This window comes from Triticum aestivum, chromosome 3D, assembly GCF_018294505.1.
Source record: "Triticum aestivum cultivar Chinese Spring chromosome 3D, IWGSC CS RefSeq v2.1, whole genome shotgun sequence".
Lineage (NCBI taxonomy): Eukaryota > Viridiplantae > Streptophyta > Magnoliopsida > Poales > Poaceae > Triticum > Triticum aestivum.
The window spans coordinates 61313095-61385183 of record NC_057802.1 but is presented as its reverse complement, the minus strand read 5'-3'; the positions used below and the strand labels follow the sequence as shown (position 1 = coordinate 61385183).

At 45.1% G+C, this 72089-nt stretch overlaps 2 protein-coding genes across 3 annotated transcripts; both read right to left on the bottom strand.

The window, feature by feature from the left end:
• Positions 1–23905: 23905 nt before the first annotated feature.
• On the bottom strand, positions 23906–25630 carry LOC123074121 (EPIDERMAL PATTERNING FACTOR-like protein 5). The gene is made up of 2 exons (XM_044497053.1): positions 24435–25630; positions 23906–24325 (listed from the first exon to the last, which is right to left on the bottom strand). Exons 1-2 carry the CDS (start codon positions 24558–24560, stop codon positions 24119–24121), a joined length of 333 nt encoding a protein of 110 aa, XP_044352988.1. The 5' UTR covers positions 24561–25630; the 3' UTR covers positions 23906–24118.
• Positions 25631–51925: 26295 nt separating this feature from the next.
• Positions 51926–59921, bottom strand: LOC123077415 (BTB/POZ domain and ankyrin repeat-containing protein NPR1). Of its 2 annotated transcripts, XM_044499689.1 has the most exons (8): positions 59693–59921; positions 59557–59588; positions 59112–59330; positions 57193–57355; positions 56692–57101; positions 53156–53903; positions 52788–52961; positions 51926–52283 (listed from the first exon to the last, which is right to left on the bottom strand). In XM_044499689.1, exons 2-8 carry the CDS (start codon positions 59560–59562, stop codon positions 52030–52032), a joined length of 1974 nt encoding a protein of 657 aa, XP_044355624.1. In that variant the 5' UTR covers positions 59563–59588; positions 59693–59921; the 3' UTR covers positions 51926–52029. The 2 variants fall into 2 exon arrangements, with proteins under 2 accessions (XP_044355624.1, XP_044355623.1); XM_044499688.1 differs by having other exon boundaries at positions 59112–59588; positions 59693–59910.
• Positions 59922–72089: the final 12168 nt, after the last annotated feature.

Genomic DNA, 72089 nt, shown 5'->3' with positions numbered 1-72089 from the left:
TTGATAATTTGATATGTGGGTGGACCGGTGCTTGGGTGCTGCCCTTCCTTGGACAAGCCTCCCACTTCTGATTAACCCCTCTCGCAAGCATCCGCAACTACGAAATAAGAATTAAGATAAACCTAACCATATCATGAAACGTATGGATCCAAATCAGCCCCTTGCGAACTAACGCATAAACTAGGGTTTAAGCTTTTGTCACTCTAGCAACCCATCATCTACTTTACTTCCCAATGCCTTCCCCTGTGCCCAAACAATGGTGAAGTGTCATGTAGTCGACATTCACATAACACCACTAGAGGAAAGACAACATACATCTCGTCAAAATATCGAACGAATACCAAATTCACATGATTACTTATAACAAGACTTCTCCCATGTCCTCGGGAACAAACGTAACTACTCACAAAGCATATTCATGATCAAGATCAGAGGAGTATTAATTATCATTAAGGATCTGGAAATATAATCTTCCACCGGATAAACCAACTAGCATCAACTACAAGGAGTAATCAACACTACTTGCAACCCACGGGTACCAATCTGAGGTTTGGAGACCAAGATCGAATACAGGATATGAACTAGGGTTTGAGAGGAGATGGTGCTGGTGAAGATGTTGATGGAGATTGACCCCCTCTCGATGAGAGGATCGTTGGTGATGACGATGGCTTCGATTTCCCTCTCCCGGAGGGATGTTTCCCCGGCAGAAGAGCTCCGCCGGAGCCCTAGATTGGTTCTGCCCAGGTTCCGCCTCGGGACGGCGGTGCTTCGTCCCGGAAGCTTTCTCTCTTATTTTTTCCAGGTCAAAACACACCATATAGCAGAAGATGGGCGTCCGAGGCCTACCAGGGGGCCCACAAGGACGGGGGGCGCGCCTTCCACCCTTGTGGCTGGCTGGTGGCCCCCTGTGGTATTTTCTTTGCCCAATATTTTTTATATATTCCAAAAATATTCTCTGTGAAGTTTCAGGACTTTTGGAGTTGTGCAGAATAGGTCTCTAATATTTGCTCCTTTTCCAGTCAAGAATTCCAGCTGCTGGCATTCTCCCTCTTCATGTAAACCTTATAAAATAAGAGAGAAAAGGCATAAGTATTGTGATATAATGTGTAATAACAGCCCATAATGCAATAAATATCGATATAAAAGCATGATACAAAATGGACATATCAGATACCTCTCTGATACTCGGAGTGACAAATCCTAATCTCGATCTATGCCAACCCAACAAACACCTTCAGTGATACCTTTAGAGCATCTTTATAATCACCCAGTTACGTTGTGATGTTTGATAGCACACAAGGTATTCCTTCGGTATCCGGGAGTTGCATAATCTCATAGTCGAAGGAATATGTATTTGACATGAAGAAAGCAATAGCAATAAAACTGAACGATCAATATGCTAAGCTAACAGATGGGTCTGGTCCATCACATCATTCTCCTAATGATGTGATCCCATTATCAAATGACAACTCATGCCCATGGTTAGGAAACCTTAACCATCTTTGATCAACGAGCTAGTCAAGTAGAGGCTCACAAGGGACACTGTGTTTGTCTATGTATTCACACATGTATTTAGGTTTCCGATCAATACAATTCTAGCATGAATAATAAACATTTATCATGAATAAGGAAATATAAAATAACAACATTATTATTTCCTCTAGGGCATATTTCCTTCAGCAATTTATTTACTTTTATCTTATTTTGCACTTTTACTTATCTTTTATATCTATCACTATCATATCTCACCCTTGCAAGTAATCGTGAAGGGACTGACAACCCCTTTATCGCGTTGGGTGCAAGTATTTTTTTTGTTTGTGTAGGTGCTATCACTGGAGACTTGTGTGTTCCTCCTACTGGATTTATACCTTGGTTCTTAACTGAGGGAAATACTTCTCTACTGTGTTGCATCACCCTTTCCTCTTCAAGGGAAAAACCAACACAAGCTCAAGAAGTAGCAGGAAGAATTGTTGGCGCGGTTGCCGGGGAGGATCTACATCAAGCCTACCAAGTACCTATCATAAACTCTCATCTCTTGCATTTACTTTATTTGCCATTTGCCTCTCGTTTTCCTCTCCCCCACTTCTAAAACGTTTTCAGAAAAACACAAAAATATTTGCATTTTATTTGCCTTCTTTCCGTTTGCTTTTTGTTTGCTTGTGTGCTAGATTGCTTTTTGTGTCATTATGTCTCAAGAAAATACTAAGTTGTGTGATTTTTCCAACACTAATAATAATGATTTTATTAGGACTCCAATTACTCCCGCCATTAGTGCGGAATCTTATGAAATTAATGCCGCTTTGTTGAATCTTGTTATGAAATAACAATTTTTTCTCGTAGTCGTAATGAAGATGCTGCATCCCATCTTAGTACTTTCGTTGTTGTGTGATATGCCCAAGAAAAAAGATGTGGGTAATGATATTTTCAAATTAAAACTATTTCTGTACTCACTACGAGATCTTGCTAAAACTTGGTTTTCATCTTTCCCTAAAAATTGTATTGATTCATGGAATAAGTGTAAGGATGCTTTTATTTCCAAGTATTTTCCTCCCACTAAGATCATCTCTCTTAGGAACGATATAATGAACTTTAAGCAACTTGATCACGAACATGTTGCACAATCATGGGAGAGGATGAAGTTAATGATAAGAAATTGCCCTACTCATGGTTTAAGTTTATGGATGATCATACAAAAAAATTATGCTGGATTGAATTTTGCATCTAGAAATCTTTTAGATTCCACCGCGGGTAGCACTTTTATGGAAATCACATTAGGAGAAGCTACTAAACTCCTATGTAATATTATCGCAAATTACTCTCAATGGCATACCGAAAGATCTACTACTAATAAAAAAGTGCATGCTATTGAAGAAATCAATACTTTGAGTGGAAAGATGGATGAACTTATGAAATTTATTGCTAGCAAGAGTGCTCCTATTGATCCTAATGATATGCCTTTGTCTACTTTGATTGATAATAATAATGAATCTATGGATTTGAATTTTATTGGTAGGAACAATTTTGGTAATAACGCGTATAGCGGCAATTTTAATCCTAGGTCGTTTTCTAGTAATTCCTCTAATAATTATGGTAATTCCTACAACAATTCTTATGGAAAGTATAATAAGACACCCTCTGATCTTGAGAATAATATTAAAGATTTCATTAATTCTCAAAAGATTTTAAATGCCATGGTAGAAAAATTGCTCTTTTTATGATACGGCTAGAAAAGTTGATAGAATTTATCATGAGATTGATTCCTTTAAGATTAAGTGTATGCCACCCAGGCTTGATATTAATGAGTCTTTGAAATCTATTCAAATTTCTATTAATTAAAGTAGGGAGAGAATCGCTAGAATGCGAGCTAAGAGAAAATGGCTAGAAAAAGAATGTTCTTCTAGTTTTTGTGATAATCATGATGAAGATCTTAAAGTGATTTGTGTGACTCCTATTGAATCTTTGTTTGCTAATATAAAACTTGATGAAGAAGGCACTGAAGAAGAGTCAACTTTAGCTAGAAGGCGTCCCAATAATTTGGAGGGTGATGATCTTAATGAAAAAATTGATAAAAGTGGGATTGGCGAGGTCAAACTTTAACTAGTGATGAGCCCACTCTTTTGGATTTCTAGGACTTTAATTATGATAATTGTTCTTTGATTGAGTTTATTGCAATCCATTCTTAATTCACCTCATGCTTATAATCAAAATAAGGCTTTACTAAACATATCGTTGATGCTATGATAAATCTTTTGAAGAAAACTTGAGTTGGAAGTTTCAATCCATAGAAAGCTTTATGATGAATGGGAACCTACTATTAAAATTAAGATCAAAGATTATGAGTGCTATGATTTATGTGATTTGGGTGCTAGGTTCTACTATTCCAAAACCTTTATGTGATGTGCTAGGTTTCCACAAACTTAATGATTGTTACTTAAATTCGCACTTAGCGGATTCTACTATTAACAAACCTATGGGAAGAGTTAATGATGTTCCTGTTGTTGCAAATAGGAATTATGTGCTTGTAGATTTCACTGTGCTTGATATAGATTGCAATCCTACATGCCTTATATATAATTCTTGGTAGACCTTTCCTTAGAACGATTAGTGCAATTACTGATATGAAAGAAGGAAACATTAGATTTAATTTACCATTAAGGAAGGGCATGAAACACTTTCCAAGAAAGAAAATTAAGTTACCATATGAATCTATTATGAGGGCCACTTATGGATTGAATACCAAAGATGACAATACCTAGATCTATGCATTATGCCTAGCTAAGGGCGTAAAACAATAACGCTTGTTGGGAGGCAACCTGATGACCCACAAGTATAGAGGATCAATTGTAGCTCTTTTCGATAAGTAAGAGTGTCGGACCCAATGAGGAGCGGGAGGAAATGACAAGTGGTTTTCAGCAAGGTAATGTCTGCAAGTGCTGAAATTGTAAGTAGCACAGTAGTTTGATAGCAAGACATTTTTGCAACAAGCAAGTAACGATAATAGTAGCAAAAGTGCAGCAAGGTAGCCCAATCCTTTTTAGGCAAAAGACAGGCCAAAATGGTCTCTTATAATAAGCAAAGCGTTCTTGAGGGTACACGGGAATTTCATCTAGTCACTTTCATCATGTTGATTCGATTCGTGTTCGCTACTTTGATAATTTGATATGTGGGTGGACCGGTGCTTAGGTGTTGTTCTTACTTGAAAAAACCTCCTACTTATGATTAACCCTCCCGCAAGCATCCGCAACTACGAGAAAAATATTGAGGACAAATCCTAACCATAGCATTAAACTTTTGGATCCAATCGGTCTCTTACGGAATAGCGCATAAACTAGGGTTTAAGCTTCTGTCACTCTCGCAACCCATCATCTAATTACTACTACACAATGCATTTCCTTAGGCCCAAATATGGTGAAGTGTCATGTAGTCAACGTTCACATGACACCACTAAGGGAATCACAACATACACATTATCAAAATACCGAACACATATCAAGTTCACATGATTACTTGCAACATGATTTATCCCGTGACCTCAAGAACAGAAGTAACTACTCACAAATGATAATCATGCTCAAGATCAGAGGGGTATAAAATATCATAATGGATCTGAACATATAATGTTCCACCAAATAAACCATATAGTAATCAACTACAAGATGTAATCAACACTACTAGTCACCCACAAGCACCAATCTATAGTTCCGGTAACAAGATTGAACACAAGAGATGAACTAGGGTTTGAGATGAGATGGTGTTGTTGAAGATGTTGATGGAGATTGCCCTCCCCAAGATGGGAGAGTTGTTGGTGATGATGATGACGATGATTTCCCCCTCCGGGAGGGAAGTTCCCCCAGCGGAATCGCTCCGCCGGAGGGCAAAAGTGCTCTTGCCCAAGTTCTGCCTCGAGACGGCGGTGCTCCGCCCCGAAAATCCTTTCCCTTATTTTTCCTAGGTCAAAATGACTTATATACCAGAAGATGGGCACCGGAGGTGGGCCTGGGTGAGAACAACCCACCCCCAGGTGCACCCTGGTGTCTTGTGCTCACCAGGGTGGCCCCCTCTGCTACTTATTTGCTCCAATATTGCATAAAAAATCTCTGTGAAGTTTCAGCTTGTTTGAAGTTGTGCAGAATAGGTAGCCTGACGTAGCTTTTCCAGGTCCAGATTTCCAACTGCCGGAATTCTCCCTCTTTGTGTGTACCGTGCATATTATGAGAGAAAAGGCATTAGAATTACTCCAAAAAGCATTATTATGCATAAAAACATCATAAATAACAGTAGGAAAACATGATGCAAAATGGACGTATCACAACCCAATGTTAATTTTGTTTTCCTACAATTACACATTTATGCTACTATTATGATTGAGTTTTTCATGTTTTAATTAGTGTTTGTACCAAGCAATACCTTTGGGATGATTTGGAAGATAGTTGATTTGATTCTGTGAAAAAACAGAAACTTTTGCACCCAGTTCTGGAATTTTGTAAATTCATATAAATGTGCTTTTGCTCTGAATTTCTTACACAAGATTTATATACAAATTTCACATGTTGTACTAATTTTTTCAGAATTTCAAGAGTTACATAAGTATGGTCATTGTTCAGATTAATACAGATTGTTCTGTTTTTCATAGGTTCTGTTTTTATTGTGTTGTTTGCTTATTTTGATTAATCTATGGTTACTATCCGGGGGGTATGAGCCACCGTGAAGTTAGAATACATCAGATATAATGCCAATATGAAATTAGAATGAGTTTACAACAGTACCTAAAGTGGTGGTTTTGCTGTATTATACTAACGGATCTCACGAGTTTTCTGTTGAGGTTTGTGTTGTGAAGTTTTCAAGTTTTGGGTGAAGTTTCGACGGGTAAGGAATAAGGAGTGGAAAGAGACTAAGCTTGGGGATTCCCAAGGTACCCCAAGGTAATATTCAATGAGAACCAAACGTCTAAGCTTGGGGATGCCCCGGATGGCATCCCCTCTTTTGTCTACAATCCATTGGCAATCACTTGGGGCTATATTTTTATTCACCACATGATATGTGTTTTGCTTGGAGTGTCTTGTATTATATGAGTCTTTGCTTTATTTGCTTTTTAGTTTTCTACAATCATCCTTGCTGGACACACCTTTTGAGAGGGACACACATTAATCGTGAATTTATTAGAATACTCTTTGAGCTTCACTTATATCTTTTGAGCTAGAAAGTTGCTCTAGCACTTCACTTATATCTTTTAGAGCACGACGGTGGTTATATTTTAAAGAAATTGATGAACTCTCATGCTTCACTTATATTATTTTTATAGTCTTACAAACAGTATGGAAATTTGCTTGGGTTATGAATTTAGTCCTAGTATGATGGGTATTCAAGAGGGATATAATAAAAACTTTCATGAAGATCATTGAATATATGAGAAGTTTGATTCATTGCAATTTTTTTGAGATATAAAGATGGTGATGTAGAGTCATGCTAGTTAGTAATTGTAGTTTAGTAAATATACTTGTGTTAAGGTTTGTGATTCCTGAAGCATGCACGTATGGTCTCTTGGTATGCGATGATATTGGAGCATGATTTATTATTGATTGTCTTCCTTATGAGGGGTGGTCGGGGACGAGCGATGATCTTTTCCTACCAATCTTATCCCCCTAGGAGCATGCGTAGTGGTACTTTGCTTCGAGGGATAATAAACTTTTGCAATAAGTATGTGAGTTCTTTATGAGTAATGTTGAGTCTATGGATTATACACATTCTCACCCTTCCACTTTTGCTAGCCTCTTTGGTACCATGCATTGCCCCTTCTCACCTTGAGTTGTGGTGCAAACTTCGCAGGTGTATCCGAATCCCGTGATATGATATGCTCTATCACACATAAGCCTCCTTATATCTTCCTCAAAACAGCCACCATACCTACCTATTATGGAATTTCCATAGCCATTCCGAGATATATTGCCATGCAACTTCCACCGTTTTGTTTTATTATGACACATATCATCATTGTCATATTGCTTTGCATGATCATATAGTTGGCACAATATTTGTGGCTCCACCACCGTTCATATTTTTTATACTTGCTACGCTAGATCATTGCACAAGTCATCCATATAGAGTCATATTTTTGTTCTAGGATTGAGTTGTAAGTAAAAATAAGTGTGATGATCATATGCATTATTAGAGAATTGTCCCATGCGAGTAATGTAAAAAAAATGAAAAAAAAGGGCGAATGAGCCCAAGAAAAAGGAGGCCAAGGTGCCCAACAAAAAGAAAAAAAGAAAGAAAAATGAATGAGAAAAAAAGAGAGGAGGGACAATGTTATATCCTTTTGCACACTTGTGCTTTAAAGTAGCGCCATGTTCTTCATGATAGAGAGTCTCCTATTTTGTCACATTCGTATATTACTAGTGGAAATTTTTCATTATAGAACTTGGCTTGTATATTCCAATGATGGGCTTCCTCAAATGCTCGAGGTCTTCATGAGCAAGCAAGTTGGATGCACACCCACTTAGTTTTCTTTTCAGTTTTCATACACTTATAGCTCTAGTGCATCCGTTGCATGCCAATCCCTACTCCTTGTATTGATATCAATTGATGGGCATATGCATAGCCGTTGATTAGCCTCGTCAATGTGAGACTTTCTTCTTTTTTGTCTTATCCACACAACCTCCAACGTCATATTCTATTCCACCTATAGTGTTATATCCATGGCTCACGCTCATGTATTGCGTGAGAGTTGAAAAATCTAAAACACGTTAAAAAGTATGAACCAATTGATTGGCTTGTCATCGGGGTTGTGCATGATAAATACTTTGTGTTAAGAAGATGGAGCATGACAAGACTATATGATTTTGTAGGGATAACTTTCTTTAGCCATGATATTTTGAAAATACATGATTGTTTTTTAGTATGCTTGAAGTATTATTGTTTCTATGTAAATATTAAACTTTTGTTTTCAATCTTGTGGATCTGGATATTCATGCCACATAAATAAAGATTACATGATAAACATGTTAGGTAGCATTCCACATCAAAAATTCTGTTTTTATCACTTACATACTCGAGGACGAGCAGGAATTAAGCTTGGGGATGCTTGATACGTCTCAACTGTATCTATAATTTTTTATTGTTACATGCTATTATATTATCCATCTTGGATGTTTTATATGTATTATTATGCTATTTTATATCATGTTTTGGGACTAACCTATTAACCTAGTGCCCAGTGCCAATTGCTTTTTTTTCCTTGATTTTGCCTTTACAGAAAATCAATATCAAACGGAGTCCAAATGGAACAAAACTTTTTGAGGATTTTTCTTGGACCACAAGACACCCTGAAAGCTTCGGGAGGGGGCCAGAAGGGCCACAAATTGGCGACAAGCTCAGGGGGCGCGCCCACCCAGGCCTGTGGGCTCCCTATGGCTCCTCTAACCCTAATTCTTCTTCTATAAATACCCAAATATTCCCCGAAGACCATGGGGCACACCAGAAATACTTTTCTGCTGCTGCAAGCTTCTGTTCCCGTGAGATCCCATCTTGGGGCCTTTTCCGGCACTCTACGAGAGGGGGATTCGATCACGAAGGGCTTCTACATCAACCTTGCTACCCTTCCGATGATGAGTGAGTAGTTTACTAAGGACCTATGGGTCCATAGCTAGTAGCTAGATGGCTTCTTCTCTCTCTTTCATCTTCAATACAATGTTCTCCTTGATGTTCTTGGAGATCTATTCGATGTAATCTTCTTTTGCGGTGCGTTTGTTGAGATCCGATGAATTGTGGGTTTATGTTCAGATTATCTATGAATATTATATGAGTCTTCTCTAAGCTCTGTTATGCAAGATTTATATATCTTTGTGTTTCTCTCTGATATATTGATTTGGCTTGGGCCAAGTAGATTTATTTTTCTTGCAATGGGAGAGGTGCTTTGTAATGGGTTCAATCTTGCGGTGCTCAATACCAGTGACAAAAGGGGACATGACACGTATTGTATTGTTGCCATTAAGGATAAAAAGATGGGGTTTATTCATATTGATTGGATCTATCCCTCTACATCATGTCATCTTGCTTAAGGCGTTACTCTGTTCTTGTTAACTTAATACACTAGATGCATGCTAGATAGCGGTCGATGTGTGGAGTAATAGTAGTAGATCCAGGCAGGAGTCAATCTGCTTGTTTCGGACGTGATGCCTATATACATGATCATTGCCTTGGATATCTACATAATTATTCGCTTTTTTACCAATTGCTCAATAGTAATTTGTTTACCCGCCGTATGCTTTTTTTCAAGAGAGAAGCCTCTAGTGCAAACCATGGCCCCCTCGGGTCTATCTTTTATCATATTATTTTGTGATCTACAAAACTAAAAACACAAAAATACCTTGCTGCAATTTATTTACTTTTATCTTATTTTGCACTTTTACTTGTCTTTTGTATCTATCACTATCAGATCTCACCCTTGCAAGTAACCGTGAAGGGATTGACAACCCCTTTAGTGCGTTGGGTGCAAGTATTTGTTTGTTTGCGTAGGTGCTATCATGGAAGACTTATGTTTTCCTCCTACTGGATTGATACCTTGGTTCTTAACTGAGGGAAATACCTATCTCTACTTTGCTGCATCACCCTTGCCTCTTGAAGGAAAAAACCAACGCAAGCTCAAGAAGTAGCAGCCTGCCACATAAAGATCTTAATCTTGGGGGGTTACGAGCTTTCCACACAACAGAGAACCTAGAAAAGGTCGAACCGACCACGAGCTTACGATAACAAGACTTAACCGAAAAGAGGATAGATGACGTATGCGGCCACAAGACCACATCAGCAGAATCCGAGAGCATTGGGAAGACGGCAATGGCACGGTGCCAGTTATCCAGCTCTACAGGAGACAGGTCCCGACTAAAGCCGAGGTCCCATTGCCAGGCCATGAGATCCGCGAAGGAGATCGAAGGGGAAGCAACAAAAAACAACAACATGGAAGGCTGCCACCAAGGGCCTAATCCCAGTCCACCAGTCCAACCAAAACCTAAAAGGTCATATATTTAGAAGAAACGGGGGGAGTAGAAGTTATGTCGTTGTGACGCTTAGAAGTATTCCTCAAGAGCACCACGACAAGAAGGTATTACTATTATGCGCACATCGACATGCTACATCGACCTCACTTCTGTTGCAGGTTTTCACATCTAGTAGTAATTTCTATCGCAACCTTCTAGTTTACATAGTAGAAATTTGTTTGCACCAGCAGTAGCTTTTCACGTATTCCGAAAAATCTTACATTCTTAAAAAGTTGGTCCCAGTTCTCTCAACATGCAAAGTGTTCACCTCATTGTCCCACTAAGCTATGCATTTAAGTCTTCTCTACCATTAAGCCATGCAAAATCTGCCATATAAGCGAGTCATGCTTTTAACTTATAAATTATAATTATTTTATATTAGTCTATGCATGTAACGCTGCCATATATTCATGTTAGTCATCCTTCACATTTTTGTTTGAAATAACATTTTAACTGTCATTCAAAAGTTTTTATTCTATTTTTTGATTTTTTAATTGATTTCCAAGCTTATACTTTATTTTCATTAGATTTAGTTATTTTGACAACTACTTACACATTTTTAACAAAGTTACCGCAAACAACACGCGGGGAGAGAGTCATCCCCACTACTCTATTTATCTTGATATGCACACATGCCGACTCAGCTATCATGCCATATCAACAAGCATGCAATTAAACTACCGAATTTCCTTGCTCTATCGTGATGCCATGTCATCACTTATGTTTCCATGTTTTTTCTTTGCCTCGCTTTACTAACCGTGTGTCCATTATCTCCTCCATGCAAAAAGAAGTAGCAACAAGGGTTGGCTGTTCACATCCCCACTATCTCATTGATATTCAACTTCTCCACGAAAACAAGTCTAGGAGTAATAGCTGAAGGCAACGCTTCATTCCCTCATAACATGTCCTTCTCACATGAGTTCTTCTAATAAACTGCAATAACCTCATCACCTAAAGAGGATTCATAATTTTTTCCTTCCCTTGCTCGATCTATTCCGTAGAACCTAGGCCAATGTGGGTATTGTACGACTATACATAGAGGTTCAAAGGCTGGCATCGGTGCGGGAAGACAATGACATCAATTTTGTTGTGGCCGTGGACAATGTCGATGCCGAGATAGAGACAAAAATGAGGTGGGATGAGAGGGCGAAGCGCTACATGTCATCGGCCATGTTGGCCAAATTGGACGGGGGCGTCACGATCGTGGGGCGCACTGCCGCTGAGGATGTAGCCATGGGCAACACCATGAAGCCCCCTCGACCAGGCCATCTGGCCTGCCTTCTCCCACAGTATCATGCAGCCCAACAGGGGTCAAGCATGCACACGTCCCACATCTCTTACTGTTTCACGACCACTCATCATCATTCTGATTTCGATCCCTACATGAGCAGGTCATTGCATTGCGTCACCGCCGCTAAGATTCTAGGTTGGCCTCCATCTGCACGCTCCACCAACTCCTCATAACATATGTTGATTCAACTGCAACACATCCAGTTGTTGTAAAGGGGAGAAACAACCCTCGGGTATGGTTCTTAAACCTCGTGTTTCCATTGTACTGTTTCTAGCATAAACTATCACGACGTCTATTTTACGATCTAGATGCTATACATACATATAACACTATGTAAGTTCAGCGAAGTCACATACCCGATAAATATTAGTGCTCGGAGTTCATTCAAGGTGCAGACGTGTAATTTGTATTGTAATATTAATTGCTACTTTTTTAATTTGTATTAATTGATGTATTGTCTTCTTTCCATTGAGATGACCAAAGGTAAGATCCTCTGCAAATTTTGTTAGAGAACTGATCATACTAAGTAAGTTGATTTCAGAGTTACACATTAAATCCAAACCATCTTCTGCTGCAAAACATTTCTTATTTTTATTTTATTACTCCTTTTCTCCTTGCCGCGTGCCCATCTCTTTCAAATTCTTTATTACACTACCATCTCGCTGCAATGCGCGGGGCATTGTCTAGTATATGATGTGTTAAAGTATTCTAACCGTGTGAAGATTTATTTAAGTTTATAAAGATGTCTCGTCAAAGGAAACTTCCCTTTTCAGTTAGATTAGACAACAATCTTTTATCTGAAAAGAAGGATAACCCCTACCCTCTGCATCGAGCGATGCACGCAACCATCTTTATTATATTACTCAACAAAGCCTTACAAAATAAATACATGGATCAATCTAAAGCCACCTTTCACATGAATAATTGTCGCGATACCTCCAAAGTTGATGATGTGCCCTGGCCTCGCACCAACACACACCAGGTAACTAGTGGCCTCACTGATGACCCACAAGTATAGGGGATCAATCGTACTCCTTTCGGTAAGTAAGAGTGTCGAACCCAACGAGAAGCAAAAGGAAATGACAAGCGGTTTTCAGCAAGGTATTTTCTGCAAGCACTGAAATTATCGGTAACAGGTAGTTTGATAGCAAGATAATTTGTAACAAGTGACAAATAGTAAAAGTAACAATAAGTGCAGCAAGGTAACCCAATCCTTTTTGTTGCAAAGGACAGGCCGGAACGGTCTCTTATAATAAGTAAAACGTTCTCGAGGACACATGGGAATTTCATCTAGTCACTTTCATCATGTTGGTTTGATTCGCGTTCGCTACTTTGATAATTTGATATGTGGGTGGACCGGTGCTTGGGTGCTGTTCTTACTTGAACAAGCCTCCCCCTTATGATTAACCCCGATCGCAAGCATCCACAACTACGAAAGAAGAGTTAAGATAACATCTAACCATAGCATTAAACATATGGATCCAAATCAGCCCCTTATGGAATAGCGCATAAAGTAGGATTTAAGCTTCTGTCACTCTAGCAACCCATCATCTAATAACTACTCCACAATGCATTCCCTTAGGCCCAAAGATGGTGAAGTGTCATGTACTCGGCATTCACATAACACGACTAAGGGAATCACAACATACATATCATCAAAATATCGAACACATGTCAAATTCACATGATTACTTGCAATAAGACTTCTCTCGTGGCCTCAAGAACAAAGGAAACTACTCAAAAATAATATTCATGCTCAAGATCATAGGGATAATAAATAGCATAATGGATCTGAACATATAATCTTCCACCAAATAAACCAACTAGCATCAACTACAAGATGTAATCAACACTACTAGTCACCCATAGGTACCAATCTAATGTTTTGATACAAAGATTGAATACAAGAGATGAAGTAGGGTTTTGAGATGAGATGGTGCTGGTCAAGATGTTGCTGAAATTTGGTCCTCCCAAGATGAGAGGGTTGTTGGTGATGACGATGGCTTTGATTTCCTCCTCCCGGAGGGAAGTATCCCCTGTGAAATCGCTCCGCCAGAGAGCAAAAGTGCTCCTACCCAAGTTCCGCCTCGAGACGGCGGCGCTCCGTCCCAAAAGTTCTCTCCTGATTTTTTTTCTAGGGCAAATGGGCGTATGTACAAGAAGATGGGCACCAGAGGCTAGCCAGGGGCCCCACTACCCACCAGGGCACGCCGGGGGGAGGCGCGCCCTGGTGCCTAGTGGTCACCTGGGTGGCCCACTCTGGTATTTCTTTTCTTCAATAATTTTTATATATTCCAAAATAAATTTCCGTAAAATTTCAGCTCATTTGGAGATGTGCAGAATAGGTGTCTCTGACATAGCTTTTTCAAGTCTAGAATTCCAGCTGCCGGTAATCTCCCTCTTTGTGTAAACATTGCGTGTTATGAGAGAAAAGGCATTAGAATTAGTCCAAAAGTGTTATATTGAATGAAAAACACTATAAATGACAGTAGGAAAACATGATGCAAAATGGACGTATCAACTCCCCCAACCGCACGCCGGCGAGACGGGGTCACCAACCGGTCTAGCGGACCCTCAGGACGCACCACATATGCACACTTCATAATCCATTGTCATCATCTTCAACCGTCGCATCTTCGGGAGTGATCGATACATTAACCTTGCTAGGCTCTTTTGTCGATGACGCCACCACGGTGCTAGGCAGCACCATCCACCTGCGCGTGTCCATCAACACGCGTCCAGCACCGAGACCCCACTGCGCCACGCCGCCGAGACTCGGTGCCGTCGAGGCTGAAGAATGAACATGCTTCACCTCTTGCCCCCTCGAGCCAACACTTGCTCCAAAACGTTTCCCCCAGATGGGAGAACAACACCGAAAGCGTCATCATCGTCCGATCCGGGAGTTCCAGATCTAGGGTTTCCCCCGGAACATGCCGAACATGGTGACGCAAACTGCAACAACGATGCCTTGACAAGGAAACGACGTCTGAGACGCCGTCGTCGTCAACCATGCCTGAAGTCGACACAATTTTAATCGGCAGTTGCACCATCAAGTCGTACGCCGCCACCGCTACTGCTGGTCCCTTCGGCCTGATCGAACTCTGGAAACGATGCCCTCAAGAGGGACTACAACACAAAAGCAACGCCATCGCTCGATTCCGAGGAGATCTAGGGTTTCACCCGGAGTTGCCCGCGCCGTCGTGGACCCCAGACAAGGACTGCATCCTGGCGTGGCCGGAAGACCCAGCCAAGATCCGCCCAGCCGCCGACACCCCACATCCACCACCACGTCGTCCGCAACCCGGTAACCGTGGCCGGCCAGAAGAACTAGTCAAGTCACCGGCCGTCACTGGACAAAAGATTAGAAGTACTTTATTTAGGATTGAAGAAATTGTTGAGTGTTAGGGTCAACATTGGATAGGAGGTTTTATATTATGATAAATATAATTATTCAGGCCTCACTGGAATAATCAAAATAAATAAACCTACAAATCATTTCTTGAACAAATATAGTTGAGTTTTTTTCACGAATACACAAAGGTTTCATTGATGGAAGGAATAAAATGAGTACAGTGAGGGTTAAACACATGACACGAACACAGGCAAACATGAACATGATACCGAGAGCGGAGAGACAAGGGATGCTCGGCCCAAATAGAAAATACAACACAACTAAATCTATCAAGCCTGAACCAAGAGCGGCAAAGTTGAACCAGCAATAAGTCCAACATTGCGAAAGCCAACACCAGGCACACCGCGAGCGAGCGAGATAGCGCCTTTAAGAAGGAAGACAACACCAAGACGCCGTCACCATCCGATCCGGAGGAACCGCGCCTAGGATTTCCCTTGAGCTCGACGAGGGACATTTTGGTGGCAAACCTGATTTTGGTTTGATATAGTCCAAATTTTCGAGATATTTTTTGGAACCCACCAATTTTTTTGAAATTCATCAAATTCTGAACTATAGATATAGATGTGCCCTTGGGTACATACACCGTGTCTGTGGTGACAAACCTACGAAGACTATGTTTGAAAAGTGGCATCATCACGGAACTGTAGATCTCGGATACTAGTTCCTATGAATACCAATGCGGAATATTCCAAAAAGACACATGCAATCAGATAAGACTTTGAGACCTTATACTCTATAGTCTATATATTCTTCACCAAAACTTGGCTCCTGCAGGGCTAAAAGCATGTACTTCCAACAAAATGCACTAAAAAGTCCTCGTTATATAGTCACTTGATCACACTGGCAAGGAGCCTGATGTACTCCGATCTGCCATACTTTCTTGGCATCATCTGGGCATGATGGGCCCGTCCCCTTCAAGCTTATCCTAATTAATTCCAACTCTCGTTTGAACTACTAGCTCCTGTTCTGACAACTGCATTACCCTGATGCCTATGGCATGTTTGCATGTGCACATCATCAGTTCATGCAGACTTTGTTTTCAAATGGCCATATAACATTAAGTAATTTGAAAAAGAGAGAGAGAGAGAGAGAGAGAGAGAGAGAGAGAGAGAGAGAGAGAGAGAGAGAGAGCAGGTCATGGGTGACAAAGTGTTTGGTACCTCAAAAAGAGTAAAAGGGGATTGGTTTCTCTCAAAAGAGAAGACATCATGCATGCAGAAAAGGTTAACAAAGGAGCATCTTCTTGCTATTACAGAATCTTGAGATTTGAACATGCCCTGGGCATCAGCTTTACCCCAACCCAATTGGCGCTCACTGCCAAGCAAGAGCAGAAATTTGGGTCAGCTGAGGGAATAAACAAGGGAAGCTAATTTGAAAGTTCTCAGCCTGTCTGTCCTCCAAGTCTCATCAAATCTGAGATTTATGGATAAGTACCTTTTCCAGGGAGGATAAGCACTTTGTACTAGAACAGGACGCTGAATTTATGGACAGTGATGTTTTTTCAGGGAGCAGGTCGGGTGAGTGTCATGGGGAATTTAATGGTGGTTAGTGGGCTCCGGCTGTGCCTTAACTTTTTGTTTTCCAGACGAGGTTGTACCTTAGACTGGCCATAATGGGAGTAACTTCAAGAGTAACATACTCCCTCCTTTCCGGTTTATAGGCCTTATTTCAGTTTTTTGTTTTTACAATTTAAAGGGCTCATCTCCATCTTATTTTTAGTTTTTGAGGCACATTAAATCTTTGCATGCAAGAATTAAAAAGGAACACACCAATGCATGTAATGTTCCTTCGAGGCGCATTAAACCGGAAAGGAGTAAGCTTCAACTCAGCAAAATTGTCGATGTGACATTGAGTTAATGAGGAGAGAGACAAATTGAGTAACTTAGCGAGTAATTACAGTAACATCACATATCTCAATACAATAAGTGTCCATAACCTAATAAATGAAGGTTTGCATGACACCACACTTATGTTACTACCACTATTAAGATAGTAACATAGCTTAGGATAATGTGTATGCTACTTTTGAAGTTACTCTCCACTATGGCTAGTCATAGGCAGCCTTTTGGCTCTCGGGCATCAGTGCTCCTGGTGCATGAATATAATTTTTGAAAATTCGTAGGAACACAAAAAAAAATCTATAATAACAAGCAGGAGGGAAAAAAAATCAAATTCAGATTTGTAGAACTGCAACCGAAACTTCTTATTTATTTTTGCATAGGTCGCATTGCAATGATTTTCCTTATGAAAACACCAAATATTTAAGTACTACATTTGTGAATTTTTTGAAGAAAGAAAAAAATCTGAAATTTATTCATTGCATTTATTTCCTTTGTAAAACTTAGTCATTTCACCAAACATTTAGAGTACCACATCTGTGAATTTTTTAAGAACGGGAAAAAAGCTGAAATTTTATTTCGGCAAGATGAAAGATCCAAAGAGAATTTCCGTAGCCTGACATGCATAATTAAGTAGAGTAGAAGCGTGCAACAGACTAATTATTTTCGTGTTTGAAATATTCGTACGGCCGAAAACATCCCTATGACTTTTTTTTGCGAAATAACTCTTATATTACTCGAAACATTAGTGATTACAATCTCGCGAGGCAATACATAAGACTTCATCTGGTGCTGAGCCGAGCCAAACCATAGTTCGGCCCTGCATCCTATCAAAACTAGCCATGGCATGACTAACACAATTGCCCGAGCGGCGAATATGAGTAATAGAAGAATCCCGTTCCCCCATACTTTGCTTAATCTCTCCAATCAGAAAAGCATATCTTAATCCCTATGACTTAGTAGTGGATTTGTCACTGATGCTTGAACGTGACAATAGCTCATGCTTCGGCCTCAGGTACATCTAGATACTTCTCTTCAACCTTTTTTTAGCGTAACGTCTCTTGAAATGGATTTGGCGCTGCAGTTTTTTTTTGAGGGGTTGCAGTTCTTTTATTTGTTTGAGGGAAATTTGGCGCCGCAGTTTTAAAGGCTGGTGCTTGGGCCTTTACATGGTACCACTAGAGTGGGTCAGCCCACTATGCTCTGACCGAGTCTGGTTTTCGAGCGTAGTGGACCGACTCACTCTGGTGGTACGCAGTGCGCTTTCTTGAACATTTTTCTTTCTTTCTTTTCTTCAGTTTTCAAGCCGGGTTTCCTCTGAAAAAACGGCTGTTGGATCTTTTGTGTGGACTTAAATTTCTAAAAATAAATAAATATTTAATATAATATTCACTATGTATTTTAAAATGTTTAGTATGTGTCCCAAAATGGTCATTGTGTATTTAAAAATGTTTGTCATATATTAAGAAAAATTCACCTCACAATTAAAAATGTTCAACTATATTAATAAAATATTGAATGTGTATTTAAAAGTATTCACCGTAATTTGGAAATTATTTATTGCATAGAAAAATGAGGGAAACACAAAGAAAAAATGCAAAAGAAGATAATCAAAAGAAGACCTGGAGAACAATCGAAAACCTGAAAGAAATCGGGGGGAAACCCCAACGAAATCGGAACCAAATAAAAAATAAAACAATTGAAAACTGAACTAACGAAAAAAAAGTGAAACAAATCCAGGAGAAAAATCAGTGAAACCAACTCGAGAGTGCTTGGTAAGCGAACGTGAATTGATCCAACTCATGCAGTCACTACAGGCGATTCAACAACTGTTTGGCAGAACAGATGCCAATTAGGACCCCCCCCCTTCCCCATCTCCTCCCCCCTTGGTAGAAATAAACAGAAATATGAATATTTTTCTCCGTTGTACGATATGTCTTTTTTTAGTTTCATGTTTTCTAGTTTCATTTTATGAGCACGTACACATTAGTTGCAAGATATTTCACCAACAAATTGTGGATCATATTTGTTTATCTCCTATGGGTTACATGATACAAAATGCATAAGACAAGATAGTCTAATCAACCATTGTATATACTCTTTTGGTTTTGCGCGGAACCATTGTACATACTCTTAGGCTATATACGTTTCTCATGTATTACTGAAAACACATACTTGTAAGTGAAAACACCGACTAGCAAATGTATCTTCTACATTCCAAAGAACTAGGATGATTTAGGCATCCAAGATGTCAAGGTAAAAGGTACTCATTGTTGAGAAAGTAGTTGTTGAGGCTACTCACTTAGTAGGATATTCGGCAAGATTTTTACATCAATATTCAGGATCGAAAATACTTTCACAAGTTGAATGAGAAAAGGAGGACTCACATTTCGAGGCTGGTCATATGAAGGTCAAGTGCCATTTTCTATGAGACTAGCAAACAAAGCATGTTTCATATCATGCATAAATGTGACACATTTGCGCAGGTGCTAAGCCCATTTCCGCCTAATGTCTCATGTGATGACATTTAAGAATGAGGAAAATTGTGTGGAACAACCTTCTCCTAGGCCCCATCAACATCAATTTTATCACAAAAGTATGTTGTATCTGCTGAGCTTCCACCAAAATGTGAGGTTAACTCTATGTATACAACTCTTGTTCACACTCATGACCCTATTACGATATGCAACTCTCGAAGCTTAAGAATTCTTAAATTCAAAATAACATCATTTCTTGTATATACAAAAATGGGTCATTCTTACCGAAGTCTAATGGTGGAAAAGTGTGGCATGCGGGGACCTGGATTCCCCTCACCGTGGCATCCATCTTCTTTCATGCAAGCCAATGAGGTAAGTGAAGCTGAAGGATCAAATATGACTGATATGTCGACTAGAGGGGATGAATAGACGACTAACATTTTTTTTCATTTTCTTAGTTGATTTTAGAGGTAAATGCATAATTTTAAGTTCTCTACAGATGCAACTATGTGGTACTCAATACAAGCTAGCAAGCTACACAAGGAAACCAAGCAAGTAAGTAATAACAAAGGGTAAAGATAAGGTTAGAGATAACCACAAGCGACGGAAATGAAGATGTAATTTGGAGTTCACGCTCTCGGGGGAGTGTTAATATCCATTGAACAGGTAGGGAACAATGAATGTCTCTCCTAACTCTTTTTGTACCTTGGACAACAAATGTCCATGCACCCTTTCACTAGGGTAAAGATAAGGTTAGAGATAACCACAAGCGACGGAAATGAAGATGTAATTTGGAGTTCACACTCTTGGGGGAGTGTTAATATCCATTGAACAGGTAGGGAACAATGAATTTCTCTCCTAACTCTTTGAGTACCTTGGACAACAAATGTCCATGCACCCTTTCACTAGGGGTAGCTCTTGGGGCAAGCTTGCCCTCACAAACGAGCCCGGAACACAGATCCACAACTTGGAAGCTCTCGAAAAACACCAATAGTCTAGGGTTTCCCACAAACCCTAACAAGATTCGCAAAGTATCTAGTGGGGAGTCAATGAACTCGAGTTTTGCTTTCCTGGAAGTGTAAATCAGGATCTACTCTTGCTCTCTCTAATAGTATAGCGGAATGGAAAGCTAGGGAGGGAGATCTCAAGCTTTTAAGTGTTCAACAATGGTTGAGAGATAGTGGGAGTGGTCACTCTCTTCGTTGGGATGAAACCATCCTTTATAGCCCTCTCAATAATATTTCCCGTTATATTGTGTCCTGGTAAGCTCGGAGGCTCCAGGGCACCTCTCGATGCCATCCAAGAAACTGATATTTAGTTCTTCTGCTTGGACGCGCCGAGGAAGCTCTGAGGCATACTAAAAATCAACATTTCAGCCATATGTTTAGGGGTGGATTAACAAGCTGCTCGGCTCGTTAGCTGATGCTCGTTAAGGCTCGGCTCGTTAAGATCGTTAAGATTAACGAGCAGAAAACCCAGCTCGGCTCGGTTCGTTTGAAGCTCGTTAAGCTCATGAGCGCTCATTAACAGATTCTAATGTCTTACGGTCTATAGGGTGTGTTTATATGTGGTTTTTTAGAAGAAAATGGTGACTACAAAATGGAATGCACTAGTTTGTTGCCTCATATGTAGCTAGATTAGATTGAATAAATGGGCTGAGGTGCTATGTAACTGTTGTCTCATAAGATGAAAATATGTGTTGTGTTGTTACTAACGAGCTTAACGAGCTACTCGTGAAACTCATTAGCTCGTTCATTAAGCTCGTTAAGCTTAACGAGCTGAAATCAATGCTTGGCTCTGTTCATTAAGAAGTGAGCCACGAGCTTAATGAGCTGAACTATTGAGCGCTCATTATGCTCGTGAGCTACGAGCTTTTGGTCCAGCCCTATATCATATGTTTGAGGCACTCTCTCGCACATAATGTAGGTGTATTTGGCTTCTATAAAGTTTGTTGATCGCCAAACCTATATCCACGACGTACCCCTATTTGTAATACATCATACCTATGACTCAAAATGAGAAAGCATCGGTCGAAAATTGACGTGACGTCTTCTTAAATCTTTTTGCTTGCTCCGGCCAACCATTTGTTTCATATCAAAGTTCGTAAACATTGTGTAGGCATTAGAAGCAAGGTTATTCTTCTAACCATATGTCATTAACACCAATGCCCTCATTAGGGGAAAGATGTCCTTTTAGAAGGGCCATTTCCACTTTTATTGTGCATATTTCTCTTAGTTCTTAACTGACAAATACTAGTTATGAAACAACAAGCAATACTTTGCAGTTTTCATCAGTCTGACTTCTACTCTACGTAGTTATAAGCTTCATCAATGTGACGTCTACACGTAAACCTTTTATTTTAACCTAATTCAACATTTGGTTTGTGCTCCCTGATGTGATATCCTGACCTCACACACTTTATCATTTGCTAGATGTCTCCATTAGATTTACCTGCATCATATGTCACTAGTCATTTGTAAATGCTTTGGATGTGAGCTTGTTGTGCATAAGAACAATACTAAATTGGTGAACAAAAAGTAAAGCACTTATATTACAATAAATTTATCACGGAATCTTAGCATGGAGATTTTACTGGGAATTTTTGGACGTGTTTTGATCTTCGTATCAAGAACAACACAAGAAAACTTGTTTGGACCGTTGTGTTACTAGTCGTGTCGTATTATGTATTAGAAAAGATTGAACTACTTGCAGGCCATACACAATGTCGGAGTATGCATGTGTTGACAAATTTTGAGTTAGTTGGTTGAATCATGCAAAACCATTTGAACCATTGTGATTATATCATCCTTTGTGTGTGTGTGTGTGTGTGTGTGTGTTGGGGGGGGGGGATGAGTGCTTATTGTAGCGAATGCTTCACCTTGTTTTTTTATTACTAGCTAGCTACTACTAATTTGCATGCAATAATATTTAGTTGTGTGACTAGCTACTACTACCAAGTTTAATTACCAACATTGTATATTTGAAGATAGAAGATATGCATACTCAGTTTAACTATTTTTTGCATGTGGATGATGCAATTTCGGTGTTATATTTTAGAACTACGAAGTTATTGCATGTGTTCTTTTAGAAACACCATACAAATATAAATGCATGATCACTGGATGATCATGTATCTTCAACCCCGTGCGATGTTATCTATAGGATCTGGGATGGTTGGAAGACGGAAAGCTCACTCTATTGCAAGGGTTAACATAAAAGCAAGGGTAGTCGTACATATGTTTGGAGATGCGATTCATGCGGTCGTGTGCCCCTGTTTGGCTGAGCCACTTCCAATGGATGTAACATATAGTTATTTGCGTGATGTTGATGTTGTGTTGAATTATTGTGACCGTTATATTTATTTAGGTTGTGGTGGTCTTTTTATGGTATAATGGGTTGAAAAAGAAAGTTCATAAATTTGGCGAGGGACTACATGGGTTCGAAAAAGAATGCTAAATAATCCAGGCCTAAATGCATAGGAAAGACAATGAGATAAAATTCAATTTGGTTCTAAATGGGCCAACCCATTTAATATAGGATGGACCCTAATTGGATACATAATTATGATGGGGCAACCGTTAAAGAAATATTGCGTCACACGTGTGTCCAACTATATAATTAATGGGCCAAAACTAACAGAGTAAACTCTACCATAAATTTAACAAAGTAAACTAAAATTTCTCAGGAAAAAGTAAACTAAAAATGGGGTTAACCATTACTAAAACTACCATATAGTCCAAGTCTTTGATTCCTCATAGTCGAAGGAGAATGAAATGACGATGACGTTTTAGGGTTTTATGGAGTTATTGGACAACGGTTAGACATCTTTGGGGCCGGTATGTTTGGCTTAAGCTCAACTTAGCCCAATCAAAATTTTGGCTATGCAATATTTTGGTCAACCTTTTGCTTGCCCATGCACTTACCAACACTGTTTAAATAGTTTAGCTAGAGTTGCCAATAAAAGTCATGTGCAGGCCAACATGTTGACAACCATCCAAACAAGCGCCAAAGTTTGGTCATGACCAAATAATGGGAAGGGTAGGTATTGGCAACCATCCAAACACACCATAAGTCCCAAAAAAGACCTTTTCCTCCCTTTGTGAGTACATTGACGACCGTGCCAACATTCCAGATTCCCATCTGATTCCTCTGGCGGAAAACTCCTCACAGCCAGCGTTTGTGAGGAATGCCAATGTCGCTCATATTTGAGAGCGCTTATCTTCAATCAACAATGCGAGCATAACAAGAGCGCACACATTTGCGAGAAATGCATAGCATATTAGCATATGCCGCGCTCAATTAGAGTTTAGAGAGCTCTCATCTCCGATGAAAAACATAAACATGACACGAGCATATACACCCGGAGCGTCCTTTCTTCTTTTCTTCCAGATTTATAGAAAATCAAGGCCGAGAAAAGGAATTACGGAGTGCTATTTACTCCTAGTACCAGCCATGCATGCATGCAGACTTTATTTCTACTTACTGTACATTGCATGGCGATGGCAAACGGCATCACCTATCCGCCGCTGCTGCTTCCCGTGCACTGATCTGATCTGACGGTCACGGAGTCATGGGTCGAAGACGGCGTCGCCGCACTTGCACTTCCACCTGACGGGCTCGTAGTTGGCGCACAGCGGCCGGACTCCGGCGCGCACCTGCACGGCCGTGCACGGCGCGCAGCCGCCGCACCTCTGCTCGCACACGCAGCACGGCGGCCTCGACCCTACCCTGCTCAGCCGCTGCTCCTCCCCTCCTCCTCCTCCTCTCGCGCTCACCTGAACAATCAACCAACGCGTCATGCATCATGCGTGTACATATGTGCTGCATGCATCAAGCGACCACAAGGTGCTGGAAAAACAGACGGCGAGCTACGAAGAGATGTACCGGCGATGCGCGCGGCTCCTCTGCTCTGGACACGGCGAGCACAAGGAGGCAGCAGGCGAGGAAGAAGAGCCAGGCCGCCACGTCGCGCTCCCGCGGCCTGCGCCGCTGCCGCCGAGCCCCACGCATCGGTCGATCACGCGACGCGAGGCCGGCAGTGAAATGGCAGGCCCAGAGCGTCTCCGACTTTGCTCTGCTCTCCGCTCCTCGTTTCCTAGGAGCACAAAGATCCTGTTGGAGCCGGCGCTCTTCTCCTGCTGCTCCTCCTCTGTTTCTGGGATAAGGTTTCCGCAGCCTAGCTAGGAGATGACTAGCTAGACGCGTGCATGTACTCCTAAATGAAATGGCGATGCCATGACCGGCTGCAGGCCGTGAGAGTTATGGGCACGGAAACTAGTCCATTGCTGCGTGGCTGTGGCCTGCGGGTGTGCATGCATGGGCGGCTGCCGCTTCAGAGAGTTCGGGCGTGCCGTCGTAGCATCGAAAGGCTACGGGGGTAGGAGTAGAGCGGATTTAGGAAAAGTGCGCAGGCTTTTCTCCTCCTCGGCCTGCCTAGGCTGCAGCGCTCCCTGCTGCTGCGTCGCAGCGGGGACCTCGCCTCGCATTAACGGCACATGGTTTTTTTTGGTGTCTGAGTTCGATCTGCTTCTGCCTCTCGCTGGTTCAGTCCAACACGACGATTTTCACTGTGCCGGATGCCGGTAAACAGGGTAAAAATACGGCACTACATACACTCGTTTTCGGCGCATCTCTCCGGTAGATGCTTCAGAAGATCATCTAGTCATGTACCAGAATAATCAGAAACATTTCTCTCTTTGCCATCAATCATCTAAGTCACCAGAAAAGACACCGTTCATGAAATTCATCAAAGTTAGAATCCCACAACTGATACTACTAGTACTACATGGAGATGGAGAGCTCATTCGATCAAGAAAACATGGATAATAATTTTTTTAAATGGGTTTTTAATTGCATTTTAAAAAAAATCAAGAACATTTACAAAAGATGGATATTAAAAAAACTTGAACATTTTTTAAGATATTTGTGAGCTTTGTTTTGTAAAACGTGAACATTATTGGAAAGAAAGGCAACATTTAAAAAAAACTCTAGTAAACACTTGTTGAAAATTCTAAACCTTCTCGGAAATTTAGAACATTTTAAAATAGGATTTTATTGAAGCTTGTGAATATTTAAAAAAACTGGAACATTTTTAGCATTCCGCAAACATATTTTGAAAACTGTGAACATTTTCTAGAAAAAGTGGAAAGGAAAAAACTGAAAAGGGGGAAACCAAAACGAAAAAAAGGACCGGAACCTTCTAGATCAGTCCCAAAACCGGATTTTTATAGAGCTACAGACCTGCACACTCACATCGCTCTGTGCGATTGGCCGACACCCTGTCATACATAGCAACAAATACTACCTCTGTACCAATTCAACTGTAAAAGCATGTACCAAAATATAAGATGATGCAAAAATGTCTTATATTTTAGTACGGAGTGAAGGAGGAAAAATCCTACACTTATAGGAAACGAGTTACGAAAGCTTAGGTAACTTTCCCTCAAAACACAATTCTCTTCCCCCTGAATTTAACTGGGGTGGGGCCCTCCTTCCCCACATCCCAATCATAATTTGTCATGTGGCTAATTACGTAACATTTACGTTAATGGCTTCGTAGGTATAAGAAAGCCCTGAAACAAGACATATGGAAAAGCCCCCCGCGTCGCCTAACCTAGGCGACACAGGCGCCGATCGATCTACCTCAGAGCATCTCCAGCCGTGCCCCCAACAAGGCCACCCAGGCGATTTTTTGGCCGCCGGCGCCGAAAAATCGGCCCAGTCACGCCCCCAAAGGCCCTTTTTTCGCCGGCTCGGGCCGAAATTGGCGCCGGCGGACCCAGGCCGAACCTAGCACGCTGGGGGCGCTTGGGGGCGTCGGCTGAATCGTTTTTGGCGCGAAAATAGGTGGCCCCTCCTTGGCAGCGACTCGGCTCTTCTCGTCGCTTCGTCGTCCTCATCGCCTCGGTTCCCGCAGGGGAATCAATGCCAAAGCTGCCGCGCGCTGCCGCGCCGGTCAGCCTCCTTCATTGATGCCTCACGGGCGGTGCAGTGAAGACAGGGCGACTCGCGTACCTCACCCGCCACGCGTACACATGGCGGCCACGCAAGCGCCGCCTATATAAGCCGCCCGCCGTGTGGCGGCTTGGTTCCTGGATGGAGGCAGTTAGGCGACCCGGCGACCCGCCATGCCCAGCGGCAGGGCGAGCGTGGTTGGGGAAAGAGAGGCGAGCGTGGTTTGTGTTTCGAATCAAAAGTGATCGAGTATCTTGATCGATGGTTACAGGCCCCTTTTATATGTCCCGAAGAGACACGACGATCCCTCGAGGGGGCGTCGGTTCTAGGAGATCGAAGGGAGGCGTCGGTTGCGGGACAAACCGCAACGACGGTTTGGGCAAGGGGAGATTTTCCCCTAATTACACAATTCCATGAACACATTTCGGGAATGTAGAATTTGGTAGAGACTTGGTAAATAAATCAGCAAGGTCGTCACATGATTTGACTTGCAGAATGCTTATTTCCCCGCTTTTCTGAAGATTATGGGGGAAAAACATTTAGGAGAAATATGCTTGGTGATATTACTCTTTATGTATCCTGTTTGCATCTGCGCAACACAGGACACATTATCTTCATAGATAATGGTAGGTGATTCTATCGAACCAATTCCACATGACTGTTGTATGTGGTTTATCATTCTGCGAAGCCATACACATTCACATGTTGCTTCAAATAATGAAATTATTTCAGAATGATTGGTAGATGTTGCCACCAGAGTCTGTTTTGAAGACTTCCATGATATAGCAATGCCACCATGTAGGAACATGAAGCCGGTCTGAGATATGGCATTATGGGGATCAGATAAATAGCCGGCATCTTCATATCCAATCATATCAGAGTCCTAATTTTTCTGGAACTGGAAAAATAGACCAAGATCCTTTGTGCCTTGGAGATATCGAAAGATATTCTTCACTCCAGACCAATGACGTTTGGTGGGAGCCACGCTATGTCTAGCAAGTAGATTCACTGCAAATGCAATATCAGGTCTTGTGCAATTTGCAAGATACATAAGTGCTCCAACGGCACTGAGGTATGGAACTTCAGGTCCCAACACCTCTTCTCCATCATCCCTTGGTCTGAACGGATCTTTCTCCACATCAAGAAATCGAACCACCATGGGAGTTTTAGATGGATAGGATTTGTCCATATTGAATTTCTCCAATATTTTCTTGATATAGGCAGATTGGTGTACCATGATTCCCGAGGGAAGGTGCTCAAGTTGAATGCCTAAGCAAAATTTGGTTTTACCCAAATCCTTCATCTCAAATTCCATCTTTAGGTGATTGCGTGCTTCATCAATGTCTTGCCGATGATGTTGAGATCATCAACATACACAAAAATGATGCAAAATCATGTAGAGGACTTCTTGATGAAGACACATGGGCAATCAACACTATTGGAGTAACCTTTCTGAAGAAGGAACTCACTCAGTCGGTTGTACCACATCCGCCCCGACTGCCTTAAGCCATATAATGACTTATTCAGCTTTACACAATACATGTTGCGTTTTGCATTTTTATTCGGGACAGAGATTCCATCAGGAACCTTCATATATATGTCCGAATCTAGTGACCCGTAAAGATATGCGGCGACGACGTCCATCAACTACATAGATAGACGATTTTGCATTGCCAAGGATATAAGGTATTGGAAAGTGGTTGCACTCATTACTAGAGAATATGTTTCAGTGAAATCAATGCTGGGTTTCTGCGTGAAACCTTGTGCTACGAGCCTTGCTTTATATCTCACCACCTCATTGTTCTCATTCCATTTCCGGATAAAAACCCATTTGAATCCCACAGGGAAAACACTGGGAGGTGTAGGTATTATTTCAGTGAATACCTTTCTTTTGTTAAGCGAGGCAATTTCTGCTTGGATTGCATCCTTCCATTTAGGCCAGTCGGAGCGCTTTTGACACTCAATGATAGACCTTGGATCATGATCAGTGAGAAGGGTATCTGCAATCATTTCAGCAAAATATATGTCGACAGTCGTAGTCTTACGGTCAAATGATTCTCCAGAATCAACATAGTTGATGGAAATTTCCTGCACCCCTAGTGACTCTTCGTGATTTCCCAATACGATCGAGTTTGGGTGTTCCGATGTCCCAGTCAGTTTGTGCACACTGGAACTGGGTTGTGAAAGTTGCCCTTCCACTGGGTGTATACTACCCATCAGGTGTTTGTCAACGTTGAGTTGACCTGCATTTACTGACTCCGAGGTTTTTCTCCTCGATTTCCTTTGCTGCTTGCTAGAAGCATGCTCCAGGTCAGAGGTCGTACTAGTCCCCCTCTTTTTAGGAATAGGGATTTGAGTGGTTTTTATTGGTACCTCCACTCGTTCTGGCGCGTTTCTGGCCGGGTTTAAGGATTTTGTAACACCTTTCAAATCAGTAAATGAATCTGGCAGATTATTTGCAAGATGTTGCAAATTAATGATCTTCCGAACTTGAAGTTCGTTCTCTTGGGTACGTGGATCAGAGGATGAAATGGCATGAGCATTCCAATCAATTTCCGGGCATTCTTTTTGGTACTTGAAATCTCCCCCTAATGCCGGAAAATGTTCCTCATTAAATATGCAATCAGCGTGATAGGCTGTGAATAGATCCCCAGTCAGTGTTCCAGGTACTTGATAATCGACGGCGATTTGTACCCCACATAGATCCCCAACTTCCTGTGTGGGCCCATAGATGTCCGTCGTGGTGGTGAGATCAGGATGTATGCAGCACATCCGAACTTACGCAGATGGGAAATGCTTGGAGGATTTCCACGTACCAATTCCAGAGGGGGAGAACTGTGATATGCAGTTGGCCTCAATTGTATCAAGTCAGCAACGTGTAAAACAGCGTGACCCCAACAAGAGGTTGGCAAGTTGCAATTCGTCAACAAAGGTCTTACAATGAGTTTGATCCTCTTAATCAATGCTTCAGCCAAACCATTTTGTGTATGGACATATGGAACAGAGTGCTGAACTTCAATCCCCAAAGCCATGCAATAATCATTGAAAGCACGTGAGGAGAATTCTACAGCATTGTCCATTCGAATTGACTTGATTCGACTTTCTGGATAATGGGCTTGCAACTTAATGACTTGCCTCATTATCTTGGCAAATGCATGATTTCGTGTGGATAGAAGACACACATGTGACCATCGTGTAGATGCGTCAATCAGAACCATGAAATACCGAAAAGGTCTAGATAATGGCTGAATGAGACGACAAATGTCTCCTTGAATACGTTCAAAGAACTGAAGTGGTTCAGCTTGTATTTTGAGGTGCGAGGGCCTCAAAATTAGCTTTCCCGTGGCACAAGATGTGCACACAAAATCAGAAGATTGAGGAAATTTTGACTCAAGCAAATTATGACCAATGGAATTGCTAGTAATTTTTCTCATCATCCCTATTCCAGGATGACCTAGGCGATCATGCCAGGTTTGGAATACGTTAACATTCTGGAAAATTACTTTGTATGCAACATGTTCCACGGGTTTGATGTACGTATAGTACAAACCAGACGATAGAGAAGGAATTTTCTCATGTACCTTTTTGCCATATCCGTGATCTTTAGTAAAGAGTAGATACTCCTCTTTGTTTTCTTCATGGGTTTCAATGTGAAAACCATTCTTACGGATATCTCGATAACTGATCAGGGTACGTGATGAGTCGGGATACAATAAAGCATCCTCAATCGTCACTTGTGTACCGCTTGGGAGGGTAAATATGGCACTTCCAGTACCAACAATCAATGTACCGCGTCCAGCGATAGTTAGAATATCTCCATTCATCTTTTTCAGAGTTTGGAAATATTTCATCTCCTCAGTATGGAGTTTGTGGTACCACTGTCCACAAGGCATACTTCCTCTTCCATCGGATTGTCCCCGTAGAAAACGGCGGCGAGTGCTCCCTCTCTTCTCCTTTCTCTGTTGTTTCTTTTGCTCTCGCTGGCTGTTTTACGTGCGTGATAACGTGTTTCGAATCAAAAGTGATCGAGTATCTTGATCGATGGTTACAGGCCCCTTTTATATGTCCCGAAGAGACACGACGATCCCTCGACGGGGCGTCGGTTCCAGAAGATCGAAGGAAGGCGTCGGTTGCGGGACAAACCGCAACGACGTTTAGGCAAGGGGAGATTTTTCCCTAATTACAGAATTAGTTTTAACAGTTTGAAGTTACATCGAGCAGCCCCGAGCAGGCTCATGCAGTCATGGCCTTGTACGTGTACGTGACGGGGGGGGGGGGGCACGGCCCCCTCAGTCTTCTATTGTGACGCCCGGATAATTAGACTACAGTAATCCCCTGGTAATGAGTGCCAAGTCATCACAATTAGTTTGCCAAACATCACTTGGTTCCAAATCAAACTCAAATTCAAATTGCATGTCAAATTGTTTTCTTCAAAATTTAAAAGACAAAATGTTTGTTGAGTTGCAAATATTCTCTAAGTAATTAACATATACTAACCAACATTTTATAAGGTATTTAAATGCCCAAAAATAACTAAAACAGGGTCAAAACAGTAACTTAAAATGCTTTTCCAAACTATAAAATTCCAAAACATTTAAGTAACTCCCAAACCTTTTTGTGGCAGAGTCTAAATTAGCAACACTATTTACGGACCAAGTTTCACATTTTATAAAACTAGTTTGCAATTAAAATTAAAGTCAAAACAGAAAGAATAAAAGTTACAAGACTATGAGAATAATAAAAGAGCTAAAGGGCACTATGCACTTGAGCCCACTAGCTATAGTACAGGCCCAGCCCACCATAGCGGTCATCTCCTTCCCCTGTTCACCAGAGGCGCCATGGACGCGGCATGCACGTCGACGCCGCCGATGCACACGCGTCGTTGATCCCGCGGTTCCATAGATGGGATAAGACCACCCTGGCCCCTCCTCGAACCCTAGGCCACCCCTTTCCTCTCGCACCCCCATGCCCTCTCACCCGAGCGCCGCCGCTCGCTGTCGTCACCGCGTCGTCGCCGTTGCCATGGCCACGACCGCTCCCTGGCCGCACTGACTAGTCCAGGAGGACCGCCACCGTCGACTTCGTCCATCCAGAGCATCAAATCGAGCGGAGCCGTCCCGTGCGCTCGCCATCGACCTCCTATTCACCGCGTACATCACCGGCCGCCGTCGACGATTGCCTCGCCTCCAGTCCACCTCCGGCCTTCCCGTCGCTTCCGTTGGAACCATTGTGAGCTCCTCTTCCAAAACCCCCGCTCCCCCTGCTCTCCCCCTCGATCCGTCGCCTTTTAGCCGCCCGCACTTCGGCCGCCGTGGCCGGAGCTCAAGCTCCCGTGCGTGACCGCGCTGCTGCTGCTCTAGAACGTTGCTGCCTGTCGCCCCCTGCGCGCGCCCGGCCGCCGTGACCGCACCCGGCCGCCCGTGGCCGCGCCCCTGTGCCTGCAGCCGTCTGCCGCGCTGCACGCGGCTCCTCTTACCGCTGCTCCTGCTCCATGCGGCTGCTTGCTGCTGCTCTTTTGTTGTTGCCCCGCTGCTCACCCTGTTGGTGCTCTGCTCCCTGCCGCAAGGCCCTGCCTGTGCCGCTCGCCTTGGCCACCTCGACCGTGCCCTGCGCCCTCCCGCGCATGCCCCGCGTGCACGCCATGCCCACAGCTCGCGCGCCTCTCGTGTGGCTGCTCCTGGATGCCTCGTGTGCTTCAGGCCGTGGCTGCGCATGCCCAGCCGTGAGGCACGGCTAGACTAATGGCCGGTCCATTTAATTAGTAGTAGGTTAGATTAGGGGCTAAACTATCATATGCCAAGTGGGCCCTTGTACTTAATTAGTTTAGTTAATTGGGTAGGCCTATTTCTATTATTAGGTGTAGTCTATGACATGTGGGCCAAACTCCCTGTTGACTGGTCACCCTGGACTAGGTCAACCCAACCATTGGACCCCACTTGTAAGCCACTGAAACTAAGCTGCTGCTGTGTGCACCTAGCCAATTCCTTTTTAAATTCGAATTAATAATATTCAAAATAATAAAACTTTAGAAATTCATAAAAAATAATCCGTAACTCGGATGAAATTACTTTGTACATGAAAGTTGCTCAGAACGACGAGACGAATCCGAATACGCAGCCCGTTCGTCCGCCACACATCCCTAGCATAGCAAACACGCAACTTTCCCCCTCCGGCTCGTTTGTCCGAAAATGCCAAACACCGGGAATACTTTCCCGGATGTTTTCCCCCTTTGCCGGTATCACCTAGTACTGCGTTAGCTCACCCCTGCACCGCGTATTGCCTTGTTATATTTTGTGATGCTTTGTTTGCTCCGTATTTACTGTTTCTTCCCCCCTCTTCTTCTCCGGTAGACCCCGAGACCGGCGTTGATGCGATTGAGTACGACTACGTCACCGACGACCCCTCCTTCTTGGCTGAGCTTCCAGGCAAGCCCCCCCCCTTGATCACCAGATATCGCCTATTCTTCTCTATACTGCTTGCATTAGAGTAGTGTAGCAAGTTACTGCTTTCGGTTAATCCTATTCTGCTGCATAGCCTGTCATTGTTGCTACAGTTGTTACCCTTACCTGCTATCCTACTGCTTAGTATAGGATGCTAGTGTTCCATCAGTGGCCCTACACTCTTGTCCGTCTGCCATGCTATACTACTGGGTCGTGATCACTTCGGGAGGTGATCACGGGTATATATACTTTATACACATGACACATGTGGTGACTAAAGTCGGGTCGACTCGTTGACTACAGTTGTACACGTGCTGAGCCGGGCCAAAGCCTTCCTGCCGGAGCTAGACCCGGCAGACATCGCCCTGGGTTACCCCAGCCTGAAGGAAGATGGCTCCACCTTCGACCAGAAGGATTTCGCGGCATGCGTGAAGGCTGTACGCCCGGTGGCCACCATCATCGGGAACGACACCGACTTAACCAAGTATTAGCCGGGGTACAACGCGGAGAATCAGAGGATTCCAACCCCTCGCTATGAAGCTCTTAGTCTGATTCCTCCGGCTCGCCAACACACCTACGCCCCCGAGATTGACCCGGCCGGGTTAATTGACGAAGAAGCTCAGTTCGAAGCTCTCAGTGGCATCAACTGGAAGTCATCGACCTTCGAAGCCTTGGGATCAGCCGGAGCAGAAGATGAGCCGGGGACTTCGACTCAGCAGGCGTCATAAACCGGCTAGCGGCTCACCAAACAACGCTCCACCCTTGAAACTTTGAAAGATTTTTGTAATAGAATAAGTGCAACAATTTATCTCTGCCGTGCCATCGTGCACGTAATGAATGCTGAAATCCTTTGAAGTCATTCTTTTGATGCTCCTCCGGGTCATAATTATCCTTCGTGCTTCTCAACCTTTAAAAAAGTACCTTCAAGCATCTGCATAGAAAGGTAAATCACAAGTCTCAAGACGGCTTACCACCCTCCGGATTAAATGACCCGGGTAGCATGGTTGGTATCTTAACTCTAATGGACTTGTCTTGATGACATCCAGGATGTTCAATTAACAAGATAACTCCAAAATTAAGCCGGTCAAGCGAAACCCGGCCATGCACACGTTGTCATAATCAGAGTAGACTTTGCGATAAATCGGAACTTAGGGGCTTCCAGTTCGAATACGACCAGAGACCCGGCCCGAAAGGGGTTTAAGCCAAGATTCGGATACGATCATATAGCCCCCAATGGGTGTGGCGATGCCAATCAAGAGGGTACCGACAGCTATGTTCTCTTGGGTTCGAATACGACCCATGTTTGAACAGGAAGCCCCCAAGTGATTCTGAAAATTGTTTAACGACGCTGATTCGAATACGATCCACGTCGGTTCTCAGAGGGGTTACACTATGATTCAAATATGACCAAAGGCAACCTCCCAATGAGCTCGGCACTTTGCCAATCAAATGGGTATCGACAGCTATGTTCTCTTTGGTTCGAATACGACCCATGTTTGAACAGGAAGCCCCCAAGTGATCTTACTGCTTACGGCTAGACTCAAATGCGATCATAAGCCGGATCCTCCTTTCAAATTAGTATGACACGTATATTTGGAGGAGAAAAAAGGACAGAGGTCCTGCTTTATTGCTTATCATAATATATATATGTCTGAGATAAATATGTACACCACAAGAGCCGGTAGCTCAAGTGTAATAAGGCCGAAGCTGAGCGATATTCCACGGCCGACGGGTCTCCTCCTCAGATTTACGCGAATCTTTACGCTCCCGAACATCAATGAGGTAATATGACCCGTTGTGCAAGTTCTTACTAACCACAAAGGGCCCTTCCCAAGGTGGGGATAATTTGTGTGCATCTGTTTGATCCTGGATGAGCCGGAGCACAAGGTCGCCTTCCTGGAAGACCCGGGTTTTGACCCGGCGGCTATGATAACGGCGCAGGTCTTGTTGGTAAATCGCTGAACGGGCTGCTGCCACATCACGCTGTTCATCCAACAAGTCCAGAGCAACTTGGCGCGCCAGTTCATTGTCCGTCTCAACATAAGCCGCCACACGAGGTGAATCGTGACGGATGTCGCTAGGGAGGACCGCTTCTGCCCCATAAACCATGAAGAAAGGCGTGAAGCCAGTAGACCTGTTAGGAGTAGTGTTCATGCTCCATAAGACGGAGGGCAACTCCTCCACCCAACAACCCGGCGTCCGTTGCAAAGGGACCAAAAGCCGGGGTTTGATGCCCTTCAGAATCTCCTGGTTAGCTCTCTCAGCTTGACCATTGGACTGGGGATGAGCCACTGAAGAAACATCAAGCCGGATATGCTCTCGTTGACAAAACTCCTCCATAGCGCCTTTGGACAGATTAGTGCCATTGTCTGTTATGATGTTGTGCGGAAAGCCGAAGCGGAAGATCACCTTTTTCATAAATTGAACCGCCGTGGCTGCATCACACTTGCTAACTGGCTCAGCTTCCACCCACTTCGTGAATTTGTCCACTGCCACCAAGAGGTGGGTCTTCTTATCCTTGGACCGTTTAAAAGGCCCGACCATATCAAGCCCCCAGACCGCAAAGGGCCAAGTGATCGGGATCATCCTCAATTCCTGAGCCGGCACATGAGCCCGTCGGGAGAACCTCTGACAACCATCACACTTACTGACCAAGTCCTCCGCATCAGCATGAGCCGTCAACCAATAAAAACCATGACGGAATGCCTTGGCCACAAGGGATTTTGAGCCGGCATGATGGCCGCAATCCCCTTCATGGATCTCGCGCAAGATCTCTTGACCTTCCTCAGGGGAAATACAACGCTGAAATACCCCTGAAACACTGCGATGATGCAACTCGCCGTTGATAACAATCATTGACTTGGCCCGCCGGATTATTTGCCTGGCCAAAGTTTCATCCTCAGGCAACTCTCCCCGGGTTATATAAACCAAGTACGGCATTGTCCAGTCTGGTATGACATGAAGAGCCGCCACCAGTCGTGCCTCCGGGTCAGGGATAGCCAAGTCCTCCTCTGTAGGCAACTTAACCGAAGGGTTATATAGGACATCCAGGAAAGTGTTAGGCGGCACCGGCTTTCGTTGAGAGCCGAGCCGGCTTAAAGCATCAGCCGCCTCGTTCTTCCTGCGATCAATGTGCTCCACTTGATATCCCTGAAAGTGCCCAGCAATGGCATCAACCTCGCGGCGATAAGCCGCCATGAGGGGATCCTTAGAATCCCAAGTGCCTGATACTTGTTGAACCACCAAATCTGAGTCCCCAAAGCACCGTACCCGGCTTAAGCTCATCTCCTTAGCCACCCGAAGACCGTGGAGTAAGGCCTCGTATTCAGCCGCATTGTTAGTGCAAGGAAACATCAATTGTAGCACATACTGGAACTTGTCACCCCTAGGGGAAGCCAATACAACACCAGCCCCCGAGCCCTCCAGCTGCCTGGACCCATCAAAGTGAATAGTCCAATAGGTGTTATCCGGCTTCTGCTCGGGCACTTGCGACTCTGTCCAATCATTAATAAAATCCACCAAAGCCTGAGACTTAACAGCAGTGCGTGGCACATATTTGAGGCCATGAGGCCCAAGCTCAATAGCCCACTTAGCAATTCTCCCTATAGCCTCTCGGTTCTGGATAATATCCCCAAGAGGGGCAGAACTGACCACAGTGATGGGATGACCCTGAAAATAATGCTTGAGTTTCCGGCTCGCCATGAACACACCATATACAAGCTTCTGCCAGTGCGGGTATCGCTGCTTGGACTCAATAAGCACCTCACTGACATAATAAACCGGCCGCTGAACCGGATGCTCCTTACCCGTCTCCTTACGCTCCACCACCATAGCCACACTGACGGCTCGTGTGTTTGCCGCCACATACAGTAGCAAGGGCTCCTTATCAACCGGAGCAGCAAGGACGGGGGGCTCTGCCAGTTGCTTTTTCAAATCCTCGAAGGCGGTATTAGCTGCATCATTCCAGACAAAGTTATCCATTTTCTTCATCAACTGATATAAGGGCATAGCCTTCTCACCCAAGCGGCTTATGAACCGGCTTAAAGCAGCGATGCGACCTGCCAAACGCTGAACATCATTTATATATGCCGGCTTAGCTAGAGAAGTGATAGCTTTGATCTTCTCCGGGTTAGCTTCAATTCCTCTGTCAGAAACCAAGAAGCCCAATAGCTTGCCCGCAGGAACACCAAAAACACATTTGGCCGGGTTAAGCATCATCTTGTAGACCCGGAGATTATCGAAGGTTTCCCTTAAGTCATCTATCATGGTTTCCTCCTTGATGGACTTAACCACAATATCGTCCACGTAAGCGTGAACATTGCGCCCGATCTGTTTATGGAGACAATTCTGTACACAACGCTGGTAAGTCGCCTGCGCACACTTGAGCCCAAAGGGCATAGAGACATAGCAGAAGGCTCCAAAGGGAGTGATGAACGCCGTCTTCTCCTGGTCCTTAACTGCCATCTTAATTTGATGATACCCGGAATAGGCATCCAAGAAACTTAAGCGTGCACAACCTGCCGTAGCATCAATGATCTGATCAATACGGGGGAGAGCAAAAGGATCAGCCGGACACGCGTTGTTCAAGTCCGTGTAGTCCACACACATCCGCCAGGTGCCGTTCTTCTTAAGTACAAGCACCGGGTTAGCCAACCACTCTGGGTGAAAAACCTCAACAATGAACCCGGCCGCCAAAAGCCGGGCCACTTCTTCACCAATAGCCTTCCGCCTCTCTTCGTTAAACCGTCGAAGGAACTGTCTGACCGGCTTAAATTTTGGATCAACATTGAGAGTGTGCTCAGCGAGTTCTCTAGGTACACCTGGCATGTCAGAAGGTTTCCATGCGAAGATGTCCCTATTCTCACGGATGAACTCGATGAGCGCGCCTTCCTATTTCGGGTCCAGATTTGCACTGATGTTGAACTGCTGAGACGAGTCACCTGGAACAAAATCAACAAGTTTAGTCTCATCAGCTGATTTAAACTTCATTGCTGGTTCATTCTCCGTGGTTGGCTTTTTCAGAGAGGTCATATCTGTTGGGTCAACATTGTCTTTATAAAATTTCAACTCTTCTGTGGCACAAACAGACTCTGCATAAGCCGCGTCACCTTCCTCACACTCCAGAGCCACTTTCCGGCTGCCGTGAACCGTAATGGTCCCGTTGTGACCCGGCATCTTGAGTTGTAAGTACACATAACACGGCCGTGCCATGAACTTGGCGTAAGCCGGCCGTCCAAATATGGCGTGGTAAGGACTTCTTATCTTGACCACCTCAAAGGTCAACTTCTCCACCCTGTAGTTGTTCTCATCACCGAAGGCCACTTCCAGTTCGATCTTGCCGACTGGATAAGCCGATTTACCGGGTACCACACCATGGAAGATAGTATTTGACTGGCTGAGGTTCTTATCAACTAGCCCCATACGACGGAAAGTCTCATAATAGAGGATGTTGATGCTGCTGCCTCCATCCATGAGTACCTTTGTGAACTTATAGCCTCCCACTTGAGGAGCGACCACTAAGGCCAGGTGGCCCGGGTTATCCACCCGGGGAGGGTGATCCTCCCTATTCCACCCTATGGGCTGCTCCGACCACCGTAAGTAGCGTGGAACCGCCGGCTTAACAGCATTAACAGCCCTCTTGTGAAGCTTCTCGTCTCGTTTGCACAAACTAGTGGTGAACACGTGATACTGTCCACCGCTAAGCTGCTTTGGGTTGGTCTGATAGCCCCCCTGTTGCTGTTGATGACCCTGACCAGACTGTTGATTAAAGCCCCCTTGACCGTTCTGAGGACCGGAATTTGACCCGCCGCCCGGGCCATGAAAGCCGCCGGCGCCTGAGCCGCCACCCGGACCATTGTAGTTTTTAAAGGCCTTCATGATAGCACAATCCTTCCACAGATGAGTCGCTGGCTTCTCTCTAGAACCGTGTCTCGGACAAGGTTCATTCAACAGCTGTTCCAGAGAAGGTCCTGACCCGCCGCCTCGGGGAGGGGGCCTCCCCTTGCGTCGCTGGTTATTACCTTGAGAGTTGGTGTTGGCTACAAACTCTAGGCTGCCATCGGCCTTGCGCTTGCCTCCTCCTTGGTTCCCCGGGCTAAACTGAGGACCCTTGCCGTTGCCGTTCTTCTTTCCCTTCCCTGCCCTTTCATCATCTGAAGGGGGATCCTTGGTACCATCGGAATCGGCGTACTTGACAAGAGCTGCCATCAGTGTACCCATATCAGTACAGTCACGCTTAAGCCGCCCGAGTTTCATCTTTAGGGGCACAAAGCGACAGTTTTGTTCCAACATTAAGACTGCAGAGCCGGCATCCATCTTATCCGATGAATGTATGATCTCCTTGACCCGGCGAACCCAATGGGTCGTGGATTCACCCTCCTGCTGCTTACAGTTAGTCAGATCCACGATTGACATAGATTGCCTGCAGGTATCTTTGAAGTTTTGAATGAACCGGGCTTTCAGCTCAGCCCAAGACCCGATGGAGTTCGGCGGTAACCCTTTCAACCACGTGCGGGCAGTTCCATCTAACATCATGGTGAAATATTTGGCCATGGCCGCCTCGCTGACTTCCAGCAATTCCATAGCCATCTCATAACTCTCGATCCAGGCTGCCGGCTGTAAGTCTGCTGTATAGTTAGGCACCTTCCTAGGTCCTTTGAAGTCCTTGGGTAGACGTTCATTACGGATAGCTGGCATCAAACACGGGACACCCCCGGTTCTAGTAGGGATACCCGCATCAACGGACATCGTCGGATAAGCCGGGGGGGTCTGGTAAGCCATCACTTGAGGCGCCTGCTCCGCCTCCTGGCGTGCTTGGTCTGCTACGTAGAAGGCTCCATTATGAGCCGGGCCATGACCAGGGGGCGGGTCATGGCGTCGGACATTACTTGAGCCGGTCGCCGAGACCATGTGCCGGCTGTAACTCGGGCTCTGCCCTAGACGAGGGGTTGAATGGATCCTATCCCGGCTGTAGGAGTACGCCTCTTGCTGCGTCAGCGCTGTCTGGAGGAGTTCTCTGGCCCGGCGGGTCTCAATAGCCGTCGGAGAGTCGCCATCAACGGGCAGAGCCGCCAGTCGTGCCGCTGCGGCGACCATGTTCTCCAGCGGGTTATTATAATGGCCCGGGGGTATTGGCACATAGTGAGGCGGGGCGGGGGGCCCCTGGGGAGGCCCCATCACTCGTGGTTGAATAAGGGGTCCAGATCCGGGTGCTACGACCCCCGGCGGGTGACTAGACCCTGCACCCGGTGTGTTGAAGAGGTTGCGCGGATCGTAAACCGGCGGGAGTCGAGATTGAGCCTTTTGATGCCTCCTTCTCATGACCTCATTGGCCGCGTTCTGATCCATCGTGAGTTGGAAGGAGTGCGCCTGAATCAGCTGAGTCCGGGCATCGAGAGCCGCCCGCTCCGCAGCCAGTCTGATCCCTTCCGCTGCAAGGTCCTCTTTAGCTTTTATCAGATCCAATTTTAGCTGTGCCACCGCCGCATCATGCTGAACTTGATCCGCTGGGTCGACCGTTGCGGTTAACAGGGCCGTCATCTTATCCGTGAGATCCATCAGCACCTGAGCCGGGGAAGGCACCGGGTTTTCCGATCCGGAAGCGGGGTTCTGAACAGGCTGCGCACCAGCCATAAAAACTCCAACCTGACTTGGCGGCTCAAAAAGGTCCGGAATACTGCTGCCATCGGAATAACTCATGAGCCTGCCATCTTGAAGTTGGTACAACGAGTTTGACTCATCAGCGGCCGACTCGCCGTCAGAGCCGGCGGCCGCCTCATCCCCAGACCCAGATGGATCAGAGGGCCCTCCGTGGATGCATCCCACAAAAGCGCGCTTTAAGGCAGGCCGGGCCCGGGCGGGTCGTGCGCGCTGAGCCGTTTCGATGAGACCGGCGCGGAGATCCGGCTCGGGGCCCGGCTCTCCAATCTTGCCGATGAAGACATGAATTCCACCGAAGGGGACCCGGTACCCGTACTCCACTGAGCCGGCGTCGGGGCCCCAGTCCGCATCGTCGATGTAGAGCTTGCCGCGACGACTCTTGGTCATCCGGCCCACAGCGTATCCCTTGAGCCCTTCGAAGCTGCCCTTCAAGAACTCAAATCCACCGTGCGCCAGCCCCACGGTGGGCGCCAACTGTCGTGGAATTGTCACGGCAGATGTCCTCGGGTTAGGACTTAGTCGTGGAGCCATCGCAATTGGGAAGCTTGAAGGGGTTAAGTGGGACAAGGAACACGAGGGTTTATACTGGTTCGGCCCCTTACGGTGAAGGTAAAAGCCTACGTCCAGTTGAGGTGGTATTAATCAGGGTTTCGATAACCAGGGAGCTAAACAGCTATGCCCGGCTCTCGATCAGATTGTTGTCGCCCCTAAACCGCTGCCGGGTCGTCCCTTTCTATAGGGAGGTTGGCACCCAGCGGCCCTTAGAGTCCCGGCCGGCTCATAAGAGTGTCCGGCTCGGACTCTAAACAATACTTGCCTTACACTACAAGTCTACTATAACAATGATGATAACTATGGGCAATAAGCCATCGCCGGGTCTCAGCCCATCTCTGGCCCATTATCTTGAAACTTAGCTCCGGGCTTCTGGCAATGACCCTTAGTGTAACCCGGCCCTCCTGGCGGGTGACTCCCAGGTCTATATCCTCAACAAGGGGGCTGAAAGGACAGGTGGCTCCATCCCGGTAGAGGTGGGCCTGGGTTCCTGACGGCCCCCGACTGTTACTTTATGGCGGAGCGACAGGGTAGGTTGAGACCACCTAGGAGAGAGGTGGGCCTGGCCCTGGTCGGCGTTCGCGGATACTTAACACGCTTAACGAGATCTTGGTATTTGATCTGAGTCTGGCCATTTGGTCTATACGCACTAACTAACTACGCGGGAACAGTTATGGGCACTCGACGTCGTGGTATCAGCCGAAGCTCTTCTTTACGTCAGCGACGGAGCGGCGCGCGCCGGATTGGACTGGAACGCCTGCTAGGCTAGGTCTGCTTCCGGCCGCGTACGCAACGTGCAGGTGTGCAATGGGCGATGGGCCCAGACCCCTGCGCGCATAGGATTTAGACCGACGTGTTGACCTCTCTGTTGAGCCTAGGTGGGGCTGCGACGTGTTGATCTTCCGAGGCCGGGCATGACCCAAAAAAGTGTGTCCGGCCAAATGGGATCGAGCGTGTTGGGTTATGTGGTGCACCCCTGCAGGGAAGTTTATCTATTCGAATAGCCGTGTCCCTCGGTAAAAGGACGACCCGGAGTTGTACCTTGACCTTATGACAACTAGAACTGGATACTTAATAAAATACACCCTTCCAAGTGCCAGATACAACCCGGTGATCGCTCTCTAACAGGGCGACGAGGAGGGGATCGCCGGGTAGGATTATGCTATACGATGCTACTTGGAGGACTTCAATCTACTCTCTTCTACATGCTGCAAGATGGAGATGGCCAGAAGCGTAGTCTTCGACAGGACTAGCTATCCCCCCCTTATTCTGGCATTCTGCAGTTCAGTCCACCGATATGGTCCTTTACACATATACCCATGCATATGTAGTGTAGCTCCTTGCTTGCGAGTACTTTGGATGAGTACTCACGGTTGCCTTTCTCCCTCTTTTCCCCTTTCTATACCTGATTGTCGCAACCAGATGCTGGAGTCCAGGAGCTAGAGATCCCGAGGATGATTCTACATGGAGTTCGGCTTCGAGGAGTAGTTAGGAGGTCCCAGGCAGGAGGCCTTGCCTTTTCGATCGTTGCTACTTTTGTGCTAGCCTTCTTAAGGCAAACTTGTTTAACTTATGTCTGTACTCAGATATTGTTGCTTCCGCTGACTCGTCTATGATCGAGCACTTGTATTCTAGCCCTCGAGGCCCCTGGCTTGTATTATGATGCTTGTATGACTTACTTATGTTGTAGAGTTGTGTTGTGATATCTTTCCCGTGAGTCCCTGATCTTGATCGTACACATTTGCGTCCATGATTAGTCTACGGTCAAATCGGGGGCGTCACAAGTTGGTATCAGAGCCGACTGCCTGTAGGAATCCCCCTTTCCAACTCCTTGGCCGAAGTCGAGTCTAGTCATTGAAAAACTTTTACTAACATGGCTGTGTGGCTTATGGGCCCACGTCGTCATTGGGTGGTACTAGGTTCTTTTACTCCTTGTCTATACTCTGGGACTCTGATCTCTCTTCTATTCGGGTTAAACGAATTTTGCTAATTCTAACATTAGGATCTCGTTATCACTTTCACCCGGAGAGCCCCTTATTACTGATGATCGTCTGCTGCACGTGAGGACCCTGAAGACACTCTCCGTTGTTAACCCGAGAACTTGTGTTCATCGCTTTTGCAATTCCCTTCCATCGATAAACTCCTATGGATAACCACGTATACTCACCATTCATACAATGTTTCCCAGTTGATCTTGTTATTACAAGATACGCTGAAATCCTCTCTATTGTTCCGAGAATATTTTGTGCCTACTATCTTGCAGTTCTTGCCACCTGAATATCCCTACGGACAATTTCTCGCACTTATAGAGTATCCGCTCATCCCCAGATGATTCGTGTGTCTCACAAAATTCTTCGGAATACTTTTCGATCTTTCGAAAATCCTCTACAGCCTGTTATTCTTGAAATTCTTGCCTGCTTGCATTATGGTTAATTCCATATGACTAGTAGTCTTCGATAACAGGTTATCCTTTTTAAAAATTATCTTTCTGACTCAGACGTCATTCCGGACATGAGTTGGTTCTCGGCAATTCAAACCTTTATTGATTGTCCAACTAAGTGTTTTCAACTTATCCATCCTTGATCAGAGCGTCTGCTTCTGATCCTTCGTTTTGGAAACCATAATTTCTTTCTATTTAAGCATCAGACTAATCAGGTGATTCTTGAATCTGATGCCTCTGCATTCTTTCTTCCTCCGAGTGAGTATCGATACTCACATCAGCTCCGTTGTGGATCGCCCGATCCATTGTTGGATTTTTATCCGACAACGTCCTTCATATTCAATCACCTTGTGAGTTCTTCCGCTGATACATAATGCCTTTGGTAAATTGTATCCTCTGCTTGGCCAACCATGCTATGCTTTCGAGCTTGTGTATTTACTTTTGAAACTTGTGGTATATGTTACTAAGATGCCCGATGGGTTGAACCTATGCCTTCCCCTAATCCGTGAGAACCCAAAAGTTTTCACAAGTCATACTCTTCCGGTGTTCTACCAGATAAAATTCCAACACTACAGTTTTATCAAAGCGAGAGGTGAATGAAATGATATGCATTAAAGAAATGGGAGTCGACCTTGAACTTCATGTTCATGCCCATGAAAATGATGTAGACCGTCTCGAAAGCTCCTTGCAAAATGATTATCCAGCTGTATGATTCTTTCAGTATTCTTGAAATTGATTCCTTACAGTTATGGTTCCGACCATGTTGTCCAGATCTAATATATCTGATGGGAATTCATTCCAGTGCCTCGTCTATTTTTGGCAAGGTTGAAGTATCTACTGTCATAGGTCAATGACCCGGTACTACTTCTATCATGTTCAACCTTCGAGTATTACCCCCTGGTATCTCAAAGATGTCTTGCCATTGCACCACATCTTACTAACTTTGTTGAAGTAATGTCTTTCCTTGTCGTAATCACTCTACGGGTTCTAGGTTGTTATCAACCGAGGACACCGACTAGTGAAATTATTCCGCACTACAAATCAAATACCCCTAGTATTTTTACGAGGAAATTCTGAACTCAATCTGGTCATTCCTAGACTATCGGCTGCATCCTGGTCTTGCTATCTTTGACCGTGCTACCTCATCTTTCTCTGGTGCATGGATTCTTCAGTGTGTGAGCACGACTTACGTCGAGCTTTCAACATCATGTTGCTTGTCTTGAAAGGCAACCTTGGTTCCGAGCTTGCATCTTATATTTTGATCCTATAACTTGCCACTACGTCATTCCCTTGCTTGTTGCCGTTGTTGTTTGATTGCATCCTCTCGAAACCTCCCGGCAAATGTGTCGGATCACCTTCAACACTTTGACTTCTTCCGAGATGTCAACTGTGTTCATGATGAGAAATACCATCCTTGCCCCTCGATGAATTGTGTTATCATCGACAACATTCTTGCCTCCCCCCAACACAAACGTGTTCATATTTTGTGTTGTATCTTGATTTCCCTGCTATCTAGCTTATGATATGTTCTACCTTGGAGTATTACCATCTTTTATGTCAAGAATGTCGTGAGGATTACTCCACCTCTTAAGAATTCTTGGTACAGTGATACTTCTCACCATCACCATTCTTTCTTGGTCCCCGTGTTGTTTCTAAACGAAATACTGACAAATGGTCTGTGATGTGTAAATTCTAAACTTCTAGCAACCCTATTGCTTTGAAGTTATTGGTCTATAGTTTCATTCTACATCTATGGCTTAATGAATCATCATTCGAACATTGATCGTGCTACCTAGCCCATATTTCGGGTGCACATTTCAACCAATGTTTGACTGTGTATGTTTTCCTCGAGCATACATCATCATATCATTTGATCTGACTAATTTTATCTCCATGTTCACATAATTGTGGAAACCCATCTTTTTGAAGTCTTGATGAATTGTCGTTGAGTTCATCAGCTACCTCCTTATCCCTTCATTGGTTTAATGATGAGCTTTTGTTTCGGAACTCGCTTCCGTAGTAAATTTCCCGAGAATCTTACAATGTCGTCTCGTCAATTTGTTTTGCACCTTTTCTTCTCAGGCATCCTGAGTCTGAGGTATCCAAACACCGATCATATCTGAATCTCGGTCATATATGATGGTTGGAACATTTTTCCAAGAGTTATAACACTGGTCTTTAATGACCCGGTAAGGTGATGATTCCCAGCACACCTGGCGGGATGACCTGTTGTTATAGTTTCCTTATTAGCAAGGTTATCCATTCTTCCATGAGAAAATTGTAAGACTTATTCTACAAGTTTTTCCCGATGGATCCTTCCTGTATCCAAATTCTCATCTTTGCTTGAAGACCATGTCAATGCTATCTCGAAACATGTCTGTGGTACTCCGATTTTCAATAAGAGCATTTGAAGAACAATGCTAAATTTTTTTTGTCCATTATCCAAACACCGTTGTATGGGTGATGTCATGAAATTTCTCTCCCCTTACCTAAAGGGTTTTTACTTCTATCCAATCATGGATATCATGCTCTGCTTGTCCTTGGGAAGGATATACCCCTGAAATATGTGTTTAAACACATTTTCCTTTCCATTGTTTTGTTTAATCTTTCTTGTGATCTATATGATCTAAGCAGTAATAATTTACTGCTTATGTAAACACCTCGATGTACAACTCTGTCAGTAAGACCGTGTTACTATTGTTGATGACATTTCGGTATCCACCGATGGACGAGAACTTTGCCTATTGGACCTTGGCCCGCAACGCCCACTTCGATTCCTCTTCTCGAAGAAGTTCTTTCAGCCTCATCTCCGCGTCAAGCTTGGCATGAAGCTCCGCGGCCGGCAGCACGGTTGTTTCTGCTTTTACATCTAGGGACTGAATAAGGGAAAGGAGCCTTTCCTTTTCGACCTTATAAATCCCGCTAAGATGCTTAGCCCACCCACGCAGGAAACTCCTCAAATGCCTAATCTTATTCTGCCAGCGCTGAAGAGCAGTCTTCCCTCCTAAATCCTTAGCCCATTCTCTGGCCACGAGATCAAGGAAGCCTTCTCGTTCAAACCAAGCCAGCTCAAAGGAGAACGCGTTTTTGTTTCCCAAGTGGGTGGCCTCACCAGAGTCCACAAATAACGGCGTGTGGTCAGAAATTCCACGGGACAAAGCCTGGACTGTTACTAGCGGGAACTTCTGTTCCCAATCGACACTAGCCAACACTCGATCCAACTTCTCATACGTCGGATTTGGCAGCGCGTTAGCCCAGGTGAATTTTCTACCCGAGAGCTCAATTTCTCTCAGGTCCAGACTTTCAATGATAGTATTGAACATGAACGACCATCTGTCGTCAAAGTTATCATTGTTCTTATCCTCACGCCTTCTAATTATATTGAAGTCACCCCCCACCAGGATAGGAAGCTGCTCGGAACCGCAAATCCGAACGAGATCAGCCAAGAACTCGGGCTTGAGTTCGGGCTGTGCGGCACCATATACCGCAACCAAAGCCCAATTAAACCCATCTTCCTTCGAACGCACCCGAAACTTGACTGCAAAGTCACCCATAACCACACTTCGAACCTCTAGCGCTTCGCATCTAACGCCGAGTAAGATGCCACCCGATCTCCCTATCGGTGGCAGGCAATGCCAATCAAAATCAATACCTCCCGACAAAGTATTTAGAAATTGTGGTGCAAAATTATCTCTACCAGTCTCCGATAGAGCGATAAAATCTAAACAATGCTCGACAGACGCCTCAGCAAGAAACCTTCTTTTAGCCAAGTCCTTTAGACCTCTGCTATTCCAAAAGATTCCTCTCATAGTTCATCATGGAATTTTTTAGCCGTACGAATCCTAGCACTCCTACGCACTGCGGACACCGGGTACACCTTCCTTTTCCACTTGCGCTTAGAGACATTTTGACTCTGCAACCGGTCCTCACAACCAGTCTCAGAAGGTGTAGCCAAAACCATCTCAGTAGAATCATCCTCTACATCCGCCGCAGGAATGGGCGGCATAAGATCCACACAAAAATTGTCGAGCGCCCTGACCCCCAGCGCATCAACCTCAGAATCACTCATGGGTTTAACCGCCGCAATATTACGAATCATCTCTAAGGCCCGCTCAGCCTCTAAATCCAGAAGATCATTAACAGAATTAGAGATTTCAGTGACATTACTACCTAGTGACACTCCTAATTGATTTGCATTTTCAACAATCTCATCATTGGAAAAATGCAGAATAGAATTAGAAGTATTGACCGACATACCAGTAGTGACCTCAACATCACGGAGCTTGGCCGCCCTCATGGCGCACCGCTGCTGTATGTCGTCCACATCCGGCTGAGTCTGGAGACGGCCACTTACCCGTCGCCCCTCAGACATCGGATCCTGAATCCCTCCAAACGCAATGACCTCCTCCCGAGAGATCCTGGTTGGGGTAAGGCCTCCTGCCTTTCCCCAACCGCTAGGCCGGCCCACCTGCACGGACTCCCCAGCAGACTCGCCAGGAAGTGGAAAGGCACTCACTGGGGCCTCAGACGTCTGGCGCGCCCCGCAGGACGGAGCCGACAGCGAGCGGGGTGAAGGGATCACATGGGTCGCCTGCCCAAACTCCCCACCCAGCACCGGAGAGGCCACCACCACAGGCGCCGCAGGAGAAGAGGGCTCCGGGGCCACCTGCCCCGAACCCTCTCCCAATGGCACAGCCACCACCAGCAGGGGGTAGACGCGACGGGAGGGGAAGAATCCGAGGCCACCTGCCCCAGACCCCTTCCCAACGAAGAGAAGGACACGGGTGCCACCTACCCGGAATCCCCTACATCAGCAGGAGAAGTGCAGCCCGAGGCCGCCTGCCCCGGGACTCCTCCCGACAAACCAGCCACGAACACCGGCGTCACGTCCTGAGGGAGTACAGCGTGCTGAGCACGAGAGGGAGTGGCCACCTGCCGACCCACCTCCTCCTCTCCCCAGACCGAGGTCGGCGAATCCCCCAGAACCCCAGGAATAGTGCAAACAGTATCCTCAAACCCCAAAGCAGGCAACGCGAGCTCAAAAGCCTCCTCGGACTCCACCCGATCACTCCACAGCCTCGGGGGTGCAGAAGAGGGTTCGAAGGACCCAAATCTCAGAGTCGTTGTAGGCACTGAGGAGGGTGGGGCTGCTCCATCCCCGGACGTCGCGGTCTCGGACCCCGGTCCCATGGACATCTGTCGTCCAGAGTCCTCGACCGGCGACTCCATTGCCCCCGCGCTGCCGTCACCCTCGTGCATATCCACGTCGGCCTCGTGAGACGCCGCAGCCAAAAGGCTCTCATCCTCAAACTCAATGACCAGATTATAAATCCTGCCTCGATAAGCCCACTTAACCACTTCCGGCACATACTCAATGTTCAGAATACTAACCAGAACCCGAGCAATCCCATGAGCTCTGGTGAACGCCATATCCACACGCTCAGGCTTCCCCACCAAAATGCCCAAGCTGGCCACAACCCGAGCATCCTGCAACGGCTTGGAGGGGCCCCCGGAGAATCACAACCACGCTTGAGTGAGCGGCTTACCCTGAGGCTCCACGCGCTTCCACTCCTGAAACTCAAGGATGCCATCAGTTCCCGGCACCTTACACATCCCAAAACTCAGCAACCTCTGCAGATCCTCCACGGAAGGAAACTCAACTCTGAACATCTTATCAGCGAGACTGACAAGGTCCCACTGGAACTCCCCAGGGGCCAGCTCCCGAAGCCTCTGCACAATCTGTGTCTCAGAGACCTCCCCTCTGGTGACCTTGACAATCCCCGTAGTCATGCTCGGGGTCTCATCAGCAACCTCTCGCTCATTCGGAGACTCAAAAAACGTTAGCTCAGCACAGTAAACTCCATACATCATGAGCGACGGTGCCTGATCTCGCAGTATCGGACAGTCCCCAGAGTCGTGTGCCAGCTTACCGCAGGTATCACATAACAGAGCCACACACTCCGCAATGAAGTGGCCCTTGTCTCCACATCGATAACAAAGCATCTTTTCCTTCTTGCGCGCCCACTTGGACGCCCTATCAGACTCAGCCCTGTCCGTCATCTCCACAGACACATCAGCCATGACCTCGTTCTCAGGAACCTGAACAGTAGCAAGAGCCGTCACCACCTCCATAGCGTGACCGGGCAGCACTGGCTCCTCGGCAGCCCCGTAATCTGTCATCTGCTCGACAACAACAGGTGGGGGCGGAGGACGTGGACGGTACCGGCCCCCTCGACCGCCCCGACCACCACGATGGCCACGGTACCCTCCTCGCTGCCGATGACCCGGATCCGAAGGCCCCTCAACGAAGCCACCGGTAGGACCCAAGAACGGCCTCTCAACCGAGCCATCGCTTTGCCATGCATAGCCACGCCCGCCACCCGTGGACGAAGAACCACGATGCTGGCCAGCCCCGTAGGCATCGTAGCCGTCATCCCCCCACTGACCCCGGGGCACAGCCACAGTACCGTTGGACTGCGACGACGGAGACGGGCGAGCAACGACGTGGGGTGGAGGAGCCGGTCTAGGCGTCGGACCCAAAGGCACGGGTGGCCTTGGTGGCGCGGCCCCCCGGCCCGCAGCTGCGACCGCAGCACCGCCTTGAGCCACCGGCCGAGGACCGGAGCCCGGTCCACCACGCCCGCCCGACCGGAGCCGGCGGCCTCCCCATGGGCGCTCCGTCAGCATAGCGCGCCGCATCAGGGCCACCCGACCCGCGTCCCGCAGCGGCCTTGGGGAGTGGCACGCCACCACGACCAGCACCCGACTCCGGCGCCGGCAGCGTGCCCCGGCCATTGCCTTGGCCCGGCGGCAGCACGCCCCTGCCATTGCCTTGGCCCGGCGGTGTCGCCCCAGAAGCCGACCAGCCCCGCTGGGCGCAGGCGGCCACTTCATGGGAGGAGGCGCGCCTCCAGAGCCAACCATTGCGCCGAGAGGGGGAATGCGGCGAGCCCGACCAGGTCCGGCAGTACGCAGGCGCGGCGCTCGACGAAGCAAAACCCTAGGGTGCGGCGACGGAGTAGGCGAAGACGATCGAAACGTGCATGCGCCCCTCCCCTCAGTATCGATTGGAACCAAGTCTGGCTGGGCCACATACCCACCAGACCTTGGCCCAACAATACTCACCGGCCCAACAGAATGCGGCTCAGCTCGGCCCAGGAGCAAATTCAAACGCTCCTGGCGAGCGCTTCTGATTTGGATCGCCGTGACTGCCGGCGACGATGCCGCGGTCACCTCCGACGCCGATCGAGAACTTCTCCGGCGAGCATTCTTACGTCTCTTGACCAAATTCCATGAATCCGGCCGAATGAGATCGAAAACAGTTAAATCTGGTAGACGTACCTTAGGCAAGGGGCCCTTCCACGGCCGGATCGCCGTCACCGCCGTTCTCCGGTGAACCACCCGGCGCAGCATCTCCTTGGTTTCTCCCGCATGAAGCCCGACCCTAGCCGGATCCTCGAGGGGCAAGACCTTGTCGACGGTGGAAGCGACCTCATCTTCTTCATACCCTACACCCAAGAACTCACACAACAGGTCGGAGGGCGTTGGAGTAGGCGGAGATGACGGCGCCGCATCCGCGTCTTCATCCCCCTCGTCCTCGTCTGCGTCGGCAAGGGCCCAGAACCGCCCCCCACCTGCCGCCGCTCGCCGGAGGGAGCAGACCGCGACCCTGCCGGGATCCCGGCGGCCGCCCTCCCCGTCTTCATTGTGTTCGTCAAATCAACAATGTCCACGACCGGGATCTGATGAACCTGCACGCAATGACCAACGATAACAACATAGTTATCCAAGGAAATCCGAAGACCTACCTCGATCTGATCGCCGTCTGGTAGATAATCGCCGGCCAACACATCGTTTTCCAAATCCAACAGAGCCATCCATCGCGACGATGGTGAGAAACGAAGACGCCCCACGATCCATGTGTCGGGATCCGTCTCGTCCGAAAACTGAACCTGCCACTGCCGCAGCCTCGGCAGATCTCCTGTGCTCCCACCACCCGTCCTCATGCCGGGATCCGCTCCCGCTGCTGCCGCAGTCCCCGCCCCTCCACCCGACGGCGCTGCCGCACGAGTAGAGAGAGAGAGAGAGAGCGCCGACGACGTCGGGATAGAGCGAGGATCCACCGCGCTAGACCGCGATGAGCCGCAGGCCGCGCTGGCGCCGGCCTCGACGGACGACCGTGTCTCGTCAGGCGGCGTCTCGTCGGGCGGCCTCATGTGACGGCGGAAACGGGTGGGTCCAATGATCTACTGCCTATACTTTACAGCAACTCTAACTAGGCGATTTACAGGGCCAAAGCCAAACAGCTTCATCATATCTGACGATGATGCTAGACTACTAGTACTCGTTAAACAGAAAAAAATAAATCCGGCGGGCAGTTTCAGACAGAAAAAGAATCAGCTAACAATATGGCAAGAATGGGCCAGGGTGCTCATCATCTCCTGGGCCGACCTGTCAAGTTCCTTGCTACAGTGGGCGTCGACGATGAGGAAGATGAAAGGGTTGTCGTTCTGTTAAACTCCTCCTTGTCCTCGCTGAACGCCTTCAGAAGCGTATCTTGCAGGTCGTGAAACCTCCTCTTCCTCTCGGAGGATGCATCTCTTCCGAGCGAAGCCAGCTCAGGTTCATCATCCATGATCTTGTCCAGCACATTTGAACAGCGCGGGAAGTAACGTTTGCCGAGTTCGACTGGTATAAACATTCAGATTGCAATTAGTCCAGATACATAAACTTGGTAAAATATCAGTTTATAAATTCCAAAAGGTTTATGCACAGCTAGGTCAACCGACACCCTCCCATACACAAGCAAGACTAGTTATTAGCAGTCCAACTGCCGATCAGCATTTTGTATGTCTATGGTCATTTAGTCTAAGCATATAGCCTTCAGTTTTGCAAAGAGCACAAAAGGGCCAAATTGTCCATCATTGGCAAACTGATTGTAAGCCAAGTATTATTCTCTTCTGTTTGATGTGCAAGATCATATAATCTTTCAAGGCATTCGGCAGTAGACCTATTATTAGCAGGGGAGGGGATAAAATCTGAGATTTCAACTTCAGCTACACCAGCTTTCTTATTGAGAATGCTAAAGAAACAAATGTTTTTTCGAAAATCAAGAAATCGTCAATATTATTAGAATGACAATACAAATAATATAGAAGCGTTCTGGTTTTACAAAGACAAGCTGTGCCTCACCTGTTTTGGAGAGAGCTCTCATCCGAGCTAAGTGTTCATCCTTCATTTTGGTAGGAGTTCCATTTAGATCAATGGCAACTAGATGACCAAGGGCAAATTCCGAAGTACCATCAACTTGAGCAATGTCCGTTGCTACTCTTGCCTCCACTGGAAACAATATCCTCGACAACGCAACTACATAGCATGAAAATAATTGTGTGAATACACAACTTCCAAGAGAAGAAAAAAAGGTGTGCATTGGCTAGTTGCCTATGGAGAACTTCACCCCACATGAAACACCACCAAGTGCGTGCAGACCATACAAAACAGACAATTTTCAAAGATTCAAGCAAAAGTGCAACACTACATGATTTATAGATGAATATTACCTCGGTTTTCAAGGTACAATAACCTTCCACGAAGAACGTCACCATCCAATGCAAGAGAAACATATGCTTTTCCAAAGTGTGAATCCCTTCTTTCAGCTTGCTCCAGTATCTCAATGCATAATTTATCATTAGGATACGGCTTTCCTTCTCCAGTATTCGCAAAATAATCCCCATGTTTTGTGAGTCTCTTTGAGATATGAACTGCTTTTCTTCCATCAAATGTAAAATCGGAAGGCCGAGCGCCTTTGGTTAAAAGGGAGACAATGATTTTAGGATCCTTCCGTCTGGCGGCAATGTGAAGAACAGTGTAACCTCTTGGGTTTCTGAGACTAACATCTGCAAGTGCAATGTCCAGAAGTTCTGTTGTAATTTTTGAGTCACAGTGTTCTACAGCATAATGGAGCGCAAATGCATCATCAAGATTGGTCTGCCCTTCCTTGATCAGAATCCTTACTAGCTCCACATCATCGGAATCAAGGGCTCTGAGTATCCTTCTTACATGTTTGTTAGGAAAGCCCATGTCCTCGGATGAAGCTAATCCAAAACTTAGCCGTAAGTCAGTAATTTGCTTAACAACATCTGGAGGCAATACTTTCTCAAGAGTAATCATGTCAAGATTTGACTGGACTACCATCTCAAGGCATCTCTCGAGCAGTTTCCCGCAAGATTTTTTGCATAAGTTTGCAACAGACAAGATCAGTGGAAGGTTATCCACTTCAACCTTATGAAGGACATCAAGGAGATCCCGCTGCATGCAAAGAGGCGAATTATTTTCTTATTAGTAGGTGAAACTTTAGCTACGATAGAAGAACATTACTCAGCTAGTTACATTTTATGACGATAGTGGGCAGCCTTAGTAAATAATACTCCCTCCGTCCCAAAATAAGTGTCTCAATTTTATACTAACTTTAGTATAAAGTTGTACTAAAGTTGACACACTTATTTTGGGACGGGGGAGTAGTACGGGATGTCAGCCGGGTCCCGTTTAATCCCATTTAAACCCACTATATAATCTAACAGTTTAAATTTTGTTTTCTTTTCCGGGAAAATGAACTATGGAGCTAGGTAAAGCTAACTAAAGGGGACTTGCGGACACCATTTATTTGCCATTTACATCCCGTACAACCTACATCCGTATCTAAACAAATCTAAGACAAGTAATATGGGATGGTGGGAGTAGTATAGAACAAATCAAATTGCAATATGATGTCTCAGGTAGTGAAAGCTTGTTTTGAAGATTCATAGAGTTAAAATAAGGAACTACCATCCTTTTGGAATAAATAAATAAATAAGGAACTACACTAGTGTGATTTTCTTTTTCTACGAAGATAATAGTTACCGTTAGAAAATAACTGGGTTTTAGTTCAAACTCAACCACGTCAGTCATTTCCGAATGGAGGAAGTATATCTCAAATACACTTGGCCTCTACAACAACATGATATCAAGAGCTAGTTGAGAAATCAAGGATGCACAAACCCAAAGTATTACACAAAAGAAATAAAGAAAAGGATCCGCAGAAGTCAAGCCAAGGCAAACTATCCGCTGCAGCAAAACATCAAAGACCAACACACCATCGTTGGCAACACCCAAACTACGAGTAAGGTACCCAACAACGATACCTTATGCAACCACTTCCTACCATTTTCTTTTTTGCAAAGGAGGATGTACCCCCGGCCTCTGCATCTGGGCGATGCATGCAACTATTTTATTAATTATTCACAAAGACCTTACAAAGTAATACATCCTTTGTAATACATCAGTATGTCTGAAGCCACCATCTTGGCAACACGTGTTGCTACTCCTATCCCCTTGATGAAGGGGTGCCAAATGTCCGAGCCTAATACCAAACAAACATCGCACCAAAGCCTAACATCTAAAGCCAGATGCCCCAACCTGGACTGGGTCACACACCGGTCCAGCACACTCATAGTGGGCACCACATGCGCACACTGCAAGGCCCGTCACCACCATCTTCCACCGATCCATCTTCAGAGCAGAAACTGACGCATCGACTGCGCGAGGCCTCTCTGCCATCAACGCCACCACGACGCCAGACAACGTCATCCTCCTGCGCGAGTCCATCGTCACACGTCGGACACTGAATTTCCAGGGCGCCATGCTGTCGAGATCTGCGTGTAGGATGAAGCACCGCTCCACCAAAAATGTCGTCCACTAGTCCCTCGAGCCCATGTACACCTCCAAGAATGACGCCCCCAAGGGGTAAACGACACAAGAGCGCCACCGTCTTCCGATCTACCGATCTAGGGTTTCCCCCGGAGGTAGCAGATAGTGGAATAGAACTTCTCCATGGCGATGCCTTCAACAAGGGAACGACACCGTACAGCGCCGCCATCGCCGGCCTTGGCATCTAGCGGAGAGCAGGGTTTCACCCAGATCTGTTCGAAGAACTCCATCCAACTTCTTGTGCACGGATCGCCGCCTTCTCTGTCGGGCACTGGACCACAAGGATCCAGCCGCCTGACCGGCCGCGGCACCACCACGGTGCCAAAGCAGCCGACTTTGTCAGGCCTAGCACGCCAACCTGCCGTCGCGTACCAGATTCGTCGGCCCGCTAAAGCCCATCTGGGCCCGGCGAGATCCGAGACTCCGGTCGCCGCCACAGGGGCGCCTCCGCCGCGGGAAGGCCGCGCTGCCGCTGTCGCTGCCGCCACGTCCGCCGCCGGGCTCCCGCGGCACCGCGCCGCCGAATCACCATAGACCATGTCACCGCCGCCAGAAGAAGACGCCACCGCGTGCGAGGGAGAAGACCCCGCCGCCGCCGTCACAGCCCACAGCCCGGGCTTCGCCGGCGTGAACTCGGGCGGCGGCGGGAGGGATAGATCGGAGAGAGGTGGCTGAGGGCCGGCGGTGCGATCTCCCCCCGTGTCGCCTAGGGTTGGCGACGCGGGGGTCAGGGGATCGGGAGGGGGGGGGGATATTCTTTGGTTCCTCATGTTCTGGCCTCAACGTGAAGACATATGTCCAACCACTTCCTACCATGGAGAAGGGAACGAAGCATGAGCGAACGAAGGATGCAAAAACCCAAGTGGTCGTCACCGCATCCTTCCTAACTCATCCTTCCTAGCATCCTTCCTAACTGAGCGTGGTCGTCACCGCCTATGTGGTAGGATGCAGTGAAAACTTATGATCTGGCCTTGTTGAAGGCATTATCTGCAGATTGCTTGTTTTGAAGATTCACAGTTATCATCCGATTTTGTGTGTCTATGTTGCATTGACTTATAGTTCTTTAGTATAGATATAAAACAATTACTCAGTATGATTTGATCTTATAATCTTTTTCTTAAAACATCACATCTCAATTAGTTTTCTTCGATTATTTTGTGTGAATCTTTTCTTTTGCCAATCACCTCTTAGTCACTCCCACCATAGCTTGTTGGTTTTATCCTGCCCATGTAGTTTTGATAAATTCATATCAGAGCCATAGTCTCTGAATCTTTAACTAGTTTAGCACATTGCATTAAAGGTGTGATAGCAGTATTCTGACCATTGGCAAAGGGGAAAGGGAGATGCAGACCTGGAAGAGGCTGGTGAGCTCGGGGACCTGGAATGTGAAGGCAACAAAGAGAACCTGCACCTTGAAGGAGACGGTGGGGTGGCAGCCGAGGTGCGCACAACCGTTCTCGTCGGCACATATGTACGCCGACTCGGGAAGGTCTCCGACACGGCCACTGTACAGGTACAAGAGTACCAGTAACAGCGCATCGTACTCGACCTTCACTTCCTTGCCTAGAAATTCTTGGAGGTCCATCCTGTTGCCCTCCGCACTGCCCTCAGATGCACCATATTGATTATTGTGGCGGGTGAAGATCGCACGAAGGTAGGGACTCCGCACGGAGAGCATGTAGGGGTCCACATGAAGTTTGGTACCAGCAGGCGAGCCTGGGACAACGATGCGAACGATGGATGCCTGTGGAGAAATGTGTTCTGCATGCAACAACACCAAGTGCAACCCCATAGAAAACAGAATTAAAAAAAAATCTTCAGCAACAATAAACAACTTGTAGATGAAGATTACCTCCGTTTTTTAGGTACAACAACTTCAACTTTCCACATAGACAGTCACCCGCAATTGCAAGAGAGACCAATGCTAGATCCTGTCTTTCAGCTTGCTCCAAAATCTCAATACATAGTGTATTTTTTGGAGGTTGTTTTCCTCGTTCACTAACCCCATTTGAAGTCTGACAGTTAGAAGGGAGAAGATAAGAGCTCTTTTAAGATGGTGCTAAACAGATATGAGTAACAACATCCATGATTGATCCGTAATATTACTATTACCTCTTGTGGGGTAAGAAGTTGTCAATGATTATGTGAGGCTAGTAATAGTATGGACTTTTCACTTCCATAAATAAGGAAATAAATTATAGAGCCATCAAAACATGAAGGCAAGGAAGGGCATACAAAAAATACACATGTAAGCTAGCTATATTTTCATTTTAACGAATATACATAGCACAAATGAAAATCTCATCTTGGAAAGAGAAATCTAAATCTATCAAGAATGTTTCCTATTTATTTTATTGTACTTACCGTATTTGTATAGTCAAAATTGCCCTCCATTAATCGATGGCTAGGATTAAATCACCTCTTACCAAGGTAAAAGGGAGAGTCTTAAAACTTCTCAGAAGATAAATACAACTTTGACATCGAAAATCTAAAATGCACAACTCTGACTACTAGTTTATATTGAAATATATTTATAAACCCAAAAGAAATAATACATCGTGGAAGTATATGTTCTGAGACAAATTTGTTCGTGCGACTTCCAAACAGTATTTAATTTCTTAGAGATAGAATCCGGCCGGGTTTACAAGACACATTTTGTTTGTCCTAAGTCAAAACTTGTTAACGATGTTTTTTCTCGATAAATCCAGTCAAACTTATAAAAGTTTAACTTGGGACAAATGAATCGTGCCTTTTTTATGGGTAAAACAAATTGTGCTTGTAAATCTTACCAGAGGGACTAATAGATTTTTTTAGTAATTTGCATGACAAAGTAGAGGGAGCAACATCCATTGCGATTAGTGAGGATCACTTCTGTATGTATACGGTTAGCTCTGTACAAACTTATATCTTAACATGAAGACACAAGGTTGCTACTGATATATGCGAACTTACTTCCTTATGTTGTACTACATGCTTAATTACCTTTGTATTCGAATTTAATTGAGCAGTAGCTTTTCATATTTCCAGTAACTTGTTAGTAAATCAGTATCTACCTGGACCGTAATAACCATTTTTATAGTAAATTTAATGTCTATCACAACATTCTTTAACAGTACCTCACTTGTTCTGGTTGTACGTTTGGGGAGCAATTTAATGTATATCTACCGGGACCGTAATAACCATTTTTAGTAAATTTCTTCATATTGATATTACCTTCATCAACGTTGTACAAAGATACATAAAAGTAGTCCTTGTTGGAGTAAGACAGGTACCAAAAGTAAAAAATAGTTAATTGATTTGAGATTTTTGTAGGAAAAGCAATCCTAGCAATACCAAAATGCGAACTGCATATGACCAAAGACAACATGATACAACGAGTGAAACAGGTGACCACCTACAGCTATATATGTGCCTAGGGCTTCAACTCTTACGGGGACCTAATAAAAGGCTCTAAAAGTTTCAGCAGCCAAGATAGTTTTGTCTTTTGAAAAGAGTGGTACAGCCCTCGGCCTCTACATCGAGTGATGTACACAGCATACCAGCCAACATAGTTGATGGCCAACAGCTATAATCTGCTTGCTATTCTCGATAATTAATGGATTTAGTAGTGATATTTTGTAGTGTTTCTAACATTGTAGAGACATATATCAAAATACAAAGGTTTGTGCACTTAGGGGGTTATAAATTATGATGATATCTCTTTTTAAAAGAACAAGAAAGAGTAACAGATAGTACATGTTCCACAAATGCATTCCCCTTGAGTGATTGTACCTGATGTGCTGATGACGTTGCCTCATTGCTAATCCTACAATCTGAACTTTCTAGTCCTTTAAGCATCTTGATAATTTTTGCTGTTGTAGGCCTTTTGGACCACTCAGGATTAACACAGATTAGACCTATTTGAATGCATCGTTTAATTTGTTGGCAATCTATTTCTAGCTTTGTGTACCCCTGTGCTTTCTCCAATGTGTTTCTCCATTTTTTAAGTACCTGTGAAATCAGAACAAGAATCAGAATGTCGGTAATGCAAAGATAAAATGAAACATAGTCTCCTAAAATGGAATCAAACTGAGAAAGCTGAAACAGAATTCCCATATATGCTCAATAAAGCCCTCGGAAGATGTTCCCGCAACACTTGGGTAGTCCCTGTGTCCCGTTATTAGCTCCATGATAATCACACCCAAACTAAATATGTCTGTCTTAGGTGTGATTGTACCTTCATCGATGTATTCTGGTGCCATGTAGCCTCTGCATGCACATCATGCATAAATATTGTGGTGCTAAAGAGACTAGAAAAACAAATTTTGCCGATGAACTGGAAGGAAGGGACTATAAAGAGGCACTAAACTTACAATGTACCAAAACGATTTGGAGTGAACATAGTTTGATATTGATCAAGCAGTCTTGACAGCCCAAAATCTGTAAGTTTTGGTGCCAAATTGTTGTCAAGCAATACGTTCGCAGGCTTAAGGTCCAAGTGAAGAACAGACTTGTCAATTTGCTCGTGAAGGTAGTGCAAACCATTGCAAATCCCCTCAATTATTTTGTAGCACGTGTGCCAATCAAGTTGGGATGATCCATCTGCATTTGGTACCAAAAAGAGAGCATTTGTCAGATGTTATCTGAAAGCCTATTGTTGTTTTTTTGCGGGTGAAAAATCTATTGTTGTGGTGGTCTTGTGGACATGGGTCCACTAGGAGGTTGTGGGTGAGGAGTCCATGAGAGAGAAGAATATTAGTAATAGTTTAGAAAAAAAAAGTATTCCCTCCGTCCCATAATATAAACGTTTTTGCAAGCTAATTGGATTATGGAAATGTTATGTACGATAGTGCATGGCCCACCCAGGGCCAAGTTAGTTACGACATCTACAGTGTATATGGAAAAAACTGCCCATAAGCAAAAAGGCACTCTTATGGGCTGTCCATATACACGGTAGGGATTGTCCACAAAGAAAAAAAACATAAGGGCATCTCCAACACAGACCCCTAAAACTGCGTCAAGATGACACTCTACCGCTGAGTTATATCCCTTCCTCGTCCCATCAAGAAAGAGAATTAACGAGTCCTACGGCAAAGGGGCGAGAAACTCAAGGCCACTCTTCCTCCAGGCTTTCTTTCCGCACTATTATGGATAGTTAAATAACGTTACAACCTAGGATAATAAGCTCATGAGCTTGGTCTTACTTCATCCTAGACGAAAGAAGACTTCCATATCCAAGTTTAGCTCAGATCGTATCCGTCCGCAGACGCATGGGTCGCCTCCACGGACAATGATACGGGAGCCGGCCATCCAACCATGCCCGCATACCTTTCAATCGGATTTGAACAAACCGGATGATTTTCATATAAACAAGACGAAAATCATTACATTTCCGACATATTTCAACTAAACTATAGCGAACTAGGTTATTCAACTTAGTCTAAATGATCGCCGTCCATGGCGGCAACCATTTCCCAAGACATGTCTTCCCCATGTCCGGCAGCAATTCAGCCGGCCCTGAGCCCCAAGAAGTGAAGCTTAAACGGGAGGGGAAGAGTAGTGGCCTCCGCTAAGCTCCGGGCAAGCTTACCGACTGTGAGGCCCGACAAGACGTTGGCAGTGGCCTTATTGGAACTCAAGCGGCGGCGTCCTCCCAATGTTCTACTTTTCCTCGCTGTCGACGGGGTTGTACATGGATGAGTCATCCTTGTTGCCGTGGCGGCAGGGCACGAAAGGTGGCGGCGGAATGGCTGACGCGGAGTTGACGACGTCCTCAGTCTCGTTGTCAAATTCCTTCGCCGTTGCATCGATTGCTGCGAACATGGCATCTCTCTCTGCCCAAAGGACTCACATCCACCATCGCTCGCGGCGGATCTCGCGGGCGCTACAGTAAGACAGGATCAGCATGTGCTGGTCATCCGGGAGCACCGGACTGTCTACCACCATGGTCGTGACGGCATTTTCGTTCGTCTGGTCACCGACGATTTCTTCTTCCGCGAGTCGGTGCTTGTCGAGGAGCCGTAGGTTGTGCCTTTGGTCCTGTTACGCCTGCCGGAACGCCTCCTCCTGCTCTTTCATCTCATATCGGTGTAGTGCGCCCGTGCTTGCCCCAACGTGATGTCGGCATGGACCGGCGAGGGCGGTGGCACCGACTCGTCAGCCTCGCTGCCCTTCGGAGAGCTAGCCAGCAAGCCAGCCTGTATCTGGCTGGCTTGGCAGGCCTGCCAACCGGCAGCAGTGCCTACATCTCCTACTTCTATTCGGTGGAGAGGCTATCCCACAGTGCTTTCGAGCTCGAGGCCATGGCAGGCATGGTGCAAAGAGGAGATCGGGAGCGGAGGTGAGGTGTGGATCGTGTCGAGGGCCCGGCCACGTATAAATAGCGGGTGCCGGTCAGGCCAACCGCGCCACGTATTAATGCCGGCAGGTGGACGGACGGGTGGCGTTTCCATGCAGGCACCAAAGTGTTGGAAATATGCCCTAGAGGCAATAATATTATTTTATTTTATTTTCATTTTCATAATTAAAGAGTTTTTATTTCATGCTATAACTGTTATGATTGTGCAATATGCGATTTAGTGGAAAACTCATATGCATGTGTGGAATGATAAACGGTAAAGAATACATTCCGGGTCCTGCCTCTAAGACTAGCTCAAGTGTTGCTGGTGATCGTGTTTTCCGGATCTCGGGATATCGTTAAGTGTAAGGATAGTCCTGAAACAACATTGAGAGTATGACGTTAGAAATATGATTATATTGAATCGACCCAATCTGGTTTCTTATACTTTGAGATAATATCGTCTGAAATCAATTGTTATAACATAGAGTGTTAGCATGTGTTTTAGTTCCTCAGACAATGAGAGCATCGTAGTCACTTCCTACCGTATGGTGTACTTTGGGTTGCTCAAACGTCATCCATAACACGGTGGTCATAACGATGACTTACAGGTTCATCGAAAAGTTTGATAAGGGACTGTATAGCTCAAGAAGGATTTGCTCCTCCAATGATGGAGGGATATTCTTAGGGCCCTCTCGGTGTGACGGCATCCATAATCATCTATTAGACACAGGTGACTATGTCACGGGGATGTCGGAACACTTCAACGAGAAAGAAGAACAAAACCGGTAATGAGATCAACGGATAGTGAGCATGTGTATGACTCAGGAGGATACCAATGCATCCCGAGTTTTGTAAAGTATCGGGAAGCAAAGGGAACATCACAATATAACCAAAGGTTTACTCGAATGTCATTCGCGTAATCATAGGGATCGATATGGACGTCCATGGTTCCGCTACCGGTCATTGAACGAAGGGTTTCGTTCATGTCTTGATTTACCGAACCTACGGGGTCACAAGCTTAAGGTAATCACGATCTACTGAGTGTTAGTAGGATGAGAGTATCAAGGATTTATTTGTGGAGTTATTTCATCAATATTCAGAATTGTTTCGAGAGGAACCAGAAGCGTTTTAGGGTCACCGGAAGGGTTTCGGAGATTATCGGGCAATACCCGGTATTACCGATAAATAATATATAGGTGACAAATGTTTCCGGTGATGTTAAATTAGATATAATATACTCTAATAATTGTTAGAGGGCTTTTATATTTAATTTAATATCAACGGACCTTAAAAGGTCAAGTAGTGGAGGGAGAATTGGGCCATCAAGGCCCATGTAGGGGAGGCGCCTCCTTTCCCCCTTAAGGGAGGCCAAACTGGACTTGGGGGAGGAATCCTCCTCCCCCTAGGGCCGGCGCAAGGAGGGAGGATTCCTCCCCTTTGTGTGGCGCCCCCTCCTCCCCTCCCAACCTATATATACTTGAGGTATTAGGCCTTTTTTAACACACAAGTTTTGAAGCCTCCTCTAGTTCATCTAGTTCTAGTTCTTGTTGGTCCTAATCGACTAATTAGAGCTAGACCTAGTTCCTCTAATCCTCATAATTAGAAGTCCAATGTGGTTCTAATATCTTCCCTCTAGTTCTCCGGCGACGATTAGCTCTAGACGGCGAAGCGCTGCTGGATCGTGAAGACCGTACGCTTGCAACTAAGTAAAGAGGCCGTGTTTTCGGTCTTTCATTCGAGGGCGGATCGAGGGACTCCAAGTACGATATACGCCGACTCGTCTACTTCCGCTGCACACCGGAGTCGGTAACAATGGTTGATCCAAACACTTATGCATCTTCATATTGTTCCTGGGTGATCGATCGTAGGGTGAATTTTTTTGTTTTCCACTACATTTCTCAACATGGAGTTAGTTTCTTGGCAACCGCACTTGTTTAATGTCGGCAGGCGGACGGACTGGTTGCATGCGAAGAGAAGGCGCGTACAATGGGATGCAACGCAGGCGACGCTCTCGGACGGTGTGTCGCTTCAATGCCGGCTCCAGTGAGAGGTCGCGTCCGCTCTAATACGCCATCAATACTATACTAGCGATTTGGAGCAGCGCTAACCGGCATGAATGTATGGCAACCGCATCGAGCGGGAGAGGGCGCGGGCGAGGGAGAGGGATTTGGGTGGGACCAAGTTGTCCGGATACCGCAAAGCCCCCTGGTTTGCCTCTGGTTTGCAGGAAAACAAACAAACGTACCGGTTCACGGGCTGATGGGTTACGCGTTGGATGGCAAATCACGTCCTGACCGCCCGGTCCGGACGGATGCGAGCGGTTTGAGGGTCTAAGTTGGAGATGAAGAGAGCCCTTACGCTTGTGAGTAGTCCACAAGCACTAGAATAATATTATCTACTCCCTCTGTGCCTTAATATAAGATCTTTTAGCTATTTTAAAATATTGACTACATACATACTAAAATGAATGAACATACATACTAAAATATGTCTAGATACATACGAATCAAGAAAAAGCTAAAAGGTCGTATATTAGGGAATGGAGGGAGTAGCACATAGTATATATAGGAAATAAAACATAGGTAAAAAACGAATTTCAGTCGAGTTGGTTATTCTTGACCCAATATAAATAGTGGTGCATTTAGTTGCCTTATGGATTAGTATGCAGGTCCCATCGTAAGGGCAAGTTTGGCCATATACATAGATGACGCCCTTATAGGATCCCCATGATCTCTTAGTTCGAAAAGTTTACGATTAATATTGAAATATACTCCCTTTGTTCATAAATATAAGATATTTTGAATGTTTCAATATGAATTATATACAGACTGAAATAAGTGAACAAACACACTAAAACATGTATATATACATCCAGTTCAGAAAAAAGTTAGAACATCTTATTTGTGAATGGAGGGAGTATCTCATAGCTTCAACCTTAAGATAATTAGAGATGAAACATATGATTTATTATTTCTATTGAATTACTAGGCCTCTATGTAAAGAGAACCCCTTATGATGAATAAAACAAGCAAGAATCAGAAGAATAAATCTACTATCTGGCCCCAGGGGCAAGGGCACTTCCCCTACCTCCCTACAACTTTAGTACACAACTGGAAGAGTCCAAATGTATTAGGAAGATCCACATAGCCCAATCATATTAGGAGGGATCACAGACCCGAGCATCAATAACATAAGGATGATATGTTTTTTACTCTGGGTCAAGCAAGAATAATTAATCTAATCCCCTACAGCCATGACGATGGGCTATCCTCCGCAAGGTAAATTATCACATTGTGTTTTCCTTCACAGCAATTTGTTTGCTCTAGAAAACAATTTTTTTTTGCTGTAGAAAACATATGAAAGGACTATAAACTCCTATTGTGTGTTACCCCACAAAAAAAAAAAAAACTCCTATTGTGTGTTATCCTTTATTGTTCATAGATAGATATTATCACCACATGTCAATCTGTTGTAACATTAGTATATATGAATAAAATCCAGCAGTTAGGAGTTACGCTCAAGCCACGCAAACTACAATCACGGAGGAACACGAAAAACTTAGAAGCAATACATGTCCTATATTGGATTGTCATACCTGAAATATAACCATCAAGGCTACCTTTAGGGAGATACTCCAAGCAAAGCAACATTTCTGACCTCTCAGCAAAAACATTTTTCCCTCTGTATTCTAAAATAACTTTCTTTGTTTCATAGCAATACCCCATAAGTCGCACAATATTCGGGTGCCTAAGCCTCATAAGATGATGAACCTCATTCTCAAATAAACTCTGAGCGCCCACCATTGATGGCATAAGCCTCTTCACAACGATTATCTCCCCACTTTGCTGCACACCCTGTTTAAAATCACTTGTTAATATGGGCAGGTTACATATATTTTTGAAAGACTAAATGGGCATGTTTTAAGCTTACCTTATATACAAAGCCAGTACCACCTTTACCAAGTAGTCGCTCATCAGAGAAGTTGTTTGTGATTTTTTCCAAGTATTTCAACGGTATTGCTTGTGCTTCTAAACTTTGATCCTGTAGTTGGTTCTCCAGGTTATCATGTTTGCGGCGTTTGTTAGACTTCCCATGCATTTATTTATTTATTTTCTAAATACACTTCCAAGAGATAGCAAGCATCTGTTGTATATACAGTGTCCTCAATAAGTCGTGGATCCAAAACAAGATAACTGTAAAAGGGAACCCAAAAAAGTAGTTTCAAAACCGAATTAGCGGCAACCTCTTTATAGAGATTTAAACGACCAATCGATCCATCTGATTAGAGATTTAAACGAGATCTATCATCTAACTCGCATGAGGATTCACACAGCTGAAGAACGACCGGAAGAAAACCAAGAAAATTAAAGGAGAAGAGCACACCATGAGAATGTATCGTCGCCGTCACCTGGAGTCGCGGCTGCCGTCGCTGCTGCCTCGTGCTGCCACACCACCGTCCGCGGAGTCGCTTCTTGGTCGAAACTGCGGGGCGGCGCTCGAATCTTGCAGTGGCGCGGTGGGAAGTGGGGAATGCAGGACGCGGCTTCTCTCGTTGACTTGGGGGAATCACTAGGTAAGAGCATCTCCGCCGGTTCTGTAAAATAACTATGGTTTAAAAAAGAGGTAAATACACTTAGAGTTTTAGAACTTACACGTGACGGTCAGTTTAATGTATAAACTTGTAAAATACGTGATTCTAGTCATCGAACTTGCATAGACGTACAAATACGGTCACATATCCCGTACACGGTCATCTCTCATGCTTGGCTGCCCACTGTGGCGCTCGGTGCGACATTTTTTTTGCACGAAACCCCCTCGTATTTGCCAAAAAATTAACAACTGGTGGGTCGCACCTGTCAGCATAGAGCAAAATTTATAACAAGAAAAAGTGTGTGGCCAGGTCTCGAGATCCCACGCCCTAGGTTAGCACACAGGCCAGCCAAGCCACTCGAACAAAAGCCTGTAGATGGTATTATAGGATAACTCTGCTTTACTGCACTATAACAAAGGAGCTCGTGTAGCAGAAATGGTCTCCAGTTTGTGCGGCCTATTTTACATATGTTCGTCTTTTTATAAATTAATAGATACTTTTAAAATATTTATAATTTTAAAAAAGTTCGTTTTTAAAATTTGTAGAATATTTTTTAAAATATTCATAATTAAAGAATGTTTGTATAGTTGCAGCTGTTCATTTTTTAGAAATTTGTGGAGCAGAAACTTTGTTCATGTATTATTTTAAAATAATATTTATGAATTTTAAAATAATTGGTTAATAATAATATAAATATTGTTAAAATTTCTATTCATAAATACTATTTTAATTATAAAGTGTTCCAATAATTATATCTACATTTTTATAATTTAATGTGTGTATAATTAAAAATATTCATAATTTAAAATCTGGATTGTTGGTATGATATTTACCGTGTCTAATATGAATTTATATATTATTTTTGAATATAAATCATGATTCAAAATTATACACAATTGAATATTCATAAATATTTAGTAAATGTCGTATTCATAATTTTGTATAATTTAAATATAAGCCATGAGCATATAATTCTTTTTGTATTCATTTTTTTTATTTAATAAACATTTTAAATGTACGTATTAACTAAATATATTTTAGGTAATACACAAGTGTATATTTAATAAACTGTTCACTCTACACTTTACTTTCATCAAGTCAAGTCATGTGCATGGCACATATTCAGTTGATAATACCGGACGTTTTCAGTATAAATGAAATTGTATCTCATCTTAGACACGTAAATATATGTGTTGTAGTGGTCGGGTCCAACATGTGGCTACCTAAGCTAGCTAGTTTGATCCCCCACCACCCGCTTCTGTATTCGGCCCTCGCAGGAGCCCTTCCCTACCAACGATGATTTTTTTTCTGCAAATAGAAAAAGACGAGGGTGTTTTATGCAAGAACATGTCGCACCGAGTGTCATCTGTTTTTTTAGGGAAAGTGTCATCTGTTGTTAACAGTGGGCCTTATCCACGCTGGCGTGCCAAGCAAGCATCGGATACGCCCGCGTACAGGATATATGACCGTATTTGCACGCCTGTGCAAGTTTGAAGACCAAAATTACGTATTTTACAAGTTTATGCACCAAACTGATCATCGCGTGTAAGTTCTAAGACTCTTGGTGTATTTATCTCTCAAAAAAACTTGGGCAAGAAGAGCTCGTCAACAGTTTCATAAACGCGTAATTTTTTTTACAGTCTCCCCACAAGTTCGAGTAAATTGCGAAAAACACCACAATTATAGAGACTCTAATTTAAAAAGAAAAAACTATCACCTTTCGTTTTTCCAAAATAAAACGAAATATGTATGTGGCAACCGGGATCGTTTTTGCAAAACTGCCACGCGCATCGAGAGACGCAAACCTGGCCAAACGGGCCTGTTAAATGGGCTCGCAGGAAAGCCCGCGTACCTGGCCCGTCATGGGCCGGCACGGCACGAGGCGAAGTGGGCCGTGCCTGGCACGTGGCCCGGCTAGGGGCGTGCCTGGGCTGCGATGCCCGGCACGCGTGCCAGCCCGGCACGGCACACACAGTAATGGGCCAGGCACGAGCACGGCCCAGCACGGCACGGCACGCACGGCACGGGAGGGATTCCATCGATAGCAGCAAAAACGGAAAGAGCCGTTGCTCGGGAGGAGCGAGGGGGGAGCGTGTGACGTGCCCTCCTCCGATGGCAGCGATGGGTGGGGTTTAGTGGGGGGTTAGAGGGGTTTAGGGGGGTTAGAGGGGCTTAGGTATGTTTTGTCTTATTTTTGAATATTTGAATGTTGTAGGGCAAATTAGGTCCCAAAAAATGTCAGATTTTTGCTATAAAAAGGGCTGCCCACCCCTCTCATTTTCACACTCAAACCTCCTCTCCCTCTTATTTCTCACACTGACTCAAACATGGATGATCCCAGCCGGTTAAATTTCGATACTAGTGATCTAGATGTTGACATCCCCGAGTGGATGGATCCTACAGCCCACAATACCACCACATACCCCTCTTCTGACGAGTATGTAGCGTCCGGCAGCCAATCCACTACCCAGTCTAATACCTCCACCTCCATCGGCACAAAGAGGGTTCGACACAAAACCTCAGCGTGCTGGAACCATTTCAAAGAAGAAATAGTCGTGGAGGACGGCGTCAACGTGTTGAAAGCTCGGTGCAAGAGATGCACCCACTTGCTTTCCATGGGGGGGCAAGGAGGAACCGGCCACCTCAACAGGCACATCCTCAAGCACGAGAAAGCGGACAAGCAGTCTGCGGGGACACAGGCCACGCTCAAATTCAACCCCGACGGTACGATACAGAACTTCATCTATGATCCCGATCTTCATAGAGAAGGAATTTGTCGTTTAATTGCTTCTAATGATTTGCCATTAGGTTTTGGTGATTCGCCCGGTTTTATCGAATACATTCAAAAAGTTCATACTCCTAGTTTCAAATCAGTTTCTAGACAAACTACAAGTAGGGATATGACAAAATTATGCAAAACTAGTCTTCAGAAAATAAAAGATGATTTTACTACATGCACTTTTTCAGTCTCTTTAACATTTGATATCTGGAGTGGTCGGGCAAAGCAAGACTACATTAGTGTGGTCGCTCATTATGTTAACAAAAAATGGGATCTACAAAAAAGAATTATAGGATTTGAATTAATTGACGAAGCACACACGGGTGAAAACATAGCCCAGGCAATACTTAATGTTGTGTCAGAATTTGGTCTGGCCGAAAAGATATTTGCAGTAACTTTGGATAATGCTTCAGCAAATGCAACTGCAATGGAGAGCCTCAGTCCTCTATTTTCTGTATATGCTGCATCTTTTTTACTGCATCAACGTTGTGCTTTTCATATAATTAATCTTATTGCTAAATGTGCTATCAAAAGATGCAAGAAAGAGGTTGAGACTATACGCACTGCAATTTCTTTTCTTGGTAACTCTACTCAGCGAATTACTAGCTATAAGAGATATTGCATAGGAATAGAACAAATTCCTCATAAGTACAATCTAGACATGCTTGTTAGATGGAACTCTACATATATGATGCTTAAGGCAGTTATCCGAGACGAAATTGCATTCTCGGGATGGATTAATGCAAATATGGGGAGAGAACATTTCACTGCTGATACTTGGGATGTTGCTAAAGCTTTGGTCAAGTTTTTAGAGATATTTTATGATGCAACAATTTCTTTGTCTGGGGTTTATTATCCCACATCTCCTTTAATGATGCACACTCTTGTAGACATTGCATCTCACTTGAAAGCATATGAAAATAATGTTTTATTAAGTCCTATGGTTTCTCGCATGAAACTTAAATATTGCAAATATTGGGCGAAGATTCCTATTTTGTATGCATTTGCATTTATCTTGGATCCTAGGGTTAAACTTGAATTGTTTGCTAGTGCACTCGCTGTACTAACTGGGGCCCTAGGGATAGATTATATCGCTTATTCCACTAAGGTTCGTGATAAGCTTTCTGAAGTTTATGCTAAGTACGATCAAAAGTATGCCGGAGTTCGCATGCAGCGGCCTCCACCAGCACCAACTGGAAAAAAGAAAGGAGCGTGGAGCAAGTTATTTGGTTCTTCCACCTCTGCCCCGAGCTCTTCCACATCAGGACCATCGCATGTGCTTTTAGGTGGTGGGGAGTTAGCGAAGTACCTCAACAGCGACAAAGTCAGCTTCAATGAAGATGAGGACGACGACTTTGACATAATTCAGTGATGGCATGAACACAAGGTTACATATCCGGTGCTTTCCATATTAGCACGGGATGTGTTATCAATACCCGTCTCATCTACATCATCAGAGTCTGCTTTCAGTCTAGCTGGAAGAATACTTGAGGAAAGAAGGACGAGTCTCACCCCGGATATGGTGAGAACAATCATGACCGTGAAAGACGGAGAACTAGCCAGAAGAAGAGGCCAACACACTGCGGAAAACAACGAACTGATGGCCACGTTCGAAGATCTTGCACTCGAAGACGAAGAGAACGAAGAGTAGTTGTAGTCTTTCTATTTTTTTCCTTTTGTAATTTTCTTATGCTGTTGTAATTTTCTTTTCCTTTTGTAACCTATAGCGTGGCTTTGTACTCTTTTACTTCCCAGGGATGGAAGGTTTTAATGAGGCAATCACTAATAAAGCTCGAGATTTATCCCACATGATGGCACTTTCCTCATTTTAATTTTTTGGACTTATTTTTGCCTAACGTGCCTAGCGTGCCTAACGTGCCCGCCCATGTAAAAATAGTAAGTTTTTTGGCTATATAAAGGGCTGCCTACCCCCTCTTATTTCTCACACTCAAACCCCATCTCATTTCCACACTCAACACATGGATGCTCTAAATGTTCGACGAAGAGTCTCGCCCGTCTGGAACTACTTTGATGAAGAAGTATTTGTGGTGGATGATGTCAACGTGCGTAAAGCTAAGTGCAAAAGATGTGGAATCTTTTTGAGCCTGGGGAACGGAGGAATCGGCCACCTTCATCGCCATAAGCAGAAACACGACAAGACAGACGAGCAGGCCGCAGGGCACCAAGCCATGTAGTTGTACTCTTTGTAATTTTCGTTTTTTTATTTTGAGCATGGCATTGTACTCTTTTACTTCTTAGGGACGGAAGGTTTTAATGAGGCATGCTGTAATAAAGCTCAATATTTATCCCACATGATGACACATTGTCATATATTTTTTCAACTTTCTATACTTATTTTCTGACATACAAACTTTCTTCTTATTTTCTGGCTGTAATAAACGTCCTACAATTCTTTGGAAGTAATAAACGTAGCAAAACCTACTGTTGCTATCGTGCTAGTGCCACATACCAGGTACAGCGAAACATGTACTAAAAACACGAAGCGAGACGTGCATGTATGCATGCATGAAGGTTGCAGCCCTGCGTTGCTGCATCGATGGCACAAGCCGACGAGCGCGCCTGCAGCCCTGCACCGCCCATGCGCGCTTGCTCCAGCCAGACGTGCTTTTTTTTTTTGAAAAATCGGGCCACCTCGTGCCGGTGGGCCACCTCGGGCCAGACGTGCCTACGGGCCAGCACGTTTAGCCAGGGGCCGTGCCTGGGCCTCGAAGGCCGGCACGTGTGCCGGCCCGGCATGGCCCGAGTAGTTCGCGTGCCTGAGCGGGCAATGCCGTGCCTGGCCCGTTTATCTCAGGGCGGGCCGTGCCGTGCCGGGCTGGCCCATTTGGCCAGGTTTGGAGAGACGTTCGATCCAAATCCAACGAGGCGTTCCCTTCCCCGCCTTCTTCCCCAGTGGCCCACGCGCCTCCCCGCCGCACGCTTCCAACCTCGACCCTGCCGCTCGCCTCACACCCCCGGCTCCGGCAGAACACGCCTTCCCTCCTCACCTAGCCGGCTAGCCCCTGGCACCTCTACCTCCTTTCCCAGCCGCAAGGGCCT

Coding starts and splice junctions, on each gene's coding strand:
- LOC123077415 (XM_044499688.1), bottom strand. CDS start 59,435: ATGGGAATTCTGTTTCAGCTTTCTCAGTTTGATTCCATTTTAGGAGAC. Junction 52,962..53,155: donor ATTGTACCTTGAAAACCGAG/GTAATATTCATC, acceptor CATGCTATGTAG/TTGCGTTGTCGAGGATATTG. Junction 52,284..52,787: donor GAGAGCTCTCTCCAAAACAG/GTGAGGCACAGC, acceptor TGTTTATACCAG/TCGAACTCGGCAAACGTTAC.
- LOC123074121 (XM_044497053.1), bottom strand. CDS start 24,560: ATGCGTGGGGCTCGGCGGCAGCGGCGCAGGCCGCGGGAGCGCGACGTG. Junction 24,326..24,434: donor AGGAGCCGCGCGCATCGCCG/GTACATCTCTTC, acceptor TTGATTGTTCAG/GTGAGCGCGAGAGGAGGAGG.